The 71,784-nt window shown below is 44.8% G+C and overlaps 2 protein-coding genes across 3 annotated transcripts in view; one reads left to right on the forward strand and one right to left on the reverse strand.

Moving 5' to 3' along the window:
- Positions 1-7,124, reverse strand: part of LOC123036401 (aldo-keto reductase family 1 member B1-like) — a 17,602-nt gene extending 10,478 nt beyond the window's left edge. The window contains exons 1-3 of the mRNA XM_044455624.1: positions 6,983-7,124; positions 2,434-2,601; positions 1,497-1,613 (exon numbers count right to left, since the gene is read on the reverse strand). Of these exons, the coding sequence (XP_044311559.1) occupies positions 1,497-1,613; positions 2,434-2,601; positions 6,983-7,048 (351 nt within the window). The 5' untranslated portion in view covers positions 7,049-7,124. The remainder of the gene's footprint in view (positions 1-1,496; positions 1,614-2,433; positions 2,602-6,982) is intronic.
- A 15,684-nt stretch (positions 7,125-22,808) lies between these two features.
- Positions 22,809-44,970, forward strand: BPGM (bisphosphoglycerate mutase). 2 transcript variants are annotated; one of them, XM_044455579.1, is made up of 3 exons: positions 22,809-22,908; positions 32,728-33,386; positions 41,257-44,970. In XM_044455579.1, exons 2-3 carry the CDS (start codon positions 32,786-32,788, stop codon positions 41,436-41,438), a joined length of 783 nt encoding a protein of 260 aa, XP_044311514.1. In that variant the 5' UTR covers positions 22,809-22,908; positions 32,728-32,785; the 3' UTR covers positions 41,439-44,970. The 2 variants fall into 2 exon arrangements, with proteins under 2 accessions (XP_044311514.1, XP_044311513.1); XM_044455578.1 differs by lacking the exon at positions 22,809-22,908 and adding an exon at positions 23,672-24,045.
- Positions 44,971-71,784: the final 26,814 nt, after the last annotated feature.

The following is a 71,784-nucleotide window of genomic DNA, read 5'->3' on the forward strand; positions in this document are numbered from 1 at the left end:
AGACTCACCACTCAAAATATGTATCTGTATATGTACTCCTGTGCAAACAATGCAGGTGAAGTCCATTCACTTCTATGGCCCAGCATGACACCAGCTTAAAATACCAATAATCCTCATCTTTATTTTATACTAAAATCTTTATAATAAACCTGAGGAATGCTCTGAAGCACACTTCGTCTGGAATGGCGGTTCATACTTTTTAATTGCAGACACACCTATACGTGCTATTTCAAGCTATATCAGCATAATTTATATCTGTTATACATTAACATAAAAAAGCCCTTATGGATCAGATCAAAGGCCAAAGGCCAGCTTTTGTTCCTGCAGTGTCCAACCACACGGCATGGGAGTCCACAAGCAGGAAACTAGTGCTACAGCACCTTCCTTCTCATGTACCCCAGCGCCTGGCACTGAAAGGTGTTGTTACATGTTGTCAAGTCGTCTCTGACTTATGGAGACCCTGTGACTGAATGCACGTCCTCCCAAAGGCCCTGCTCAACTTTTTGTCAACTCAGGGTTGTGGCTTCCTGCACAGAACTGAATCGTCTCGTATTTGGTCTTCCTCTGACTTTCGAAAGAGTGACAGTCTCATTTGCCATTTTGGCTTCCAGAAAGTTCTGACTTGATTTGGTGTAGGACCCACTTGTTCTTTTTCCTGACAGTCCAGGGTTCTACACTGTCCAGCTTTCACATCCACACACAGTGATCAGGAATACAAGAGTGTTGATGACCTTGCCCTTGGTTTCCAGCAAGTTATCTTCACACTTGAAGATCTTACCTAGTCCCTCCACTGTTGCCCTTCCAAGTTCCAGACTTCTTCTAATTCCTGGTCTATCTCCATTTATGTTGATACCTGAGCCAAGGACTGCAAAATCTCTTTTCGTTATTGAGTGAATTTGTCTTACCACCTTTTAAAGTCATCCAAGTTTGCAGTTACTATTACATGTTGTGAAAGTAAACGTCACAGTGTAATGATATAAATAGTTCATCTAGGTTCATGGATTACTTGGTGCGAATACAATGTCCCTGTTCATATGGAACAGTAACCACTGGGTTCTTGCTTGCTGAATGCCTGTCTCTTCCCCTTGTATCCCACAACTGATTAGCAACGTCACAGGTGTAGTGTGAGATGTGCAATCCAGACTGCAGGGTTGTTCAGGAATAAACAACCCAGCAACAAACTGTGGGTTAAACAATGGTAGTTTAGCCCATCATACTCCCCTACAAAGAGCTGATGGCGAATTATGCAGTAAAAGTGGCCAACTTTTGGCATATGAGTTAGGACCATCAGCACAACTTCATTTAGGTCAACCTTCCACAACCTGGGATGTGACCATGATGGCTGGGGTTGATGGGAGTTGTAGTCCAACACATCCCAGGTTGGGAAAGGTTATTTCATGTAGTACCATGATAGTTCACCCATCAGATCCCCTGTAAAAAAAAATGGATGGGAGTTTTGTAAAGTTCATCCAAAAATGGAAGGAGGTTTGGTGTACCTTGAATCCTAAAGGCCAATGAATGAGGTAAAGGTCCAGGTAGTCCAGCTTCAGGGCATCAAGGGTTGCCTTACATGCTCCCTTCACCAGCGGTTTTTCATGGAATGTGCACCAAAGCTGCAGGAAGAAACGGGAAACAAATACAGACAACCAGAGAGGTTAACTCATTAGGGAAGTCTTTCCACAAGGGTTCCCCACCCATGGAAAAGAAGTTTCACACATGAACTAGAAGAAATGGCCCCTTTATCCAACTACCTAATGACTGCAGAAGAAGGTCTGATATTTGATTCATAATATAAAGTATACAGCAGAGATGGGTAGAGCACCAGCTGTTTTAGATTTCAGCTCCCAGCATTCTGACCACACTGGCCTAAGTCTCTAGGACTTGGAGGCCAAAACATCTGGAGATCTGAATTCTGCCCTCTCCTGGGGTAGAGCCAAATTTTAAGAAAAAGCCCAGGGATTCAGCAACTGCAGCTGGACTCCTGAAATAGCTCAGTTACCCTATTCAGGGAATTTAAAACACAATTGGTCTGGATTTCAGGTAGAAACAGCTGAATCCAGACACAGCTCCTTCCCACCTCAAATGGACCTTTGCCCAGGATTGGTAATGGAGAGGATGTAGGCCAATAAACTGAAGCTCAGTCCTAATTCGGATAGATGCTATCAGTGGGTTGCTTGCTTCCTCTGGCAGAGGGCATTCGGCCTGTTGCAGATGAGGTTGTGCTTCCTTAAAGCTCAGACTCCCAGTGTGACCACGCTATTACATATGGTCTCATCGTCAGAGACTCAAGACCTCTGAAGAGCCTTTCATCAGCTTTCATGCAGCTCTCTGAGAGAGAAACAGTTTGACCACATTTACTCATGAACTAAAATGTCTGGCAACCCATGGGAAAAAAATAAAACAGAAAATGGTAGGAATTGTCACTATAAATACCTTACTAACGATGAACATATCCTCACGCTTTACAACCCCAGCCTTAATCTTCTCTTGGATTCCATTACCAACTTCTTCTTCATTTTGGTACACAAAGGCACAGTCTATGTGGCGATATCCCACGTCAATGGCCTTCTTGACTGCATTTGCTACTTGTCCTGCTGGTGCCTGAATGACAAAAATCCTGTTCAAAGACCACAACTTGCCACACGCTCATTCTTTCCTTCACAAGCATTTTCCATTTTTCTCTGTGACAAAGGTGAGAATACTGGCCGGATTTAGACATAATGGTTAGCCACAGTCCACAGCAACCAGGGTTTGCTGCCGTAGCCTGGGGTGAAACTCTAAATACAGTGAAACTACGAGTCTGGCTTGTGCAGACACACACGGCACCTTGCTTGTCACCTGGAAAACCAAAAGTCTGTCAAGATGAAGAAATGGCCTTCATCATGCTCTGTGTAGATGCTCATACTTAACCATAGTTAATGAACACCATGGTGTACAAGTCTATTTCAAACCATGGTTACGCATCCTGGTTTGCAGGCAATCTTTAACCATGGCTTATCTGGTGAGGCATAATGCTGAACCACAGGCCAGAAAAAATTGTGCTTACACATTATGCTTGGACAGGGCTACTACACAGGCTTTATGAATGGTGCCAGCACAAGGTTCTGCTTCTCTTTTTACCGCTGCTGTTGTTGGGCAGGGTGAGAGGCAGATGTTCCAGCAGGTTGCAATGAAGAAGAGGAGGAAGGCCTTCAGGGGCCTCCTGTTGGTGGGGCCAACCATGTCCACCCTCTGAGACACTGCTGATGAGTTCCTGACATGCCACACAAAAAGCAACTAAGTACAATCAACTCCCTCACTCTAAACAATGTGCACTACAGACAAGGTTGACTCCGATTCATCTTTAACCTGAAGGTAGAGAAGAAAATGGAGCGTGTGGGTAGTGGGACTACCAATGTCTTGCCTAAACTCACCATATGCTGGATGGGGGCAGGCCTGGCTTGCACCTGGAACAGGTTCTCCCTGGTGAGGATGCACAGCGATAATCTTGTTGCTAGTCCTACTTGCGATTTTGGCAGCCAAACATGTTTCTATTGCAATATTTGTCAGAGGCACTGATAAGAGTTGCATTATTCAGCAAGAGTGATGCTCGTATAACAACAGCAGGCCAGGACCTGTCTGTGAATACAGCCAGTGTCCTTGACAAAGATTTTAACTGATGTGTCAGCCTCAGAAATTGTAATTTACACACAGCACTGGTTTTCTTTTCAGTCAATCTGCAAAGGTTCCTCCCCTAAGATTTTCCTCCCTCAGATGAAAGAATGATGCTGCAAGATATGGAGAGCAGAACAAAAAGCTCAAGATGTTACTGGTTTTTCAGACTGCTTGTCTAGAACAGCCTTTCCATCCCTGAGGGCATCTGGCTAAATAGCAAGACTGCCAAGATTAAGGTTAAAGGCTGCAATGTTCATTAGACCTTAGAATTAGGAGAAGGAAACCTTGATTGGGAGAAGTAGCCTCAGCAGCCACAGAACCTGCTTAACTGATGCCTTGTCACTGTTCACTACGATCACCATAATATGCTTGAAGTGATTTAGACTGGAATGACACCAGCTGAATGAGCAGAACAATTCAGCACAGTGGAAAATAAGTCTGGTTGCTGGAAAACTACAGTTTCAGTTAAACGCAAGGCTGTATTTTCTGCTTTGTGCAAGTATCTTGTATGAAAGCCAAACCAGTGCTACTAGGAAGGAAGCGATAAGAGAGGGGACTGTTTATGACAGCAGTTTCTGAACTGGCTCTCTAAGCTTCTGGGGAACTTTCAGAAGTTTCTTAATGAGATCGGTAATGGCAGTTGAGTTTCCCTCACGCCTGCTAGCCCACCGTTACTGATCTCCTGGCTAAAACGTGCAGCCATAGGAGGGGGGGGGGGCGCTACATGGAGCCAACCATCCAATTCCAGAGGTGTCCCAGTATAATAATCTTTCCTTTGTTGTCACTGACTCCTTGTTCCAGCCCACACTGGAATACAAGTGAACCAGTCTTTAGGCAGCCAAATTGGTACCACCCACACCTAAGAGGCTTTGGGACAGCACAACATTTGCCAAAGGGCAAAACAAATCTTCAGAGAAATGGAAAACCAGGTGCAAAGGGGTGATGGAATGGAGTACTGCAGAGGGGAGCCTGGCTGGCTGACGTGGATGCAATGCAAGTTTATTCCACATCCACTTCTCATTTTAAATTAAGGCATGCTTTATCTCCTTCTACTGAATGCCTCCTTAAACCATGCACCACTGGCTTGTTTCCCTTCCTACAGAGCAATTAGCCAGATCACATGGGGTTCCTGCAGCAGGAAAGCAAGCTGGAGCCATGGCTGATCCTCAGGCAATGACCAGCGAACATCTGGCATTCCTGTTTCAGGATGCCCACAAACCTAGCATATGGCCAGAAGGTATAGTTTTACTTATGTGGCAAGGCTTGTCTCTGCTGGCTTCCAGGTTCTTGTTCCTTCCCTTCTGAACAGAGGGAACTGTAATGTCACCTTTTGAAATAGACAATACTGAAAACATTCCATATTCTTTGAAGAGGCCATTTTTCTTTAAAAGCCCTAAGAAGCTGATTGTCCTCAAACTGCTCAAGGAAGAGAGCCAAAAACATGACCTTCCAGGCTCTTTCCTCACTAACATAAATTGTTCAAACATAAGAAAGGTGCTGCCTCTTCTCATGAGAAAACAGGGTATTGCTTCTCCCACCCTTTGAGGCCCTAAAAACAATATGGTCAAGTGTGATATCAACCAGCACACAGAAATATTAAAAATTGGTATGTATACATGCTTTTTTAAAATTTGAACTCAGAGAAATGCGTTTTTTAGAAACTTTGGCTGCTGTTTCCCTATCTGCTTCTTGAGCCCACTTCTTAGCATTACTTCACCTGTTTCAAATTTAAGTATTTGCAAGTGCAACCTGCATCCAAAGGTAGAAATGTGCAGCACTCCTATTCTTTGTGCCAGTCAGAAGAGCCACAACTTCCTTAATACTCTGGCTTGCTCCAATTTCTCCTCAAGTCCTACCTTTCCATCCCCACACCCTCATAAACTCCACCAGCCAGGATTATGCAGCCTAAAATATTTTGGTATCCCTGCAAAGCTTAAGTTGGCTAATATTTTCCTTATGGGCACAGTTGTTGTTGTTTTGACTAGGCGAACAACACTCACCTCTGAATGCTGGAAATTAAACAAAAAATCACACAATTAAAAGATTCTCATCTCTCTTTCCAGTTCAAGAAATGCATCTCCCCTTTTTTAAGGAACAAGAAAGGTTGTTTTCGTGTTTCTGTTTTTAATAAAAAAAGTTCGTGCAGTTCTTTTATGTTGTGATTTGCTTGCTTCTATATATTTAGCAAGACGGGCTCAGAGACCAAAACTGGCCTTGTTTTATCAATGTTCTCCTTCTTTAAAGCATAAATAATAAAGTTAAATAGCCACAAGATTTGCAAATAATAGTATTTTAAGGGCAGAGGGAACTCACCATGACTAACTTCTATGTAAACAGGCATAAAATCAGGCTGCTAGAGTGCCACCTTTTTTCATGGCGAGGCTCCTTTTACCCTTTACCTGCTATGCAAGGAGAAAAAAATGCAAAGGGCAAAAGAGGCCCTTCTTCCAACGAAGAAGAAAAGCTCTCAGCGGTATAATTTATGCTTATCACAGCACATTAAGTAAATACCGGAAAGGGGAAAAAAGCAGGCAACCCTGCAGTTCAGTCTTGTTACCAAATTCAACGCGCTTACTATGGAAGAAGGAATAAAAGCTGCTCTCCTAAACTTGAAGGTATACCAAAATTGTGGCCCTTAAACTATTTGTGTGTATCTGCCAGCTTTTAATGAGAGAGAGAGAGAGAGAGAGAGGAAAAGTAGCTTAGAAATATTACGTAACCTAAAACTGAAAGCTCTACTAAAATTAGTGGATTTCCACAGGAATGTTAAAATCGGGTATCAATTGCACCCCAACCCATTTTGTATTCCCGTCTGTCTCTCCGCCTCGTTCTCCTCCCCTTTCCCTCCCGAAAAGCATCCATCCGGGAACAACAGAGGAAATCCTATTTCTGCGACGGTTCCGTATCAGAGTTGAATATAAAAATGGAAGAATCCCTACCTATCAAATCGCCACGTGCATTTATAGAGAAGATTTTTTCCCCCTTTCGATCGCCCACAAAACCACCAAACACAAAACGCAATTCAGCGTTAGCACACAACAAAGAGCAAACTGAAATGAAGTAAAATAATCTGCAAAATGGACTACAAATGAGACAAGGATTTGGGATTCCTTCGGGGCAGGAAGGAACATCACCGGAAAGCAAAGTCTGCACGCAGCTGTTCTGCTGCGCGCTGCTCCCGGCCTTCGGATGGAGAAACCCTGCGGCCAAAGAGAGGCGAAGCAGCAGAGCTGAAGCCCAGCTGAGCCCGCAGGGAAGAGCGACAAGCACAGACGATGCAAGGCAGCGGCACGGCCCGCAGATCTGCGCCCTCGCTGCGCGCGCCTACCTTCCAGGTACCCAGACCCAGAATGGGCATCTTCGCCTTCGTGTACAGCTCCACGTACTTGGCCATGCTGCCGAAGCGAGAAGCGCCGCTAGGCCGAGAGGGCGACGTGCAGCAGCGCTTCCGACCAGAGCCGCGGCCACCTCCGCGGCGAACCCATTAAATAAACGTGTGGCCCCGCCCTGGCAGGCGCGAAGCGGGAGGCCCGGGCGGGGAAGGGGAGGAGCCCTGGCGCGGCCGGCTGCGGGGCGCTTCGGGGGCGAGCCGGGGCGAGGCTGCGGAGGCCTTGGGCCGAGGCTCCATCGTGCATGCATTCTTTTTGGGACATTTCATGGGCCGCGCCGTCTAAAAAAGTGACCAGGTGTGTGTAATTACGATTGCAGAAGAATTGCCAACAGCAAAGGCACTGACATTCTGAAAGCTTTTGTACGCGTTGGCTCAGTCAGCCGTGTAAATGGAGATGGCAACCAAGAAATTCCAGGAAGGGCGAGGCTTGGAAGGGCACTAGAAAAGATGATCATGTGTAAGGATGCTTCACTGGAGACCAAGGCCAGCATCATCCAGACAATCATAACGCCATTTGCAATGTAGGGGTGTGAGAGTTGGACAGTGAGGAAAGCTGACTGGAGGGAAATGGATGCATCTGAAACACGGTGCTGGAGGAGAGCTTTGGGAATACCCTGGACTGACAGATGAATGAGTGGTCCTGGATCAAATCAAGCCAGGGCTTTTCCTAGAAGCAAAAATGCCAAAACTGAGGCTGTCATACTTGGGCACATCATGAGAAGACAAGACTCCGTGGTGGAGAAGACAGTCATGCTAGGCATAGTTGAAGGGAGAAGAAAAGGGAAGACCAAGAAAGAGATGCATAAATTTCGTAACGAATTCCATAAGGAAGCCACAGAGTTACTCATTTATTTCTACACTGCCCATCAACCCAAAGGCTCCTTGGGCCATTCAAAAAATAATAATAAAAATTGATACAAAACAATCACCACAAAATCGCAATAATACAACCAGTATAAATACAACAATACATCAAAATGATAATCCATCCCCCATGCCTGCAGCTAAATCACTCTAGAGGTGCAGTAGTAAAACAGTAAAAAGTAAATAAAACTCTATTAAAATATTCACAAAATTAAAAGGTTTTCACCTGGCAGTGGAAAGAGCAAAGAATGGGCACGGGGTGCATCTCTTTGGGGAGCTCTCTGAGGACAACCTTGAATTGACAAGAGCGGAGCAGGGCTGCGAAGCAGGACATTTGGGAGGGCAAGTCATTCATGTAACAGCAACATACTTATATATCACACTTTTTCCTGCAAGCAAGCTTATATAACTTCTCCATTGTATCCTCACAACAACCCTGTGAGGTAGGCTGAAAGGCAGTGACTGGGCCCACATGAGCTTCATGCCCATGTGAGGACTAGAACCCTGATGTCCCAAATTCCAATCCAACACTCTGACCACAATGCCAAACTGACGGTCTCTGTGCAGCCTGTCGGATGTGAAATGCTCTTGGCTTCCTGTAGTACCATTGCTCTGTGCAAGTGCCTATAGCAGGCAGTGAGCAACCTGGCATCCTCAGGTGCTTGGAATATAGTCCTTGTCAGCCCAGCCAACAGACTCAAGGCTTAGAGATTAAGGCCAAAACATCTGAAAGTGTTTGATTGCAGCCTGCCACTGATCTGTGAAACAGAGGAGTGCAATCTTATCTAGGTTTGTATGTTTAGACAGAATAAAGTCTTACCTCTCCCATCTTGGCTGTCAGAGAATGTTGGGAGTTGTCATTCTGTCTAAACATGCATAGGATTGCAGCTTAAACTATGCATTGGTCCTTCCGTATGAAAAACTTAGTTACCTGCATTTTTGAACAGGGGCAAACATTTTCAAAAATCACCATAAACCCTAATGTTAAAAAGATACAGAACAAAGAACACAGAAAGGAAGTTGTCTTATTCCAAATTGGATTATTGTTTGGAAGTTTGCACATTTTTGTGAAATTGTGGTTGGTACTACTAAAAATATTGCCTAGCTAGGTTATGGGTTTTTCCTTCTCATGGACCAGCATGACTTTTTTTCGTTTTAGGTTAATCTGTCTTATTCTGCACCAGCTTTCAACAACCTGATGACCTCCAGATATTTTGGACTACAGTTCCTGGCATTCTTGACCACTTAGCTATATTGGCTGGGCTGATGGAAATTGGCAACCAAAACATCTGGAAGGTACCAAGTTAAGGAAACTTGTATAGATGAATTAGAGGAACCTAAACAGCCAAGATATCCATGCAGGTTCATAAAAGAAAGCATCTAAGATCCCTAACTGAGAAGACCTTTATTAAGACTAACCACAATTCCACAAACATATGCAACCTTTCAACCTATGATCCAATTTGGAACAGAATATTTTCTTTTCTACACACTAATTGGCAGGGATTATCCAAGATATCAGACAGGAATATTTACCAGGACTATCTGGAGAACCTAGGGTTTGAACTGGGAAACTTGTACACATACGTGTAGTTCTGATCTAGCAGTGAGATGCAGCCTGTTCCCAGTGTAACATTTAAAAAGTTTGGAGGTGGCTTGATTTGCTAATCTGAAACAATTTCTTTGGAATGCAGCAAATATATTTAACCACTTCTACTGTGCTGTTTCCAGCATACTTTCAGTATAATCTTATTGGTGTACGCTTAGAAGTGAATCCTGCTCAATTGAATGGGACTTACTCCCAGGTAAATGTGTGTGCAATTGCAGCCTAAAGTGGCAACTGCTAATGGCAACCTAGGCATTTTCCCCTCCTTGCATACAGTTCTGTTGAAGCAAGGGGACGGCAGAGAATGAGGTGGCTGGATGGAGTCACTGAAGCAGTCCGCATGAGCTTAGGCAGACTCCAAGGGATGATGGAGGACAGGAAGGCCTGGAGGAATGTTGTCCATGGGGTCGTGAAGGGTGGGACACGACTTCGTGACTAACAACAACAACAAAGAAATAATGTTAGCCATCACTATTAAGAGGAGGACATTGTTCATTGTGCAGTTTACAGCTAAATGTTAGGATGCGACGAGTGCCATAAATCATGAGGAAACATAAAATCCTTTCTAAGAAAAGCACCCACAGATGAATTTTTATTTTGCTCCGAGAATGTGTTTGAGTACAGCGGAGAGCTCCTATTTATTAAATGGGATGTGACAGCAGTGTATTAAATGTAATTGATCCAGCTAGACAAAGATGTTAAATGTTGCATTATAATTACTGAAGCCTATATTGATGCTAATCTAATTTATTTGTCATGCTCCTTTTCAGGAGCAAATGGAGGAGTCTGACTCTGCTCCATGTTCAATAAAATATATTGTTTAAAGCATGGGACCTAAGCTATATTAATGTTGCAGTCTTGAAGCTCCAGTATAGCAGCCCTCATTTGCCAAATATTTGTGGTTTAAGTTCACAGTTGCCAGAAAACCCAGAGCTGGCAGGATGCCTGGGTCTGTTTAATGCTCAGGGCAGCGCTGCTATGTGGGTGCTAAAAAAAGAAGAAAACGCATTGGTTCCAGTAGATACGTATGCTTTTTTAAGCCTTCCCATTTGCCAAAGGGGAGTGGATGCAGGAAAATAAGGGTCTGAGTTGGCTCTGGTTCTGATCTGGATCGGGGGCCCACATGCTTGCTTGTAAGTAAAAGAGAGAGGGCAACTACATGTTACATCACAATGTCATTTGGCCCAGTAAAAGCAACTAGATGACTAAAACTTATCCATGAAAAAACAAGGACTGCCATTGACCTCTGATGCATTTGGGGCCAAGCCCTTTCTTGATGCACAGCAGCTTTCCAAAAACTGAATCGGTTCATCTCTAACCATGAAAGAGGGTGCCAGTCCTCGGTTTTCACCAAATCACCACAGGCACTTTTTGCAAGTTTTATTCTCAGGGTCAATATACACAAAAGGTTCCTGCTCCAAACATGCTTACAAAATACTGAAGGTGTAAATCTTCGTTGTGTTGTTCCCTGGAAAATTTACTGTTGCCCTGGCTCACCATGGCATGAGGATCCATCATGGCTAACCAGCCATGGGGGCCGCCATGCCATCCAAGCCCAGCAGAGGTTCTGCGCCAACAAGTTGCAATGAGAACTCGTGGCTTGGGGAAGGGCTTGTTTGGCTCATAATGGGTTGTTGTGTCATCTGAACACAGGAGGGTGATTTTATCATGGGTTGTTGGGACCAGCTACAGAGCGGATCTCCCAGAGCAGCCAAACTCACTTTCAGGATCTTGCTTTCCCCTGATGCTGAAACGGCACTTCGCTGGCTTTTTTATTTTCATTACTCGGAGCATGAGAAAAGGGCAACTGGGGTTGGTTTCATATTTTAATTTTCAGCCCCTGAAAACGGTGTTTCTCTCGTTTTGGTCCACAAGGGTACATCTGCAGCACTCTGCTACAAGACGAGACAGCACAGAGGCTATTGCGTGCACAGCCCTCAGGGACCAAGATCCCAGCTGCCACAGTTAAAGGGCAAAAGGCAGGGAAAGAAGGTGCCCCAAAAGGGGGTAGGAGCAATATCACCCCCTTTGTAGTTTCCTCGATTTTAACTGTTGAGCTGTGCCCTTTGCATTGTTGCCACTTCCCTGAGTCCAGCTCCTCCAGGCAGTGGTGATATTAGCCTCCCGTGCCAATAAGTAGATTACACAATCTTGACCAATTTGCAGCCGCTAAGATGAACAGAAAGGCCTCTGTGACACATTTTTGAGCATCTGGAAGACAGAGTGGGCAAAAACCCACCGGGGCTCATTTGCATGATGCACCAATAGGCCCGATGAACAGCATTTTTATCTGCAGGCACACCCTTTAGAAAAACCCAGGTGGATGCACCATCTTATTCAGAAATTATGAGATGCCTCGATCTCCCCAGGTCAGCAGCAGCCTCCAGGAAGGGCAGTCTGCTCAGCCTGAATCCAGTGCTTCTTTCAAAGTGCTCCATTTCAGCTTTAGTTTTGGAGGGCGCTTGGGCAAGTTGTCCTCAGCTGAGCCCTTCCGTACGTGGGTCCTGCTCTCCCAGTCCTTCACTTACCCTTTCCTGCCCAGAGGGAGAGGGAGAGGGAGAGAGCGAGGCAAGTAAGATAGACGCTTCAGCTCCTCCTCGCTTCTGTCGGAGGCAGTGTGGCAGAGCCTCTCAGGAGATCTGGAGCCCGCATCTTTCATGTGGAGCCCTGGATCTCTGAGAGGCCTCCTGCTGTCCACGGGCACTTGCTGGGTGGAGTACCGGGGCCCTGATGACTTCTGCTGCAGCCAGTCCGCTTGGATTAGCTGCCTTTTTGCTCACATGCGCTTCACTTCCTGCTGCTCCTCCCAAATCTTTCTGCCTGCAGTTGGTCGGTCGGTCCTCTTGAAATCAAATGCCCCCCACACCTGTCCACATATCCCTTTTCGCAAATGGGGGGTGTCTTTAGGAGACAGGCTTTTCAAGACACAGACATGCAGACTTCGGAGCATGTGCAAATGTGTACTACTACTACTACTACTTTGGTCTTGTGGTCCTGAGACCCAGGTCTTCTCAGCATCTTGCCCTGTACATGCACCAAAGCCTGAAGGTGATAGAAGAACATCAGCAACAGCAATGAGGGACAGGAGGAGCGGCCGGCCCCTGACCTTGCCCTGCGGTGCCAAGCCCTGCTGTCCACTCTCCTCCTCACTATGAAATAGCATCTCTCCCTGGCCCAGGTTTCTGGTGAAGGAAGTAACTCGGTGACGGAGAAACAGAGAGGCAAACACCTGAGCCATGACGCCTGTCTGAAGGAATGTGCCTGGCAGAAAAAGGCCATTGGCTTGAAAGAAAGCGTGCTTCTTCCTGTCTCATCCTGCCAGGAGTTTGATGAGATAGGGAGCCACAGGGCAAGGTGAAGTTAGAGAGGAGTGAACCTATACGTTATACGCATGCAGGTGTAATAGGTTGATGAATAATAACTCACATACCCTGAATAGACAATGGGCTAATTATAATTTTATTTATTTATTTATTTATTAAAACATTTTTATGCCGCCCCATTCGCCGAAGCCTCGGGGCGGCTTACTATAATGCACATGTGATGTTTGTAGATGTGTTTAATGGGATGAGATGGGAGATATGTAGTAGGCAGACGGAAAACCTGTAACCTCCTGGTACTTTACTCAGTGAGGGAAAAGGGGAAGGCTGTGGCAGATGGATTGAGGAATAAAAGTACTTTGGAGAGATTCTGATAGAGAAGGCTCTCCTCGTCTTGCAACAAATAAAGGAATCACTTCACTCTGTTGGTAGTCTTGTTTATTTAACTTGAGGGGAAATATTTTTGCAGCTTTTTGCATAACACTGGGATCTCCCACTATTTTAAGTATTTAAGAAGGGGGGGGTGGGAAGCATGGCGAGGGAGAGGATCCATTCTTCCATCTGCTGCATCTGATCAATGGGGCTCCCTCTCCCACCAAAGCTACATGTCTGGTAGAACATAACACACAACTACCCATTATATGAAATGTTTACGGAAAAGTCCCCAGGGACAGAATCATATGCATGCTCAGACTGAACCCCCCCACCCCCCGTAATGCCCAGGATACCCCAAGTGTCTAACCTGAGCCTCCAACTTCTTCTGCCTGAACATGCATAAGATGTTTGAGATGCCCTCAACCAGACAAAAGTCCATAGAAGTCCAAGGGTGTCTCTTTCTATTTATTTATTAGAGTCACATCACACTTTTTTCTTACAATGAACTCAAAGCGGCTTACAGCATTCTTCTCCTGCTCTCAATCTTATCCCCACACAACAACCCTGTGAGGTAGGTTGGGCTGAGAGTGTGTGACTGGCCCAAAGTCACCCAGTTGGCTCCATGGCCGAGCGGGGACTAGAACCCAGATCATGTTAGTCCCAGTCCCACGCTCTTAACCAGTACACCATACTGGCTCTTAAGAATCACTTGTGGAGTGGATATAAAGAAGCACCTTCCAGTTCTTATCCTATTTGTTCTGCCAAAAAACCTGCAAACTGGGATTTACCCCCTTGTACTTTTTCACTTGCTCCAGTTTTTCATCTGTAACTCTCCTATTCTAAGCTTGCTTATCTTTTAAAAATGCCTCTCTTCTGCAATGGTTGAAACTTTTGAAAATGGCCTTCCTTTCTTCCTGCGTGCCATGCAGAGAGAAATCCCACTTTTAGCAAGTGGGCTGATTGAGCTCATTGCACAGAATTAGGCTGGAAAGACCTCAGTCTCACAAATGAAATAAAGCTTCCTGAAATTCAGATTTTGTTCTGGGTTCCAGAAGTAAACAGAGTTGATGGTCTTCGTGCGCACACACACACACACACACACTTCTGCTTCCAATTCTTCTCTTCATTTCATTAGTACAAATTGGGGCAGGTTGGGGGTCATTTTGTTGCTGGTATTATTAAAGGACCAGGAGTTGGGAATCCTTGTGATCTACTTCTATGGACTTTTGTCTGCTTGAGGGCATCTCAAACATCTTATGCATGTTCAGGCATAAGAAGGTGGAGGCTCATGTTAGACACTTGGGGTATCCTGGGCATTATGGGGGAGGGGGGTGGGGGGGTTCAGTCTGAGCATGCTGGGGATTTAGCAATAGATCCAAAGTGAAGCTTCACTGTGGTTGTTTACACAGCAGCCCAAAAGCCACCTAAAGAAGTTGCACATTCGCATGTGCACACATGAGCACACACCCCTTGCGTCTTCCCCCTCCTCTCCATTTCATAACAACCCTCTGAGTTCACGTAAGCTAAGAGTCAGTGACTGGCCCAAAGTCTCAAGTGAGCTCCATAGCTTCATAAGGACTAGAACCCATATTTCTGGGTCCCAGTTCAACACTTTAACCACTACAGCACACTGGCTCCCTGCATGGAAATTTAGAGTGATTGACTCTGAACAGAAAGTGGGGTGGCTATTGCATGGTAAAGCCCTGGAATAAATCAATGGTCTGGCTTTGGTTGGGGTGACTGGGACCAGGCGCCCTCTGTGGTGTGCCTCTACCACCTGTTGCCCAGGAATCCTCCACAGGTACCACCTACGCTCCTGCCTTCTTCTCTTAAGCATCTCAGAGGGATGCTTTAACTGGGCGTCTTGGCCTGAGCAGGGGGTTGGACCAGATGGTCCTCTGGCCCCTTCCAACTCTACTGATTCTAAGAAAGCAACCAGGACTGCCCTTCATAGTAAAGGCTCTCAGTGGGGCAACTGTGCATCTGGGGGCAAGATCTGCACTACCCTCCCGTCCTTCGGACTCAGTTTGATCCTTTCCACAATTCCTGTCTCTTTTGCAGTTGAAAGGATGCGAACATACAGGGGAATGACTTTAGCAGATTCCCCTGTGCATTTAAAGGAGAGGAATGAAAACTGGCCTTGGAGGACATGCCATCTTCCCACAAGGTCTTTCCCTCACCTTCAGCCATGAAATATATTCCATGAACTTCTGCTTATTCATAAATCATCCCAAGGTGGTTCTGCCATTTAGCCAAGGCACAGAGGGAACAGTGATTTCAGTGCTGTTAATCACAATTGATTTTACCTCTTGGGGAAATTCCGCTCTGCCAAAAGGCCTCATGGGAGATTGGACAATTTGCTGTGTGTTGTGCATTGGAAATGCAAAGCCAAATCAAAGGCAGAAAAGTATTCCCAGCATGGACAGAGAATGAAGAAATATCTCATTAAATACCTTTCTTACAAGGTAGCCCCAGGTTCAAAACATTTAACTACAATCACCAAAAAAGCTAGAAATTCAAAGCAATTTTTGTTGCATCGGTGAGCCTCCACAACCGGAATTGTAGCTGTTACATGAGCAAACAAACCTTCTGTAATAGACTATACAAAATGAAACTTTTCCTTTTTATGTTACACTTTGGTCTCTGCGTATGCTCAGAGACCAAAGTGTGATTTGAGTGTAATTTTCCTATAGCACTCAGCCGGTTTTGTAGGTTCTTGGGGTTTATGGCATCCAAGGAGATTCCTGGCCCATATCTCCCTCCTGCTCTTTCTTTCTTTTGAAGAAATCAAGTAGTAGAGGAACAGAGATATAGGAATTGCTTTTCCTTGCATCCCAACCTTGCTGTCATAGAATTTTAGTCATTGCAGGTGGCACAGTGGTTTAAACCGCTGTGCTGCTGGGCTGGTAGATCGAAAGGTCGCCGGTTCAAATCTGCACAATGGGGTGAGTTCCCCTGCTCCGTCCCAGCTCCTGCCAACCTTGCAGTTCGAAAGCATGCAAATGCAAGTAGATAAAAAGGTACCACTTCGGTGGGCAGGTAACAGTGTTCCGTGCACTTCGGTGTTTAGTCATGCCGGCCACATGACCACGGAGACTGTCTGTGGACAAACGGTGGCTCCCTCGGCTAGGAAACGGAGATGAGCACTGTCCCCTAGAGTCAGGCATGACTGGACTTAATGTCAAGGGGAAACCTTTACCTTTATGCCCTTCTATTCTCTAATGCAAGGGGAAAGGACTTGCCCAGCCCAGAAGTTAAAATGATGAAACTGAGGCTGTTTACTTCAGGCACATCATGAAAATGTAAGACTCACTGAAGGAAAAATCATGCTAGGAAAAGTTGAAAGCTGTAGAAGAGGAGGAGGATGACCAAATATAAGATGATTCAGCTCTATAAGGGAAGCTGCACACTTGAGTTTATCAGAGCTGAGAAGTAAGTCAAGGGCAGGCCATTTTGGAAGGCAAATCATGAAAAGGTTGCATGAATTGGAGAGATCATGACAGAAGGTAACAATGCGCCCACTTGCGCAAGTGGAATTAAATTCTTGTACATCACTAAACAGAAAAAAAAACAATTCTACCAATGAACAGGGGATGGAATGAAGGATTCATGATAATCTGCTAAACATAGATGGGAAGGATTTAACCAATTCTATACCTTTGCCTATTAAATGCTGCATTCATTTAACCAGCAACACCCTATTACAGTATATAATAAACACAAAATTCAGATTAGCCACGGCGCATAGGGAATCTTTTACTTTTCTTTATTTTGTCCTCAAACTAATCCAAAACTGACCTCTAGTGGTCAGAGACGAAAAGTAGAAGCAGAACAGTCCTTTCTGGAAGCTCATTCAGCAAGTAAGCTGAAGGGCCAGAGCTAACCAGCATCTACAAAAAATAACACGTGATTTCTACTATTTTTTGTAAGAAGCATTTTTAAAATGACAAAAGCAAAGGACACCACCTTGAAAGGAGCTCCTCCCTTCGCATCAGTTCTCATTGAGTCATTAGCTAAGCTGTCCCAGGTTCCTGTCTACAGCTGTCTTTGGTCGCAAGGATTTCATGGCTGATAGCATGCCAAGCCAGTAGTGGAATCTCCTTCTGGTAGTGGGAGATTTGATCATTAGGAAGGCTGGGTTTGCAACAGACGTGTGGCCGACATGGTAAATTCCCTACCAGGTGCAAAGGTTGTGGATCTCACAGGCCATCTAGATAGAGCAGGGGTGGAGTCAGTGGCTTTGGCCCATGCTGATTGATTGATTGATTGATTGATTTATATCCTGCCTTTTTCCTCAAAGGGCTCAAGGCAGCTTACATCATTCTCCTCCTCCATCTTATCCCCACAACAACCCTGTGAGGTAGGTTGGGTTGAGAGTCTGTGACTGGCCCAAAGGCACCCAGTTGGCTCCATGGCCGAGCAGGGACTAGAATTCAGATCGTCTGAGTCCCAGTCCCATGCTCTTAACCACTACACCACACTGGCTCTCTTAGTTCTAATAACATGGGAATATGTACTTGGGAGGTCCTGGGAACCAAATTTAGGTTGCCAGGTAGAAGGTTGAATTCCAGGACCTCCAAGGTGGCCTTCTCCAAAATGCTGCCAGTTGTACTACAGGGCCAGCTAGGCAGGTGAAGCCGAGGAGTTTCAGTATGGAGAAAAAAAGGTGGTGTAGAGAGGAGGGCTTCATATTGGAAAGGCGCTGGAGAACGTTTTGGGGTAAGCTGGGCTGGTACAGGAGGGTTGGGCTCCACTTGAGCCACGATGGCACCAGATGGCTGGTGTGCAGCATAAACAAGGTGACAGAGCAACTTTTAAACTGAACCCTGGGAGAGAGCCGGCAGGAACTAGGAAGCATCCAGTTGGGGTCCTATCATCCATGGTGGAAGGAAGGGAAGAAGTTTCAGATTGCCCAAGTGTAGGAGGGGAGAGAGTAGGAAATGAGGTTATGGGAAGCCACGATAACCTGTTGGGAGAGGATGCAGTACCAGAACAATAATTGCACATGGATGGAGGAGGGCACTCTGCTTAGGTGTATGCAGTGCTTTTTTTGTAAGAAAAAAAGGTGCTGGAACTCATGAAATTATTTACCTTTCACACATAGTCAATCACTGTGCACACACCCACACACGTCAGTTGTGTAACGAAGCATAATGGTCGTGTGACCACACGACCAATCACAAGCTGAGCAGTGCCACAAGCCGAGCAGCACCATCACAATCAGCATGGACAAAGTACGCATGCATCGGATTCGACACACAAGCAGCCCGCATGCACCATTTTAATGATTTTGACGCCGACCTGCTACGCTCGACAGGGCGATTCAAATCCACGTGGACCAAACATCAAATTGTCAAAAGTTACTTTTAAAGCTTGGAACATCTGTTGAAAAAAGGTGCCGGAACTCCGTTCCAGTGTGTTCTATGACAAAAAAAAAGTACTGGGTGTATGTATACAAATGCTAGAAGCTGTAGGGCCAAAATGGGAGACCTCAAGTACCTGGTGATAAATGAGAAGGCAGATATAGTGGGCATCGCAGAAACCTGGAATACAATCATCTCTGAATATAAATGGTATAGGAAAGACACAGAAGGGTACACACAGCAGAGGAAGTGTTGCCCTCTATGTTAAAGAGGGCATAGAGTCCAGCACAGCTGATAATCTATGTATGAAGAGTCCTTCACAGAAACACAATGGGTGAAAATCCCTGGCTCCAGAACTTAGTTATAAGAGTGTGCTATCGTCCTGCAGACCAGAATGCTCTGGGTCATCTTGAGATGGGAAATGAAATCAGGGAGGCCTCCAAGAAAGGCAGTACTGCAATAATGGGAGACTTCAAATACCCACCCATTGACTGGAAAAATGCACGTTCCAGTTACGACAGAGAGGTTAAATGTCTCAGTGTCCTAAATGACTGTGCCCTAGAACAGGTGGCCAGGCAGCCAAGCCAAGGGGAAGCAATCTTGGATCTGGCCCTAGGCAGGGTTGCCCCGGACATAGTACAGGATGTAAATGTTGTTGATCCCCTGGGTAACAGTGACCATGCTGGTATCAGATTTAATATACAGTCAGCTGGAAGACTGCCAAAGAGGTTGAATGCAGTTGCATTTGACTTGAAAAGAGGAAACTTCTCCGAAATGAGGGAACTTGTAAAGAAGAAGCTAAAGGAGGAAATCAAGAAGTTTAAATTGCTTCAAAGCACTTGGAGATTATTCAGAAACACTGTAATAGAGGCACTGATAATATGCATACCACAAGTGACAAAGGAGAGCACAAAATCCAGGAAATCACCAGCATGGTTAACACAGAGAGTCAGGAAAACTATTAGGTAGAAGAACGCATCTGTCAAAAAATGGAAATGTTGCACAAATGAAAAAACAGACAGGACCACAAGCTTGAGGGAGACAAGCAGATAATCAGAGAAGCAAAGAGACAGTTTGGTGATCACATAGCTAACACTATTGAGGCTAACAATAAAGCATTATTTAAACATATGAAAAGAAAGAAAGTGGCTAAGGAAGCAGTGGAGCCATTGGATGACAATTGAATTAAAGGAACACTAATGAGGGTGAGGAATGAGGGATTGCAGAGAAGTTGACTTCTTTTTGTCAGTCTTCACAGCAGAGGACAATTGGCAGATACCTGTCCCTGAGTTTATGTACTATGGAAGGGGTCTGAGGAATTAGGGCAGATAGTAGTGTCAAAAGAGTAATTTCTCAACCTTATTGACAAACTGAAAGTAAGCAAGTCTTCTGTGCCAAATGGCATCCATCCTAGAGTTATCAAAGAGCTCCATGAAATCATTGACCTTCTTACCAAAATATTTAACATGTCCTTAAAATTAGCCCTTGTACCAGATAAATGGAGAATTGTCAATGTAACACCAATTTTTAAAAAGGGATCTGGGGGAACCCAGGAATTTTAACATCTGTTTCTGGGTTAGCTGCTTGAAAACACCTTTAAAGGTAGAATCAGTAAACAAAGGGACAAGCACTGCTTTAAAAAATCACCACGCCTTATGTAAGGGGAAGTCTTGTCTCACGAAACTATTGGCATTTTTTGAAAGTGTCAGTAAGGAGGTAGACAGGGGTTTACTTGGACTTCCAGAAGGCTTTTGACAAGGTCCCTCACCAAAAGCTCTTGAGCAAACTAAGCTGTCATGGATTAAAAGTGGGGGTCCCCTTATAGATCAGTAACTGGTTAAAGAACAGAAAAAAGTGGGTGGGAATAAATGACCATTTCTCCCTATGGAGAGATGTAACCAGTGGAGTCCCACAAGGTTCTTTATTAGGAACAATGCTTTGCAAAGTATTCATAAATGATCTGGAATTAGGAATAAGTAGTGAGATGGATGAGTTTGCTGATGACACTAAACTTTTTAGGTTGGTTAAAACCAAAAGGGACTGTAAGGAGCTTGCTTGAAGCTGGGAGAATGGGCATCAAAATGCCAAATGCAGCTCAGTATTAACAAGTGTAAAGCATCCTGGGCAGAAAATCCCAATCTCAAATATGCACTAATGTGGTGTAAACCAGCAGTGCCTGAGCAAGAAAGGGATCTTGGGGTAGTGGTGCACAGCTCGATGAAAATGTTGGCCCTGTGTTCAGCTGCTGTGAGGATGGCAAACTCCATGATAGGCACCATTAGAAAAAGAATAGAAAACTACCAAAATCTTACCTCTCTTATACAGAGGGGAAAAGGTTGCCCTCTACTAGGTTGAAGCCTGATTTTCCCTGTGCTCTAAATTCTTTCTTCTGCCGGCTCATCAAAAGTTCTGCCCCCTCCCACAATTTTTAAAAGAGAATAGCAATTTTCCATCAGTAGACAAATGAGCTTCAATAGGTGCTTAACCCAATGTTAAGCACACAATTCCTGGGGTATATGTTGTTTTTATGTGCTGCGAGATCATCACTGACTTATGGTGTCCTTATGAATGGATGCCTCCAAAATGTTCTGCCCTTCAGCTCTTGTAAACTCAAGGCTTCCTTTATCTCATATCTGGTCTGACCTTTCTTCTTCTGCCCTTGACTTTCCCTAACATGACTGTCATCTCCATCGAGTCCTTCCTTCTCATGATGGGCCAAAAGCACAGCAGCTTCAGTTTCATTGAGCTTGCTTCTAGAGCAAGTTCTGGCTTGATCTGATGTACAACTCACCTGTTTGCCTATCGGTGCAGGGTATTCTCCAAGCTCTCATCCAGCACCATCTTTGGGACGCATCCTTTTTCCTCCTGTTCACTTTCTTTATTATCTAGCTTTCCCTGTGCATAGGGATTGGGACACAATAGCTTGGATGAGGTTGACCTTGGTCTCCAATTACAACAATTCCACCACAAGAGGAGACAGGCTGCTAGCAATAGCTCTGACCCCAACAGACTAGGCAGCTGGCCTTGGTTTGGGCTGCACTGCTTCTCCTTCTCAAATCTTCCAGAACACAGTTGTTACCTGTCAGTCTGGATGAAGCATAAGGAAATCCACTTGCCAACCTTCACAGTATCCTTCAGGATCTATGGAGTCTTTTATAAGTTTGGACCAAATAGTAACAAGGGTTGCACATTAAAGCTTCCATAGTAAACATGATTCATACCAATCCAAATAACTCAACTAAATGTTTAAGCAGCAGCAGAAGTAAAAACAATGTAGATTATAGAGCTGATAAATTCTCTTATTTGCTTTATTTTGTCTGGACAAAAAGTAATTAAAGCTGTAGAAATTTAATTAAGGCTCAGCACTCCATGTTAAGACAAAAGAAGACACGGATATGCTTCAACTGAGCAGGGCAAAGGTAAGATTAAGGATGGAGTTGATGAAGGCACTGCATCCTTGCTAGAAATTAAATAATTGGACTTAACAACGGCCTTACTGTAAATTATCTTATTAAACATGCCCTTGCTGTTTTTGCTTCGTCCTTTTTTTATACAGCGCCCAACTGCATGCTTTAAAAAAAAGTGGAAAAAAGATGGACTATAAAATGTAATGTAAAAATGAGCTAACAGAGCCAAGTAGCATAACAAAGAAAAGAGCCACAGCCAAAATCGAGCCATTTTTACTTATTATTGCTGTTTTGTAAAATAATTATTTCCTCCGAAATATGTGGGTCTTACAACCCGATTCTATGGGTTACTCTCAAGTAAACACGCATAGCATCAAGAAATTCAAAGTTAAAATATGCGGCCGATTGCACCACGCTGTCGAAGCCTCTTTAGGTGAAGGAAAAGGGTTAGAGTGAGGTAGCCTGTCTGGGCCCAATTCTAAACGCGTTTACTCGGAATCAAAATCCGTTGAGCTCAATGGGATTTACTTCCGCATAAACACACTACGGAACCAATACGAATTAAAGAAATCTTCAGCCCCAAAGGGCACTCCCGACCAATAAGCGTACTATTTCATTGGCTCTGCATTGTGTCAGTCACTCCTCAACCAATCCAGCCGCGACTAGCTAGGGGAAGGTCAATGTATTGGCTCACCTAAACCCTCCTCTCTGGTTATTGCCGAGTTCTTGCTGATAGGAAGCGGAGCTGCGGCTTGTCAATGACTGACAACTCTAGTGTCCAGTCAAAGGTAGACACGGGGTGACGTCACTCGCTTTCACCCACCTTCCCATTAATAGCGGGTCTGGAGCTGTTAACAGCTAGTTGCGGCTGGGTTTGCAGCAGCGCTGTTTGCTGATTTGCTTTTGGTGACTGGACTCTTCTCTCAAGGTAAATCATGGTCTTGTGTGTTTTTCAATGGTCTTTGCAGGCAGATTTCAAGTAAACTGAAGTATGGGAGCGGGGACCTGGGAAATCTGGGTCCTAGTCCCTACTTGGCCTTGGACGACGTTGGGCCAGTCGTAGATGCTCCACTTAGCCTACCTCACAGGGTGGTTGTGAAGAGGAGGAGAACCTTGTAACCAGCTTGGTTCCTTTGCAAGAAATATGCAGATAAATGAAACGTAATAATAGTAATTCTTATAATTGGTTGATGGCCTGGGACACGTTAGCCTGGTGAAGTGCACCTCCTTTACAGATGTTGGTTGGTTGGTTGGTTGGTTATGCACCTTGCTGCATTCTTCTTTTCATAAACTCAGCTAAAGAGGTGGCTCAAAATGATGCTGGGAAGCAGACCGGAGACACGTGCTACCAGTTAAAGGTATTAGCGTTAAGGGGCATGTCCTGTTTGTATCTCCTTACAATCTGAGTCAGGACTGCATCTTGATACTCAGCCATGGATTCAATCCACATATCGTGCCGTTTTTGCTTCAGCCTTAAGAATCCGAAAGTATAGATAATGTATAGATGGAGATAAGAAATGTATATTCCATGTAAGGTAACATGAAGCACAGAAGAAATATGATAGCACAAATTATACCTCTTCCTGGAATTAATGCAAACAAAATAGTTTTTTTTTTTTTATCTTGGAGCAACTCAGCACTGCAACCTTCTAAAAATGATTTAAAATAGTAATACTGATCTAGCAGAGCTTCATCTGTAGACAATTAGCAGGTGATGGTCTGCAGACTTATGCAAATTTATAATACTGTTAGAAGGGTCTGGAACTGAATAAGCTATTTTCCCCTTGACTGGTTGGTAATCCTACCTGTAATGTGGGCCAATATCCTCGTACAGAAGGAAGAGATCACCTCATTTCTTTCTTATATGTATTATGTTTGCCACAAAATTATGAAAGACACTTTAATCAGTTCTAATTGGTTGGTTATATTTGTATATTGAGTAACTATTTCTGAAGCAAGAAGCATATTTTGTTTTCAGCTGTATGCATATGCTGTATCACTGTAGAAGAATAATGCCTGTTGTGTGTGAGCGAAGAGCATGCTTCATATTAACCATAGATAACAGGTACCATCTTTTCTTAAAGTGCAAAATCTAACCAATAATTGAGAGCGTGATTTAATTGATGAGACTTTGTAAAGTTCTATTAATTTAATCCAGGGTGGGATGACTTCAGTCTTGTGCAATTGCTTTCTTATGAGAACCTCCAAAACCACCAACTGGTGCATAATACCTAGCTTTAGAATTAAATAATTTTAAGCCCAGGAATCTGTTTGAGAAGAACTGAATGGAAGCCACAGCCTTCCCACACACAACTCTGCTTTTTATCACCTCTTCTCCGGTCTGCCAATTTCATTTCATCCCCTATAATTAATGGGAGTGGCAACTCATTTATTGTTGAACAATTGGGAGTAAAAGGAAAAAAAAGTTGCAGACATAAACAATAGACTGTATTTTGTAAAGCAAAATTTAACATCCGGGCAGAAAAAAAATCTGCAGTAATTGTGATGTTGAGCTTGGTTGTGTTACTGATTTGTAGCATTTTATGTTCTGTATGTGATAAGAGTGCGCACACATTGTGGGATGACAGAATTGTGTCTTAGAACATCAGTCTTTAGTCTCAGCAATCTTTAGCTTGGATCATGCTTGTCTGCTAGCTATATATTGTATAGGTTGAAAGACTTTCTTGTGATGGTTGGGCATGTCTTGAATTGGAGATTCTTTTTAGATGTAACCAATTGTTATCTAAGAAATTAATAGGGCAAATCTGAAAAATTTCAGCATGTTAACAGACAAACTTTTGAGACTAAAGGAAAAGGAAGAATCAAAGTATGCGGTAATCAAAGTATGAGTTTTAGAGAGTCCCAGAGCACAAAACCACTCTTCCCAATCCACAGTTTTCTGTTTCTGGCATCCATCTCACAGGCACAGACTGGTAAGTCTTGCAGATGAGTAACTTGGCCAAGGCCAAGATAGAAGTAGAATCTGAGCTCCGAATGACAGTCACCCCACAAAACATAACAAAAGGCTTATTTCACAGAAGGCAGCTGGTGCTCTGAGAAACGCACATCAGGCGAAATGCATTTACTAAAGGAAGCCAGGGAATGCACCACCTACGCAAACCCACAGGCAAAACACTCCCTTGTTCTCTGCCATCTCCTCTAAGTTCAGCAGATAGTTACATATGGTAGAATATCTGACATCCATGTTTGACTGGTTCTGTAGAGTGTCTGGTGATGCCACATTTGCCCCATCAGCAACACTTAGGGGGCCAGTAAATAGAAGGCTCTGCACTTAAGTTCTTGGGTGGCAGATGCCAAGGTGAGGCTTCTGTGTTTTTCCATAAGGCATTCAGCAAATGCAGTTTTTCTCTCTACTGCATAACGTGCAAATGGTAATTTCAGCCCAGCAGGATAAATGAGGAACAGCCAGGTATAGGACATCCTTCCCCAGCCTGGGATTTGGCTTATCACTCTCATTGTCCCTGCTCATTGGTCACACTGACTGGGGCCCATTTGATTAGTAGTCCCAGAAGCACCCAGATTGGGGAAGGTGTGTGCAATGGTTAGATTAGGCTCAGGAAGACGGTCAAATTCTTGCTGTGCCGTGAAACTCATGAGTGACCTTGGATCAGCCATGGCTCTTTGTGGGCCTAGTCTGCCTCATAGGATTGCTCTTTCTGTTTGTATTTTAGGATATGCTTCTTCAGGAGCAGCATAACAAAGCTAACATTAAATGATACAGGGAGCCATCCTTGATCATAACAAAAACAAAGCTAACTCTCCAGAGGAAGAAGATGCAGCGCTTTCAGTATACTTTGACTTTTTATTTTTTTGAACTGCATTGGCGAGTTTGAGAAGCTAAAAATGGCATGAGGGATGAATACTGTCATGTGGTATGAAGCTTAGTTTGTATACCAGCCATGTACTTCATTGTCCCTGGATTGCAGTTTGTGTGTCAGCTTATTGGGCAAGGATAGTTCGTAGATGTGCTTGTACCATCGTTTGACCTCTCATCCTCCTTAGCTTCTATCTTCATAGTCATCACCCAGAAAGCTAATCAGGTTTTTCTGGAGAAGGTCTTCACTGCAAGTCAGTAGTAAAGCTAATTTGGGGCTAAGTCAGATGGTTTGTTTGGCACCTTTGGAGCAGAACTGGGAACCTGTGGCCCTCCAGATCTTGTTGGGCTTCAGCTCCAGCCAACATATTTAATGGCCAGGGATAGGGAAGTTGTGGCCTTGGAAGACATTTCTCAGCTTTGTTCTAGAATCTAGACATTTAACAAAAAGTGCCTCTTGGGACCTCGTTGTCACTGAACAAATTGTGGCCCATGCAGACACTCCATGGGCCCTCCTTTTTCCATCAACATATATGAGATAGTGCTTTGAACATTTGCTGCTCTGTTGCCATTGGTTGCATTTAAGCATTATTGCTTTACAGAAGATTCCTTTATCTTGACCCAAGTAGAATAAAATGATTTGGCCCAAAGGGAGTCCATCCCTTTTCTACCTTCACAAGGTTGTTCAGGAAATAGAGTAACATAGATGTCCCCTTGGTCATCTTGGTGGTAGGATGGTTTAACATATAATACTACCTTAAAGGTGCTTCCTACTGGAATTAATGCTGAAATTCTCCTGAAACTTGAAATCTCATGCTTGTCCAGTGTGGAATAACAGCAGTAATCTTCATCTCTCTGTCTTCCCACTGTGCATTTTTGATACTGATGGTATTTCAGAGAGAATGGGGCTGGCATGGCTCCAGAATATCTCAGCAAGTTTCTTCCCCTTCTCCTGAAAGCCCCTTTACTGCTGTCTCAGGTTATGTTCCTGACCTTGGAGAGCAGCTGGTACAGTTCTTTTAGCACCAGGTACAAGAAGGAAGTGAGTCAGAGTGCCATTTTCAGCTCTGAGGTTCAAGTGCTGTCTCCCACTTGTGGGTGGGGGTTAATTATCCTGTGTCCCCTCAATGTCTAGGGTCATAAGATTGTTCCCCAGTTACGCTCACTAATAAAGGCACATGGTCCTGTCCTCCTTTTCATTTAGCCATCCTAGGGTGCTGGTGCCGGAATCAGTCCAGGCAGTCCTGGCCAAAATTGTGAATATGAAGCCAATCTTGTTTCCATTCCCTTGTTCAAAAATATATTACATGCCTTTACTTCCTGGACAAAAAATAAAGCAGCCCAGGTTCAAAGTGTCCGCACATTTAGCCTGCATGTACAGGCACGGAGCTGCCCCTCAAACCCCATCCCAAGCTGTCTGTCTGGGTATCCTGCGCAGTCACGAGCCCCTCTGTGTTTGCTCACTGATGTTCCTTGCACAAGCAATTTGTCCTGGTTTGCCTCTGCTTTGTTTTCTAGCAGTCTCATGGAAATACGAGGAATCACTCCTTTCTCCCCAGACTGATCAGGCGACAGTAAAAACAAAGGGAATGCTCTAGCCATCTCTGTGCATGCTCTGTTTGACTCAACTAATTGGCCCTTGTTTTCTGTCCGCAATTCTAAAGTATTCCAGACAGTTAGGTAACTAGTGCAATATGATTCAGTACTATTCAGAGTTTCCAGCTGGGGTTGCCACCTCCTTTGCCTTGAACAGCTGCATGACAAGCAGAATTTCAACATCAATTCCCCTCCCCACACCTGATGGGGGGGGCACAGTGATGTGGGAAATACTTGCCTGTTATGGAGGTGTTAAAGCCATGGGAGCCCTGTCAGAAAATGCTGTCAGTAGCATTTCTACAAATTAAAGGGGTGAGTGTAAGTTGCTATTGCTTCATCTGTACCCAACATTCAGAAGTTTATGCTTTCTCTACACAGAGGTAAATGTCACTGGAAAAGCTTCATCAGCTTAAATTCTGCATAACGGCAGCAAAGCAGGGCCAGCGATAATAATCAGAAGTTTTAACTGTAATGTAAACTCTCCAGGAGGACTACTAACAGTGCATGTAGACTAAATACAGCATTGAACGTTTAGTCTGACCATTCCTTCAAGACATCTGCCCATGTTTGTGGAAACCGCTAACCCAGGTGTGGGCAACTTGGAGCCTTCCAGATGTTTTGGCCTCTGTCAGCCCTCACCAGTGACTGTGCTTAGGTTGATGGAAGTTGTAAGCTAGAACAACTTTAGAGACACAAGAAGCCTGCCCTGTTGTGGGGAAAGGGAAAGCACAAGCTGTAAGCACATGGCATGTTAAACTGCAACCTTAAAAAGCAATTGGCAGGTATGGCATATGTGAGTTTCCCCTTGAGATACACTGTGTGTTCCTCTGGCCAGGAGAGGGAATTTTTGGATGCACACATCCCTTGGAGTTAGTGGCAAAGTGTTTGAATTCCAGCCCTGATCCGCTTCTTAGCATCACCATGGAAAAAGCAAGACTGTGTTGAGTTCTGTATTTGGCTGAACGTTAGAGAACCCTTGGCAAACTGCCTCCGTGCACGGTGGTGCGTAGGCACCATCACCATTTCCATTCTGCTGCTGTCAGTGCTAATTCTTCGGGATGATGTGACTGTGGAGAGGGCCCAGCAATGAGAAGCAGGAGTAGGATAGGTGCAGGTGACTGCACTATTGCTTGCTGTCCTGTATGTTTGCCCCTCACCTGCCCCTGATGGAAAGCGACTTGCCTGGATGTTACCAGGCAACTGAACTGTTCCACAGTGAGTAAGCTCACCTGCAGGTGGGCTGGTTCTCTCTAAAGTCTCACAGTCTGGTGTATAAGCAGTGATATTGTCTGGACCTTGGCTTGGCATTGCTGGGTGCAGCTGTGTGTTGTATTTGAAATCATGTCCGGGTGGGTGTATTTAAGGGCCAAACTAAATGTTCTCTCTCTCTGTGGAGAGATGCTTCAAGTAGTGCTGTTAGTGAACCATGCTCCAAATCTTCTAGTTAAATCCCTTCCCTGAAAAGCTGCTAAGCATGCACCAGCCTTCTCCAAACTGGTCCCTCCGTCTTTCTCAGCCGGCATGACCAAATGGAGGGCCTCAGATGGAGACAGCTGTCTTGCAGTAACCATGTTGGGGTGGCTGTGTTTCTCTTGAAGTGCAAATGGCAGCTTTGAAAAGTGATTTAATCTGAGTAAATGGGCTGGCGAGTGAGTGGAAGGATGTGAGAGCTGCTCCTCTACCTCTCCACCCCATACCAGTGGCTTTGGTCTTCTAAAGGGGCCGGGAGACCATCCATAGCTGCTTATGATCCACACAGTTGAGGGCTTTGCTATAGTCTAGAAAGCATAGACTGATTTTTCTCTGACTTTCTGTGTTGCTCTCCAGGGCCCAACATATATTTGAGATATGACTGCAAGTGTTCTTTTCAGAATTTAGCTTAACTGTCAGCCATTGCTCTCTCTAACCAGCATACAAAGCAACAGTTAGTGGAACATATGGGCAAAATTGCAACCATATATCAAGGTATATGTGTGGTTGAAAATGAGTGTTACAGGTGTTGCATACTATTATGAAAGCTGGATTCCAATTCTAGAATTACCTGCTCTACTTTTCCAAGGGCATGCATGGTATGTATTTGATTCATATGGAATATAATCTTGACTCCTGACCATATTGGAATATTTGGGATCTCTGAAGCAAAAAGAAATACTAGTTTTATTTCTCTTAGGCTGCAGTATTATGTGTTTTGCCTGAAGTTCATATGAAATTTTTTTTTCTTTTTTCATCTGATAAGGTGAGTTTGAATTCTTTTATGTGACATGCATTGCCTTTTAAAAGTGATAATACTGTAAGATTTTTGGAAAAAATCAAAGTGGTCTTTTCATAGCCCGAAACTTCTTTATGAGAACACTGCTGAATTGTGGGAGCATCCTGCTTGGAAGCAAATCTTCTGGAAATGTATAAATCAAGTTGACAACTATGTTTGGTTCAAGGGATTTGCTTTTGTGAGTGATACCGGCATGATGATTAGACCAAAAACCAACCAACCAAAGCAGCTCTACAATTGCCAGCCGTCCCTCGCCAGCCATACTGGGAGCTGTAGGGCTTTTTATGGTCTAAACATGCATAGCATTGTGCCCTATGTGAGTTATATTAAATAAGTTCTGTAGGGATAAAGGAATAGACTGCAACTCAGGTAATCAGAACACTGCAAGTAACTCCTTAATCGGTAGGCTATCAAGATAAAAATTCAACAGCAGTACAGGGCATCAGAGAGAACTGTTTAAGGAGAAAGTGGCATGATACTTAATCACACGGGGAGGGAATTTGCAAGCTGGATCACTTGCCTCTCATGTGCTATTTCCGTGTGCGGCCTTCTCCCATATATCTGCTTGAGGGCAGAGTTTCAATGGGTATGTGGTGCAGGCACTGGCCTTCAGGATGTATGGAAATTTCATTCCCCTTCACAAATAATATGAGCATGTTCTCCTTTGCAACCCAAACGCAAGCTTGGGGCTGGGACTTCAACTCCATAATGCCTTCCTTCTACCCTTGCAGTCAACACACTTCTTTTTGTACTGGCTGCAACTCTGAAATTGCAAGTCCAACTTTGGAGCCAGTGCTGAAGAAAACTGGGGGGTGGGGGCAGGGAATAATGAAACTCTACTAGGATAAAAGGAACCCCAGTGCTTTCTCAGACCCTCGAACTCACAAGCAGGGACAGAAGACATGAATGGACAAAGCACTGAGTCAGAGTTTGCCTCTGTGCTTCTTTTGTGTTCAGGAGGATGCGCATGATCTTCCAACTTTGGAGGCACCCTAATTTTAGCAATCCCCCCAAATATGCATGATATACTGACAGTGCTCAACTGTTCCACTGGCGTTCAACCTTCTTCCACTAAGGTGGTAGGTACATCTTCAGTTTTCCTCTCAGTATGTGGTAGTACCATTTCACCCTGAAACTCAGATATTTTTAAACGAGGCATCCATTCTCTCACTCACCTGCTAAGGACATTCAGCTGCAAATCTTAACTTTGAAAGTGCAAACTGTCTCATTCTGGATCTGCAGTTGGCATATCACTTAGAGATATTTTTAAAAGTTGGTGAGTGGGGCATATAGATCTGTTAAATCGATAAAATGCATTTATTTTTTACTAAGGAGCTTATAATAGATACCATTTTCTGTGGAAAAGAGAAGCATGCCACTGCTTGCCCTTCACATTTTCTCATGCTGATGGTTGTTAAAATTAGTTTGCAAAGTACAAAAACAACACACATTTTTATTTCTGCAGGCGTTTGTACCCCATCTGTGTATTGCTAAGACATGAGATTGCAAAATACAGGACAAGAACTGATTGGTCAGTCAGACATCAGTAAAGAGAAACTTCAGGCTGGATGAAACAGAGTGTAGGGAAATCCTTCTGTAGGGATCCTGGAAAAGAGCCTCTTCCAGTTCAGCTGGGCAGAAAATGCTGTTTGGAAAAACAACACTTTTGCATTGCATTGTGTCAAAGCTAACACTGGAGTGAATTTTCCCTAGGAAGAAATTCCAAAGTGTTAGGGCTGCTTTTGAAAAATGCTGTCCTAGATACCGCACCCCCCCCCCCGCACACACAGCAGCCTCATTTGTACGTAATGATAAATCATGGTGTATTGTTCCATGGATGCCCCAGTTCAATTGCAGCAGTGTAAGATTCTCCATGGAGCCATGTTTGAGTTGAAGGGAAGCAGGGTGCCCAGGACAAAATGTCAGTAAAGCTCTTGTGCTCATTCAGATGCTTTGGCCTCCATCTTGCTTTTCCCCCCTCATTGGCTACACTAGCTGTGGCTGATGGGAGTTGTAGGCCAAAGCATTTAGAGGGTCACAATTTGTTCTTGCTATAAATCATGGTTACTGTTGCATCCAAACCCAGCTATATGATGTATTATTTTTCAGAAACAAATCCTTAGGGGGAAGGCAATGAAAATCTGTTGTGTTCCCATGGGAGAAGGTAGTCTTTTAAGTACACTGCACCTGATATTTATTTGTTTATTAAAAGGGTTTCTTATCTGTCCACTGCTAGCGTCTCGGGATGGCTTACGAAAGTGATGCTAGACGCTTAAACAATCAGGACTCCAGTCCCATGGGAAACAAATCTGCCTACAATTTGCATATATTTTATGCCTGTATGTGCAGGCACAGAAAAAGTAGGATTTATTTGAACTTCACAGAAGTCAAAGCCAAACCATTCATTTTTCATCCAAACTACAAAATTTGCATCCTGCCCCCAAATTATCCACAACTGCTTGTAAATGTCCGCCTGTTAAGCTTCTGAGGGAGATTTGGTGGGGGTATGTGGAAAGGGGGGTGTTAACTTTCTCAGCTCCAGTCCCCCTTCAGAATCGCTTTCTGCATGGCAATTAGCACAATTACCCCCCACAAATCTTCCATTGGCATCAATGGACACTCAGAGTTCTGTGATCTCAGCTCTTCAAAAATAGGTTTGGGTCAAGGAATGCCTCTGGATGTGAATTCATGAATGTTTCAAATTTCATGTTGCTGAGGAACCCTATCAGCTAATTTGCTGAGAATTTCCTGCATGGTTGCTATGGACCCGAATAAGATGCAGAGCATTTGAGACATTGTCTACTGCATTCATTCAGTTCATGTGTGGTGCTAGTTACACCTCTTGAGGTTCCCTTTGCATTCTTGGTTGAAGGAGGGCAACTGCATTCCTGCTACTACATTCCTGCAGCTGTAGGTTACGGATGAGGCTCCATGGCAGTGGACAAACTGCTTCATCGGGAAACCCTTGTCTACCTTCTGAAGAACCCTGGGTAACTTGCTGCAGAGCAGTCCAAAGCCTCTGACCTATTTCTTTTGCTTCCATATAGATGCTTTATCATTAGGCCCTGCTACTTCGCCAACCCAAGGAAGGAACTTCCTCTCAAGATGGCCAAATATAGGTTAGTCCTGCTGAGGCATGGTGAAGGGGCCTGGAACAAAGAGAACCGCTTCTGCAGCTGGGTGGATCAGAAGCTGAGCAGCGACGGGGTGAAGGAAGCTCAGACCTGCGGCAAACACCTCAAAGCGCTCGGTTTTGAGTTTGACCTCGTGTTCACGTCCATCCTCAGCCGTTCTATTCAGACTGCCTGGCATGTGCTTACAGAGATGGGGCAGGAGTGGGTTCCCACCGAGGCTTCCTGGCGGCTGAATGAGAGGCACTATGGTGCGCTGATCGGCCTGAACAGAGCAGAGATGGCGCTGAACCATGGCGAAGAGCAGGTGAAAAGATGGCGGAGGAGCTACGATGTCACCCCCCCTCCCATCACAGAGTCCCATCCTTATTATCATGAAATTTATAATGACCGGCGATACAAGCATTGTGACGTACCCTTGGAGAAACTTCCGAAGGCCGAAAGCTTAAAAGAAGTGCTTGATAGACTCCTTCCCTATTGGAACGAGCGCATAGCACCGGAGGTGAAACGGGGTAGGACGGTTCTCATTTCTGCTCACGGGAACAGCACACGGGCTCTGCTGAAACACTTGGAAGGTAAACAGTTGGCACTAGTTTGGTTTGGTTTTAAGCTTGCAAATGTAGCATAGTCCTTGTCAAGTAGCATTTTATTCTGATACTAATCCAGAAACAAAATCTCCTTTCCCTTTCCTTCCTGTACTGTTGGTTTTACACTGGTTTAACTGGTGTAACATGTCCTGAAGACTCCTGGGAATTATAGTCTAGCCAGCATTCCAATAATTCTCATAAGACAGCCTTAGTCACCCTTGGGAAAACTGCAGGTCGCAGGTTTACTGGAGGAAGGAACTGACTATTCAGCTTGTCTATGCAGCCTCCCACAGCCTGGTCCCTTCCAGGCGCTTTGGACTACAAATCTCATTACTGGCCATGGTAGCTAAAGCTAATCAGGAATGCTAAGAGTCATAGTTTAAAACATCTGGAGGATACTAGGCTGGGAAATCTAGACTATCATACGCTTCCCTTAAGTGCCTCTTAACTCTGCATCTAACTAACAAGCTGGATTATTGTTACTGATCATTTTTTGTAGTGCTTCTTAGCTTGTAATGTTCGCTAGACAGTCCTTGTGTTGGTCATCCTTCCAACAGTGTGAGGCAGGTTAGGCTGTGAGATTGTGCAGCCTATAACCTTCATGGCCACTCTAAGGTCAAATTTAATCCTGTTTCTGCCCAACAGTGTAATGCCAGGAAGGCTCACTGTGCAGCTGTTCTATTAGGCCGACTTTTCCTGCTCATTCTTTCCAGATGTGTTGGACTGTAACTCCCATTGTCCTCAGCTAGCATGGTGAAGGCTGATGGGATTTGCAGGCCAAAGCATCTGGAGGGTGGCACCATACCCACCCCTGATGTTAGGGTGGAGGCAAGAAGGGGGGATCTATGGGGTGCACATATACCTTCATGCATTGGTAGGGGAGCTTGTTTTTGGGAAAAGAAATCAAACATGCATAAACAACCCCAAGGAAACAGCAAGCTGAAGTAGGGACTCTTGTTTCCTTGAGGGTAATCTCCTTCCCCTTCCAGTTTCCTCTTTGGGAGCAAGTAGGTAGTGTCAAGACGGTCAGGGAACAAGGTGGGCCAAGCATCTGTGTGGAAGTGTAGAGGGGGAACCAGGTTGGAGAAGATGACCCCACACGGGGGTGTGGTGGAGCATGAGCAGAGATGCTGATAGCTTGCCTGGCAGGACCGGAAGGGACTGGTTAGCACATCAGTTCGCGTGTGCCTTGCCGCCACTGTGCTTTTGCTTGCTTCCGCCCTCGCTGGACGTCCCATTTGGTGTGTGTGTATTGCATGCATGGGGCGTAACTTGGGGCGCTCCAGCAAACCAGGTAGCTCCCTGCTGCTGCGTCCAGTGCCGCTTTTCATCTGGGTAGGATCCCACTGTTGACTCTAACTTTTAGCACGACATTTTCAGTCAGACCTACATAGGTGATAGCCCCACAAAGGTCAGCTAGGGTCCTGAAAGGCTGAGAGAGTGGGTACTTGTTAATAACAGTTCCTAGGCATTTGTGAAATTTGGGGCAGGTGACTGAGTTGAGAGCCTCCATCTTTCCGCATGGTGTGTCTTAATGTCCTGCCAGCCCTATCTAAGCCCTACGGTTATAATGACACAAGAGGCAGTTAGAAAGAAGCATAGGAACATGAGGTGATCTAACCTGTAGTTCACATGACTTGCTTGCTCTGTGCCAGTCTTTGTTCTGCTTGCCAAGTGATACTTATGTTTATATAACATGTTTATGTATCTGCAAAATGAGGAAACCAGGCATTGTTTAGACTGCAGGAGGCTATATAGGCAATGCTGCAGGTAATGCTTGGGCTAGCAAGCTCTTGTTCCAGTTTTGAAAAACATACGGCGCAATCATTTGTTTTTTGTTTTCAATCTAAACAGACATAGGATTGTGGTAATTGTTTTCAAGCAACAGCTTTCAGCTGACTCCCCTCTTTGACTCACTCTTAATGCTTATTTTGGAAATGTAGCCTCTTCAAACAGAAGGTAACAAGTTCTGATGAATGTGCATGGAGTGTGTAGGAGGGATTTTGTGGTTTTGCTAATCACATAAAAGCGTGTCTGAAACGGCAAACGAAAAGGCCTGACAAGGTTTTCCTTGTTCTTGTGTTAAATGGTAGGGAAGGATCTGAACAGGATGTGCTCTAATGCTTTCGGTAATGCTTTCCAGGTTGTGGAAGAAGGTGATTTATTTAGTGTGGTGTGTGTGAATCTTAGCAGTTGGCCTGAAATACTTGTTTTTCTATATTCAGGCCCTCTCAGTTAAAAATGGATCCTCCTGTGAGTGCACATGGCTTAGGGAGTGAGTGCCAAGCAAATGACATAGCATAGAATTATTTTGTAGATGTCAGCCCTCCAGGAAGGCATTGAGAGGCAGTTGCATCTTGGGGACCAACCCCTTTGCAGTGGGCGAAGTGCCCCGACAGTGACTGACAGGGCCTTGCTTCCTCAAACTTCCACCTCTCAGTGCAAAGGAACAGAAGTGCAGCTTTATTACAGGTGCCCCATAAAAGATCCGAGAGATGAGCAATGGCCCACAAGGTGCCTACTGAAATCAGTGCTTCTCCCTTTGCTGCCTGTTGTTGTTGTTAGATTTTTATACCACCAAAAACCTGAAGCTCTCTGGATGGTTCACAAAGCACATTAAAATAAATATTAGATGCATTGTATTAAAACACATGAATGCATTCTACCAGACCCTAAACCACCTATAAAACAGCTTAACATAAAATAATAACTTGAACTAAAAGAACTGAATTGACAGCTTAGCAGGCTGCAGTAAGCTACTTGAATGCCCTGCAGTAGAGGATGGTCTTTACCTGGTACCAAAAAGAGAGTCATGTTGGTGCCGGGTGCCTTTCAGAGTGCCTGTATGAAGCCCCCACCTGCTTCCTTCAAAATCCAGCCTTTTCTGCCTTTGATCCCATTGCAGAGATGCTGAACTTCACACAGGTGGGCCAAATCTGCCCCCTCAGGCTCCCCAGGTGGCCAAGCCCCTTCCCCACTTGCCATTGCTTGCATGTTTTTCTCTATTCTCAAGTTTGAAAAGTTTTCCTTAAGGCTTGCCTACTGGCAGGAGGAACCTTAAGCTAAGGTGTGCTGCTGTTTTGGGCTAAATACTGAGATGTAGCCCTTAAGAGGAGCCACACTGGATCAGATCAAAGGTCCGATTCAGTCCAGCATTCCATTCACACGGTGGCAAACCAGCTGCCCACAGGATCGCTTCATCAGGATGGGTGCGAGACTTCTGCCTGCCCAGATCCTCAGGAACTTGAATATGCAGGCATGCCACCTCTGGTAAAGGAGGCAGCACTTACCAGCATTGCTTGTCGTCAGTGGTAGCCTCTTCCTCCATGAATCTGTCCAGTCCCCCTTTAAAGCTATCCAGATTGGAGGCCATCGCCCCTTCCCCAGGCAGCAAATTCCACAGTTTAAATACATGTTGTATGAAGAACTTCCCGTTTCTCTCAAATTTAATTCATCCTTCAGACTGAAATTGGCTTGGTGTCTTTGCCCTGTTGTAGCCAAGTCAAAAAGTCTGTAACAGAAGTACTTGTACTAGCGGACAAGACTGCAGCATCTGCCACCTTCCCCTTCCGTCTTTTTGTGTGTTGAGGTTTTAGATTGCAAGCTCCTTGGGACACGGCCCGGCCCTGCCCTGCAATACTTTGCAAATCAGTGCATGCCTTGATGGTGTTGCGTGGATCCAAAATGATCACGGCCACAATCCTTGACAAGCCACAGAATGGACAGGGTGAAATACGCCACCACCTGGAGGTGGAGTAAATGGTGGTGGTTGCAGGCAAGCTCATTTTATGAGCACAGGTTACTCCCAGGTAAGTGCTTACCTGGGTTACAGCCTTAAATAGAAAGGCCTTCATTTTCTACAAGTAACATTGCAAACGAAGCCAATAGGAGGAGGAGCACAACAACCTGCTGCAGGCCAGGTGTGCCAGGTTGGAAACAGGAACCATACATTTTGTAGAAAACGAGTGTGTTGCTGAGGATCGCCTCAAGCAGTCCTCAATACAGCATTTTTGGGTATCAGACTGAACTTTATGACATAAAGTATTGAACTCGATACTGAACACTGTGTGGGAATGATGATTTCTAATGATGCAAAGAAGCATTCCCCAAGTGGGTGCCCCTGGATTTGTTGGACTACAGTACCCAGTATCCCCAGTCAGCTATTCTGGATAGGCTGGGAATTGTGATCCAACACATCTGGAGGGCACCAGCTCTGGGAAAGCTGCTTTCATCTGTTTTCTAACCCCCCACCCCCAAATCATGCCACACATTGTGTGAGTGTATAAAATTCAATTTTTCCCTATTGATTATTTTGTTAATGTCAACAAAACAAACATGAAACAAACGAACACAAAAGGAACCCCCCCAACTGAATAAATACTGAGGTGTTATAAAACCGTTAATCTGAATGTATTGGTTATACCTAGCTTCAACAAAGGTAGATTGTAAAATCTTTTAAAAAGCATTTTGCTCAATCCTTCAAACTGCCCCCCTCCGCCCATTGCAGGGATTGTCCAGTGGGGGAATCCTCCCCTGGGGCTTCACATCTCTGTGTTGATGTGCCTTCAAAATGTCACGGCTGATTTCTTGTTGCACCTGACCCTTCAGCTTAGCTGAGCTGGATGAAATCGGCTGGGGATGCAAATGCTGAGGGTTGTGGATACAGAAATGTAATGAAAGGTCAGCTGGTTTGGGTTACAAGTCTCTAAAGTAATTGGACACTGGCCTTGGTTGACCTTCGTGTTGTGCATTAGCTGGTCGATAACTTGCAGAGATTGCCCAGCCGTGGTTTTCAGAATGCTTGAGATGAGACCAACCGAAGAAAGGCTCTAAAGTCATCTGGGGCCAATTTTCCACTTTCCAAACATCCCTCAAATCCTCAGACAGATTTCAGGCTGTCCTCCTAATAAGAGAAATGCTATGGAGTGCCTCACCTATGGATGCTGATTCTGTATGCATGCAATGGAGAGCTATTTTAGAAGGTGGTGAGTTGCACATATGAATTGAAAGGGTGCAACTGCTCCTCCCAGTCCTGAATGTGGGGGCTGATTGGACCCAGAAGCACCACCAAGCCTCTCAGTGCAACAGGCATCTTTTGTGGCGTTCCTGGCTGCCGGTGTTGGAGGGCCTTGGGGCAAGACACCCTACATGGGCCCCCTCCCTTGCTGAGTCTCTCTGCCATGGTCCCTGGCTGCTTTTGCTCCTCATCCTTTCCTTCATCAATGGCTTCCTCTTGGTTGCTGGTGAGTAAGGAGCTTGGGGCATCTTCTACTCTTCCTCACAACCATTGCTACCTTGGCCAGAACAAAAGGCAGGTGACAAAGCTGGTTGCAGAGGAGGAGCAAGTCCAGAGGGCTCTTGGCAGTGGTTACCTGCTAGGAGGTGAGCCTTTGGCAAGTACCTAAGTGTGCCTACGCTTGACACCAGCTCTGCCTTGTAGTGCCATCCCAGTTCATGCCGCATAATAGCAGCATCCTTACTCTTTGCATCTTCCTGTCTCTGCAGTTCCCATCAGCTTAACACACTTATCTTTATTTTAAAGCCACTCTCTTAAGCTACTACTTCCTGCCTGTAATGAGTAGCACTTGCAACTGGAAGGGGATGGCTATGCGGTAAAGCATCTGTTAGTGTGTCTTGAGGTCATTCAGTCAGTGGAGAGCCCTATGCAAGCATGTATGCGAAAGCATCTGTTGAGGTTGCCCTCTCTAGCCTTGAGCCAGCTAGCTTGATGCAAGCTTACTCGAAAAGTTCCTGGGATACCCACGGCCTTCCCAGCAACTGTGGATTGCATTGCAGTGTTAGCAGAGCTGTGAATTTCCCAGGGTCTCACCCTCCACCTCCTCTCCTAATGTGTGAAGCAGCTGACAAATGTGCTACTTCGAGAAGGTTCCCTATTTACTCAGCTGTCAGCAAACTTCCCAGTATTTGTTCCTTGTTCTGTGTTTTATACCAAGAGGGGATGGAAATTCTGAAGCCCTTCCGTGTGTCTCCTGCCCCCCCACCACTCCAAGCAACCAGTGATGATGATTGGGACAAGTTCTGTCTTTGCCAGCTGCAGATGGTGACGTGTCTGGTTTTTGTTGGCATAGCAAGATTAATTGCCAATCTCTCTCGCTCTGCTCTTACTGAGCCTTGGTTAATACAGTGACACCATTGTTCATAGTCATACTGACTCCTCGATTCTGCCCTCCGATGCTCGAGGCATTGGCTCATCGGAGAGAGGGATGAAGAAAGAGAAGATCCTGCAGGGCGGTCAACACATTGCATAAAATGCACCCAGGGCTGGAAAGTTGGGAAAGGGCTGCAGAAAGCACAGGACATCACAGAGCTGTGGGACTCTGCCTCAAGACGTGGCTGCGGGCTTCTGTGTCATGTTGCACACTGGGCAAAATTATGGAGAGCAGGGGGCTCTTGTGAGCCACTCAGGGTTTCTGAGAAAGGAAGGCGTGTCTCATGGTTCTAAAGCAATATTAGTCTTGAGGTCCATATGGGAAGTGCAGGTCCTCTCTTTGAACTTCAGGCCTCATGCCTCTGAATCCCTGCATCTGTTGGGAGGTGGGGTGTGTGTATGCATGTGTGAATGTGCACACTGGGACAAAACAATTACCTTCAAGCCTTGCTTGTGGGCTTCCTGGCTATTTCTGGCTGACCACTATTGGAAACTGGATACTGGCCTGATTCAGCCCCAATCTCATGTTTTAAGACGGAAGGAAATGTACTTGCTGGCTGCAAAGATACAGTATATCACAGAAGTGAGTACACCCCTCACATTTTGTAAATATTTTATTATATCTTTTCATGTGGCAACACTGAAGAAATGACGCTTTGCTACAATGTAAAGTAGTGAGTATACAGCTTGTATAACAGTGTAAATTTGCTCTCCCCTCAAAATAGCTCAACACACTGTGATTTTAGTGGGATGCAGGTGGTGCAGTGGTTTAAACTGCTGTGCTGCTGGGCTGGTTGATCAAAAGGTCGCCGGTTCGAGTCTGTACAACCCCTTGTGATTTTAGCAGAAGGTAGGAAATACACTCAGATGCCTTTTTCAGGGCTGGCCAAAAGCTGGTGGTCAGTGGAACATTGCCCCCTTGTGCTGGTGGTCAGCAAATTCAGGTTAGATTGCACTGTTGGCACTTTGTGATAAATAAGTGCATTTTGAGTTGCTGTTTGGGCACTCGGTCTCAAAGGTTCGCCCTCGCTGCCCTGGACCCTAAGGTCATCTTCTGAGGCCCTTTCTCAGGTGCCTCTGCAGAATGAGGTGGAGAGGGTGGCAACTTAAAGAGAGGGCCTCTTTTCTGTATTGTTCAACTTAATTTTCCTACAGAACGCAGTATAAATAAAATCCTTGGGTGTTCCAAGGCCTGATGTTGCAAGAACAGTGCATTCTTAAAGGCATGTTGGTTTTGTATGAGAGGGACTTAAGTATGTCTTGGAAAAATTGGGGCTTCGTGTTGGATATATCTACTGTTCTCTGCTGGTCCAAGCACAGAGACTGCAGGAGGCATTGGTTTCTGCCATCAGCCCTGTTGACATGTGGGCAGTGACGGATCCCAAGAAAGGGCTTAATGACACATGAGGATTCTCTGATGCAGCCCATGGGATGACTGATGAGCATGGTAGACTCTCGGGGGAAAAGGGGCTAGTAAGTAGTCTTGCCTTTGAGTCCAGGTGGTAAAAGAGATAAGAAGTTGCTGTAAGGATATAGCCTCTTTGAGTAGAAGACCAGAGTATTCAGGTATAATCAGGAGGACAGGACAAACCATCCTCTGCCTGTTGAAAAAGGCTTAAGGAAGGGAATTTCCTGGCCGCGCAAGAGGCTATTTAGAACTGAATGTAACATTTATTCCTTCTTTTGTAGGCATCTCTGATGAAGCCATAGTCAACGTGACTCTTCCCACTGGCATCCCAGTGCTCCTTGAGCTTGATGAAAATCTGTGCGCGCTCGGCCAGCACCAGTTTCTTGGTGACCAACAAGCAATCCAAGCGGCTATCAAAAAAGTGGAAGACCAAGGGAAAGCTCCACCTGTCCTTGAGAAATAAAGACCTTTGTATGAACGCTTTGCCCCTCCCTCTTACCATGCATAGTGAGGAACAACGCTTTGTGATTGCACTATGCCAATTTTTGTTTAAACTTCTCAGCAAGTGGTAGATAACGGCAGTTTAAATTATAGCATTTTATCAATGGAGACTAGAGAGCAACTCCTGATAGGAGTAGCAGCGGGGAGTGAATTGGGTAGAATTAGGCTAGAACAACAGAACACTTCTGTATAACCATCCCACATCCTTTGTATAAAAGAAGCCCAGTATATATGGAAGTATTACAAATCAGTGTCTAGTAGTGTCTTTATAACGTAGAGGGAAAATGCCTTCTGATTAACCTAGAACTCAGGGGTGGGTTACATGTTCTCAGGTTGACAAATATGATTCTTCATAGAATGCTTGTTCCAGAACGTTGGGTCTTCTGCCCTCTGAAAGTTCTTCAAATTGTTTATAATTGGGCAGTGTCTGTTTTCAGATTACTCTTTGTTAGACAGGTGTTGATTTTATAGCATAACTGATGCTATAATTTGGAATGGAGTCCTTTTTATAAGCCCAAAAATACTCTTCTCCTGAATCTTCCCAAGTTTTGTTTTCTACTTTGGGAGGAGACCAGTGAGAAGCAAAGCCAGTTGGATTTGATTTTCACGTAAGAATGAAGAAGGTTGAATGTTTATCACTTCAAATCACCCTTCCCCAGTCTGCCTTTTAAAAAGATTTGTCAACCTATAGGGTTGCATCAAACCCTTGTTGTCTGGCAGTGGAATTGAAATAACAGAACTGAATTAGCCATTCCTTGCGGCCTCTAGTATGCCACCCAAACTCTATTTCAGAGGGTTGGGACCCTCTAGAGCAGATGTGTAAAAACTGGGGGCTACGGCAGGGGAGGTCAGTAAGGAAGAGTCCTGTCAGATTCAACCTGTACATTTGTCTTAGAATTAAAGTTGAATTAAAGTTGTGTTTGACAGTTATTTACACAGAAGAGCGAGAGTTTTGCTTTTGTTCACAACAGCTCCTTTGCACTGCTAAGCTATGTAGGAGCTCTGTGTGCTTCTGCTGTATTTTTTTATGACATGGTACAAGGCACTGGGTCCAGGTGGTTGTTTTCCCTTCGACTTCCGTATGGTGCATGTTGATGGAAGACTAAAGTTATAGAAAGCAAAATATAAACTCCTGATTGCTATTTTGGTCCATTTTACACTTCCAGTGTGATCTGCGTACCACAGTGAGCATCAAAACAGCTGAGGCTGTGTGCGCGCAACTTCTTTCATTTTTAAAATGTATATTAAATGTTTCCAAGGCTTAACAGAGTGAAACATGATATAAAACAATTAGAGAATAAAATGGTATTTTTATAAGCAATGTAACAAGTTATCTAACAAATGCAGTCATGAATTAACAAAGATGACTGGGGATAAACAAAAAGCTAAAACTCCACTGATCTGTTGGTGAGGGATGGGGAGAAGAGAGAAGAAAAGGGATTCTTTCTCATATAAAGAGAGCCGGTGGTGGAATGGTCTCCCCTTAATGGTTAAAAAGTGTGTGTGGGTGTGCTGAAGTCTCCCCCCAACCTGTAACTTGGCTCCTGTTAGGGTACAATCCTGTGATTTTCTGGCATTGCTGGTTGTGTCCTCACAACTGGGCCTTAAGGCGAGGGAAAAGGGATGTGCTGGAGGGTGAGTCTGAGGAGATGAACCTGTTCCAGCCTCCTTCCCTTCCACTCCCCAGCACTAAATATAGATAGGCAAAAGATGAGAAAATACTCACTCCGTGAGGGTGTAAAAGCTGGGCAGTGAAGAAGCTGGCAGGAAGAAAATGGATGCCTTTGAAACAAGGTGCTGGAGGAGAGCTTTGCAAAGCCCCTGGACTGGCAGGAAGAAGAACAAGTGGGTCCTGCATCAAGTCAAGTCACAGCTTTCCCTCGAAGCAAAAATGCCAAGACTCGGGCTGTCATGCTCAGGATGCAACATGGGAAGACAAGACTCACTGGAGAAGGTAAAGTTGAAGGCAGAAGAGGAAGACCAAATCGGAGATGGGTGGGCTCCATCAAGGAAGCCACAGCCTTGAATTTAGAACAGCTAAGCAGAGATACCATGTATAAGACATGCTGGAGGGTTTTCATTCATTGGGTCTTCCTAAGTGGGATATGCCTTGATGGCACAAAACAGAAAATGCGGGGTGGAGCAGTGAAAATTCCTGCTACCTCTTGCTTTTGTCACTGGACGTGTTTGGCCTCCAAATTCAGAGGCCTACGTGCCTCCACTGTGCAGGTGATGGGATTGCACCTTGTTACGGTAAACATTTTCTCTGTTCCTTGCTCATTTCCAGTGTTTGAAGCACAAATGACCAAAAGTACCCAGAGGAAAAGGAGAGGTTTCAGCACCTCTCTCTCATGCACATATTTATGGTTAAATTAAGACTCAGCCCTTGGTTTTATAGGCGAGTGAAGGCCCTACCATGTTGACTTAGAACTGCTCTGGGAAGTGAAGAGGAGGTTGGCAGGAAGCAGGCGCATCTGTGCGTACTCTAGCAGGGTTCATGCTTGTTCTCCGATGTGACGCCACTGCTTGGGTTTTAAGTAACTTGGTTAGCATGGTGCTCCAGGCTGCAGTCGCCACATTTCAGCTGCTCTTTATGTAATTTACCCAAAAGAGGTGCATAACTTTTCCTGCACTTAACATGTGGGGAACTGTGTGTGTGTGAGATAACTTTCCTCTGAGGTTGTTTTTTTCATAATTTTTGCAAAGCCCAATTTAAATAATAATAAAGGATCTGGGTATCTTTTTCAATGTTTTTATGAAGTTCTCTTTTCAACCACAGAACAGCCACTTGGAGGGCGGCATGTCATCCTTATATCCTAGTTTTTTCCCCTTCCTGGTGACCAATATAATTTCATTCTTATAATACAGAGTATATAATATTCTGCCTGCCTTCTTGAAAATGTAGTTTGTTGTGGTAGTGATTCACTCATTTTATCTTTTTGCTGGATCTTTTGTGCCAATGAAGCATAACTTATGTTTTATCACAAACTTCTTTTTTAGAAGCATTTGAGATTATCTTTGAGATTAGATAGCAGGTTACTTCAAGAAAGAAAGAAAAATCCCCACAGGATTGTCAGATATCCACATTATAGCAAAGAAGTATGCGACTTCGCACCCTTTAAATCTCCACTGTGCATTTCCTGGGTCCTTTGGCTGCTTCAGATGCATCCCTTTTTAAACTCCCACCGTAGGCTTCTCAGAGCTGCAATGTGTTCAGTTTTGTGCTCAAGTAGCTCAAGTAGGGATGTGAGGGTGTGTTTGGTAGACAGTAGGTAGATATTTCTCAGCAGAATTCAATTTACTTTCTAAACTGGGAAATCCTCACAAGTGGCATCCCTGGGAAGGTTTCAAGTGTGTGTATCGGGGGGAGGGGGCGAGGTGGAATGGAAATCTGGTGGGAGAACTGAAGTATGTGCACTGCTTGTTTTCTTTCCCAAACTAAACTGCTTTTACACCTGTACAAATGACAAATACAATTTGGTTTGCACAAACAAGATGTTGTCTTTGCTTCATTCTGCTCCAGGCAAAAATTATTACTGCAAGTTTTCATTATGTCATGGCTGCCTTCTTTTGGGGGAATTTTGAAGTGGTTTTACATTGGGTTACTTGACGGTTTCCCATTCAGGAACTGATGTGGTCCTAATTCTTTTTTGTGGCAAGTGTCTTCAGACCATAACCTGGGAATGGTGCACATGGAAAGCCAGGGTGGGGTGTGGATTATAGAGTTGCTGGAAACGCACCATTACGGTATGTGGGTATGAATGCTACAGAACATAGGCAAGAGAAGCGGCCCACAGGAAAATCAGATGCTTTTAAAACTGCTTGATTTTTATTTCCAGTGCTCAAAGTTGATGGCCATTGCTTATGCAGCCCAAATGAATCCCCCAATTATGCAGTCCTACCTGAAAAAAGTGCATCCCACAGACATCCACCAAGTGCTGGTGGGGCAGGTAGAGAGGCAACTGTTCAGCAGCCATGGGGCAGTAGGGAAATGGAGTGTCCTGGGAGAGGGCATTGCTGCCTGGAACCCAGAACAGGAGCAATTCACAGTGCAGTATTTTCCTGCAGGTCCAACTGAATGTGGTTATTACCACAACCATCAGCACCAGCATGTACTGGTCACTTGTCAGCCGTTGCTCTTGGAGGGCCTTAAAAAAGTGCAAAGCATTGGAAGGGACCAGTTAGAGACACTTGGACGCAACACGGGAGGAAAGAGTTCAAGAAGCCGGTGCCAAAAGAACAAGCTGAGGTGCTCAGGGCCATTCTGAATTGAAATAGGTGGTGGGTATAGATCATAGTGAAATCTGCAAAAGATTAAATGCCTCAGACATGCAAAATGCAGTATACAAAGACACAAAGAGGGCAAATGAAAATGGCACCAGGGGAACCTGGAAGGATTTTCCAAAGATAAGGGATCATGATCGAAAAGGTCATTTCTCTGGACGTCTCTGGAAGATGATGGGCGGCGGGGGTCATTGATCAGGACCTCTGGGGTGGATCTTCATAAACTAGAAGGTTCATGTGGAAATAGGATATGCCCATATTTTAACCTGAGCTCTTGAGGACGTTTGCAGGATGCCTCTGTGCAATCGCATTTGCTTACTGAAGATTTTCTCTCATTGCAAACCCGCATGCAAAATACTACAGCTGAATCAGTGGCCTCAACAGTGTAGAAGCTGAGTAAAGCATAACTTTGCATTATGGTAGAGAATGCGGATTTTCTGGAGGAGGAAGGTGGAGGAAGAAGAGTGCGTAAGAAGCCAGACCTTCTATTCAGATCCTTGCCTGCAGATCAGAAGGGCCTGAATTGCAGATCTTGCAAATGTGCGGATGAACAGCAGGGGGAAGTGGTGCATCAGGAGCGTCACCCTTGCTGTGTGTCCTCTTCTGTGCAGCAATGGCTCTGGTATGGATATAGATATATGCCTAAAAGAAGTGAGGAATCTTGCCTTCTATTGTACGTCTCTTTAAGCAAGTTTAGATTAGCTCCTTACTAGTTGCTTCTACATCCAGGCTGCAAAGAGACGTGTTTAGCTTGAATAATGTAATTGCTCCAGTTGTGTGTGTGTGATTACAAGGGCTAGTCTGTAGAAACAAATTCATTTATTTAAGGCTTTTATAGGCCATCCATCTACTGGTGTCTTGGGATGGTTTACAATCATTTTTTTTTCCAGCAATGAAAAAAACCCCCAAATATTTCCCTACCCTCACCCCACTAAGGAAATTAATGCAATGATTTCAAGTGTGTTTTAGAGAAAATCTTCCATATTTATTCAATTTTTTAAAATATACTGCCATAGGCAGGGATACAGATGGAGGATGGCCTAGCGGAAACTTGAAACAGCCATTTCCAATCGTTTTGCAACTGTGCTGGAAGAAGCAAAGGGACTTTCCAACCCCCAAAGCACATTCACTAAATGCTAAATAGTTCAGCTGTCATGTTTGGTGGGATAATTTCAACTGCCTTGAGTGTCTGTCTGACCAAACACGGTGATATTACTGCCACTCTAAAGGACTCTGATGCACCCACAACTGGAGTATTGTGCAGTTTTGGGCCCCTCGTTACAGGAAGGATATGGACAGATTAGAGTCAGTGCAGCGCAGGGCCACAAGGTCGGTGGCCAGTTTGCAGGGGATGGGGTCTGAGGTGAGACTGAGGGAACTGGGTCTCTTCAGCCTGGAGAAGAGGAGACTCAGAGGGGATATGTTGGCAACATGCAGGTATGTGAGGGGATGTCACATGGAGATGGGTAGAGACCTGTTCTCCCCTGCAGAAGAAGGCAGAACACGCTCCAACGGAGCAAAGCTCAGGGAACCCTGGTTCCATTTAGATTCCAGGAAGCACTTCCTGACAGTCAGGACCCCGAGGGTGTGGAATGGGCTTCCATGAGAGGTCGTTGAGGCCCCATCGGTGTGGGTGTTCAAGGATAGGCTGGATGTCCACATGATGGGCATGTCGTGAACAGAACCGACTGGAGCCGGGGATCAGACTAGATGGCCCGGGAGACCCCTTCTGACTCGCTCTGTTTCTATATAATCTCATTAAATAAGTGCATACTGTATTGTAGAAAGAAAGGAGTGGAGTGTGTCGAAAAAGGAGTCCTTAGCATTCCATCCTTCTGTAGGGTAACCTAGAAAGTGAACTTTAAAGGAGGTAACTCCTTTGTCAGTTCCTAGCGGTTAGGTTCTCCAGCAACGGGGGAGGACGTCCCCAGCTAAAGCAATCCCCGATGTTCTTCATTTGACTGGAATGCTTCCACGCATTCTTGCATGGGGGGAGACGACCCTGCAGAGGGGGTCTGAGTCAAGTCTGAGCACAGAGCATGCAGGAGACTGTGTGGCACACAACACTCCACCACATGAACATGCTGACTGTCTTGCTAGTCCCTTATTCTTACGGACTCCTGAGTTAGAATGAAACTCCTGTTGATGAATTCTGCCTCCAGAGACATGAACCAGGAGGAAGGCTTTTCCAGCCACATTACCAATGTTAATTGGTTTTCTTCGTGCCTGGAGGTTTGTGTTATCAGCACCAACTGCACAGTGAATGGCCACTGTTAATAACAAGACGTCCACGTTTTGCATTTAATTTCTTTCTGACCTCACCGTTTACAATTCTTTTCGCACCCACTTCATGTGCTGTGCAAACAACCGAAGCTCTCCATGGCCTCCATGCACCTGATGAAATGGGTTCTGGCGCATAAGCGCTTATGCCAGAATATATGTGCTTCTCTTTTAAGGTGCTCCTTGTTGCCATTGCTGCAATAGATGGCACAGAACTGCCTCTGGAAACTTTTTATCATTTTATACAAATCGGCTTTTGCTTAGCTTATAATTACTTGGTCTGGGGGTGTAGGGGAGGCATAATTAAACAGCCCTCTTCTAGGGGCAGAACTGCCATTACTGATTTCTATTTATGGCTCTCTGATATTTAGCAGGCATACTGTTTGTACAGTTGGCTTCGTAGTAAATTTCCAGTTGGGCAAGGATACAGGAAAAGATCCAAGGGATATCCTGTGGGTACAGTATTGCTTAATGGAAATGTACAACAAGCACTGAGCTATGAGCTATGATTGTACTTTAATGCAGCCTTCCTCAACCCAGTGTCCTGCAAATGGATCGGCTGCACTTCCCATCATTTCCAGAGAGCAGGATGGGAGTTACGGTCCAAGACTTCTGGGAGGCAATATCTAAGGAAAGGCTGGCTTCATGTTATTGCTATTGAGTGTTTGCAGAATGCGTCTAAGCGTGTTTAAGCAAAGGGCAGCCTTGTTGTGTTCAGTGACTTACTTCCAGGTAAATGTGTGTGGAATTACTCTATGCAGTGCCCTGGATCATCTCCCATTCATTGCAATGGAGCTGGTGAGAGGGATCTTCCTGATGGACCATCGCCAAGTCCATTCAGTTTTCAGTTGAGCCTACTCCAGAGTAAGTGCAGCCTCGGAAGAGATTGCATCCTTCTTTCTGGTCTACAACACAGCACAGAGGAGCCACGAGTGCCATATAGTTGTATCTCTTCCATCTTTGTTTTAGCATCTCCCTGCCTCTTCAAAAAGTATTTGCTGCAAAAATTCATCAAAGCAGGAGATGAATTGGAATCACAGGTTGGAATCACAACCACAAGCGTCTTATAGGAACCTGTGTTTCTGTAGCTACATGGTACCAGTCTCCGTTGGGACCACAGTACCTGTCAGAGTGCCTCTCCCAACCTCAATCTCCCTGGACACTACGCTTCCCCTGTGTCCTTCCTCCGGGTGCCAACCTCCTGAGAGGCTTGGCGGGTGGCAACAAAGAAGGAGGGCTTCTTTGGTGGCGGCCCCCTGTCTCTGGAACAACCTTCCTGCTGTGGCCTGCCTGGTGCTAAATTTGCCATCTATTTGGTGCCAGATCAAGACAGCCTTCCTTGTGGATGCTTTTAATGACCTCCCTGGTCATTCAGGGGCCTGAGAGGATTAGCCAGGTGACTTCATTTTACTCTTGGCTGTGTCTCTTTAAGCTGTCTTTTTATTGTCTTTTAATGTTCTTTTATGTTTTTTAAATGTTAAACTCTTAATGTTTTTATCTATTATATTTTATTGCTTTTATATTTAGCTGTAAAATGCCCAAAGAGCTTTGGCTGTGGGTGGTATAGAAGTGAAATAAAGACATAATCCTGTACCAGTAGATCCAAAACCTGGCCACAGTTGTTCATCATAGTAATCCTTACTGCCATCCTACAAAAACAACCACATGTTCGGGATTACATGAGCGAAGCTGGCTGGAGCTGCAGGATCAGACTAGATGACCCGGGCGACCCTTCTGACTTGCTTTGCACTTCTATGTTTCTATGTAGCAAACAGAAAAACAAAACACAGACAGCTGCCTTGATCAACTTCAAGAAATTTGTTCTTGGTGTTTCCATTTGCATCAGGAGCAGGTCCCTTATAAAGTTCATGGGTCTTTGTTGCCCATTCAAGACCAAGCTGCTCACAAATACTTTGCTTCCAGCAGAGAACAAGATGTTCTGCTGGAAAATTTCGCTAAGACTGTGAGAGATGCACCTGGGCTCAGAGGCAGCAGGGAACTGAGATCCAGTGTGGTGTAGTGGTTAAGAGCGTAGAACTGGGACTCAGGCGATCTGGATTCGAGTCCCCACTCAGCCATGGAGCCAACTGGGTGACTTTGGGCCAGTCACAGACTCTCAGCCCAACCTACCTCACAGGGTTGTTGTTGTGGGGATAAGATGGAGGAGGAGAATGATGTAAGCTGTCTTGAGCCCTTTGTCGGAAAAAGGCAGGATACAAATTGAAAAAAAACCTGCGATGGTCCCCTGCAGCACCGGTCCAGCGCTTCCAGTTTATAATGGCCAACAGAACAGAGAATTTGTGGGGCCAACTGGGGATTCCCCCAGTAGGGAAATGCTCCTCCAACCATGTTTGCAAGAGGGCACGCATTTGCTCAAGTAAATGCACGCCTGCACATTTGGAATAATGATTATAATTTAAATAAAAGCGCAGTGTAGCTCATTGTGGCGTGGAAGAGAGTGACCCCCTGACTGGTAGGCTGTGCTCAGCCTGCCACTCCAGTGTGTGGAGGGGAAGCATCAAGGCCCAGCTCTTCCTTCAGACGGATTCTCGTTCTTAAGTTTGGCTCAAGAATGGCTTCGACAGCCTTTCCGAGAGAGACCGCCTTCGAACAGAGGACTGTCCCCTGACAGCCTTTTAGCAGAGGGCTCCTGGCCAGTGCTTCCTTCGGAGCATCTTGGTGTGTTTTCTCTGACATTTAGTGAGAAAGTGGAGGCGTGGGGAAGAATGGAGTCCACCCCTGTGCTGAGGGGAAAGCAGCTGACCTCAGGGCGAGGAATGGGGCCGGGGCAGAGTGAGTCAGCATTGGCTGGCGTAGCCGTAGCCGGGCAGCTGGGACTATGCGTCAGCAAGCCCCCAGCCAGACATGTGGGGAGGGGACCCCAGGATGCACCGCAGGGCAAAGGGGACTCAGTGCAGAGCAATGCAGCCAGAAACTGATACTCCTGAAGTTATTTACTTCCAGTTAGTACTAGGAAAATATAACTGCATAATGTTTAAAGGCAAGTTGTGTAATTGCAGTGCCTTTCTATGCATTATCTGGTACTCTGGAAGATGGGAGCAAATTTGCATCTTCATGAGCCTCTGCGTGCCTCCCATGTGCTTTTCCTTGTCTCCAGTAGGACAGAGGCTTGATCAGTTGCTAAGCCATGGAATCAGTGAAAGGGCCTGCAAGATGATCCTTGAGGACTAGCATCTTATGGCTGCTGTGATCAACACTGGGTGCTTGGGTGTGGGAGCCACTGCTTAAATTTTACACAGTGCCTCAGAGCAAAGCTACATGGTGGGAGCACAGGATGGCTGTTTCCAGATCTCTGGGCTGACTGGTGATCTACTGATGGAGCCTGCCACTGGACGAGCCAACCAGGGCTCCCACTGGGGGTGGGGAGGGGAGGGGAATCGGAGAGCTAATTGTGGCTCTCGGGGGAAGGTGACGGTGGGCAGGAGAGAGCGATGATTCCTAGCTACTGTAGCTGTTTGTCTTCTCCCCCTGGGAAAAAAGCCTTCTCTGCCCTCCCAGAGACTACGGGACGCCGAGATGGGCTGGACTGAATAGTACTTTCCCTCACATAGTCCATATCCATTTTTATTGAAACGTTATTGTAACTGTTGATTTTATTTATTGATTTTAAATCTGTTGCCAGGATGTCCCCAGTATGTTATGTATTTTGTATAGAACTGTATTTATTTATGTTTTAGAAGCCACCCCGAGGCTTATGCGAATAGGGCGGCATGCAAGAATTCGAAATAAATAAATAAGTAAGAGCAGGCGGACACCTGACCCTCTTCCGGTGTGCTGCCTGCACATGATGTTCCGCCCAAACCGTGTGGCAGCTTCCTGGATTCCCTCTGGGAAATCAGTGGTGCGATCACAGCTTGGGTGTGCTGGATTCCTATGTGCACAGGACACCTTTGACCATTGCATCACTAGCCAGATGTGGCGGGGCCAATGTGCTGATGTGTGCGAAGTGTGTGTTCATTTTCCTCACCAAATAAACATGCAGGCCACACTGGGGACTGTATTGCCCGATCCAGTCCTCTGTTCTTTCATTGGGAAGTCAGTGAATGAATTGCTGTAGCTCTTTACCTGTTTTAGTGTCCCCAGACCCGTGCTCCTGCTTCACATCCAACATCACCTTGGCCCAGATCCTGCCGATCTTTTTTCTCTGGCCTCAGTCCTGTAAATATATATTATTCAGTCCACACAGACCTCCCCGACAGCCTCCTATTTTCCCTCGGGTTTGACTGGAGCAATCCTACATATGTTTACCTGCACATAACTAAATATCTGATTGAAACTGGAGTTGCTCCTCAGTAAAGTGTGCATAAGGCTGCAGCCAACATTTGGTAGGCCTCTCAAGATTTTCTTGTGTGTCTTTCAAATTATCTGTTACATGTGTTTTAATCACAGATATGGATGCTTTAGGCAACTGGCAGGTACGTTGTCTTAGAAAACTTAATAATAATAATATGGTACTAATTTAAACTGTGGTTTGCCCCACAGGAACATTCAGGACAATCATACATTCAAATGTAGAAAAAGAATTTTGTTGTTGCTATTTTTTCGGAAATTAAAACAGAATGGTTAGATCTATGCCTGATATCCATGAAGAATCCTTTTGACTAGTGTCTAGATTTCAGCTGCGTCATGCAGAGCCAGCTAACCACCAAAAATGTCTATTCTTTTTCCTCTTCTATGCTTTTAAATTAATCAGTCAAGGCTGGAGGAAATGATTGCTCCATGTCTTTTATTGATGCATTTGTTGCTGTAAATATTTATTTATTTAAACACACCAACGCTTCACCATTTCGTTAAACAGCTCCAAGGCAGTGTAAGAGATAACCCCAGCCTGGGTCACATTTTCCCTTTGAAATCAAGTGCATCGTGGACCTCTGACTTGAAAAACCTCAAAGGACCACCTAGCTGTTTGCTAGAGCAATTAACTGCAAAAGATCCAGCTTGCTGAATACCTCCCCTGCTTTAGTTGAATCAGAATAAGGAGGTATTGATACACAAAACCAGGAAGGGGTGGTGGGTATATTTAGCCTAAAATAGGTGGGGAAGCTTTTGCTTACCAAACGGTTCCTGTCAGCCCAGCGATAGTCAGCAGTGCTTTTTTTGTAAGAAAAAAGGTGCCGGAACTCATGAAATTATTTACCTTTTGCACATAGTCAGTCACTGTACACACACCCACACGTCAGGGCAACGAAGCGTAATGGTTGCCGCCCGCAGTAAGCACTCAGCGCGCGACCACACGACCGATCACAAGTCGAGCAGTGCCACAAGCCGAACAGCAGTGTCACAACCAGCGTGGACAAAGTACGCATGCATCGGATTCAATACACAAGCAGCCCGCATGCACCATTTTAATGATTTTGACGCCAACCTGCTACGCTCGACAGGGCAATTCAAATTCACGTGGACCAAATATCAAATTTTCAAAAGTCGCTTTTAAAAATTGGAAAATCTGTTGAAAAAAGGTGCCGGAACTCTGTTCCGGTGCGTTCTATGACAAAAAAAGCACTGATAGGAATGAAAGGGACTGTATTCCAGTAACATATGGAGGGGCACAGGTTACCCACCCCTGACCTAAAACATTGTTCCTGACATAGGTCCTAGGCCTGAACAGGTGATGGTTTTGATCAGCAGTGTGCACCTTGTCAGTGCTGCATCATAGTTAGAATGCTGGACTGGAACTCTGGAGATCCACTTTGCCATGAAGCTCCCTGGGTAACTTTGGGCCAATCATGGACTCAGCCTAACCTACAATGACTTAGGGCCTGGTTACCTGAAGGAGCATCTCCTCCCATATGTGCCCACCCGCCCCTTAAGATCTGGGGCAGACGCCCTTCTCTGGGTGCCTTCCCTGAAGATTAGGAGCATGACTATCTGGAGAAGGGCCTTCTCTGTGGTGGCACCCCAATTGTGGAATTCGCTCCCTAGAGAGGTTTGCCTGGTGCTGTCACTTTATTCTTTTTATTTTCCCAATGTTTTAAGATATGACTGTTTTAATTGGAGTTTTATTATTGCTAAATTTTAGGATGCCGTGTTTTAATATTTTCCTTTTCTAACATTTTGTATTGTTAGACCATCCTGAGACTTCAGTAATGGGACAGTCTACAAAAGTTAGACCGACAACAGTGGATTAAATAAATACATAAATGACCTACCTCACAGGGTTGTTGTGAGGATAAGATTTTGAGGAGTAGAAGTATGAAAGCTACTTTGGGTTCCTTGAAAGAAGAAGAAAGGTTGGGTATACATGTAATGTGATAACAATAGTAATTCTGCCTTTTGCCCAATTGTTTAGGTTTTTAGGTTAATGGACCATTTGGAGTTCTGAGAAAGTGTCATGGGTGCTCTCACAAAATGGCTAACATGGTAACTCCTTGCTCATTTATGATTCAGCTGCCAGCAAACCAGCCGCCCACTGAAATGAGTAAAAGAAAGATATGCACATATGTAAGAAATAAAAATTATGCAAAATCACTCAACACTTGCTACTTATGGTTTAACACTCTTCAGATTTCTTGAGTATTCACTTTGGCTTTGTAAATGTGTTTTGTGAAAATCTATGGACCATGGGAATTCCAGTACACAAATAAGTAGACCATGAAAGACTGAAAATCTGAGAATCAGATTGGATGGCAGTTATGCAGCCACATGCCTGATTGTTCTTCCACAATATAAAATCTCACTATACATATTCCCAGTTTGCACATTGCAGCCAACTGGGGTTTGTTCAATCTCTGGATAGTCATGGATGAGAAGGACTAAGCGAGCTTTCTGGCTTCCAGCTACGTAACCATTCCCTCCGAGTAAACATCTCAGGGATGCTCCATGTCTAGGCTGTTTATTGCAGGGTCCAAATCTGGAACTGTCGATTGTTGAAGGAATGATCCAGACTTGAAAACCAAGACTCCAAACCAGGAGTATGAAATCTGGGTTGTCTCCCCGCAGGTCATAGGAATCGGCACTTCTTGCTATTTTTCTTTTCTGTGGGCAAAAAATGGGATGTACATATGATTATGCAATTCCCATGCCTGTAGTCTAAAATGGTATTGCTCCTGAAACTCCTGATGTGATTAGACAGCCAAAAATGTAAGTTTGATAGCATCACCATTTTTTAAAAAATGAGTCTAGCCCAGCAATGTTGCTTGGTAAATAAAGAAATGAGTGTACACAATTGTGCAACAGGGAGGAAGTGACTGTAAATCTACATTCAGTCAGGAATTCATAATGAGGCATCTTTTGAAGGTACTTCGAATGCCTTGTGCCGTAATCCTACACTGGAGGTGGATGATTTGTGGCCCCCTGGCCTGCAGTCTCACCATTGTCTGCTGGCCAACTCTGTGGCCAAAACATCTGGAGGGCCATGAATTGCCCACCCCCTTTTAAACGTACTCACCAGAATACCGTAAGGACATGGAACTTACTTCTGAGTAAACATGCACTCTTAGGCCCTAAAGTATTGCTTAGATCTGAGATGAGACAGCCTGGTTTTCTCTTTTACAATAATTACAAACGTTCTTAAAGCAATACCTCTATAGTGAGAGGCTGGAATTCTCTCAAGGCCAAACTGGACATGACATTATCATATCGTTTGGTATTGCAGAGCAGATTCTTTAAAGACAAATAGTTGAATGGAGGATGATCAGACTGTGCCCCTCATGGGGAAAGGTTGGGAATCAGCACTCCCAACCTGGTGTCTTCCAGATGACCTGGACTAAGGCTTCTATGCTGACTGGGGGCTAGTGGTGTTGCAACCCAACACATCTCCGTGGCCCCAACTTGGGCAAGGCAGCTTAATCTTTGTTCCTGTTATAGTCCTGAATGGAATTCCTGTTCGCCTGCTATGCACAAGCGGAGGAAAGTTCCCATGGGGTGGTGGATCCTGACCAGGAGACAAAAGATTAAAACCCACCACCACTGTATTTCCCATTCAGTCTCATCACTCCTTCATCAGCTACTGGTTTAAGAAAAATCATTAATGCACAGCCAAGATATGTGACAAATGTCATGTATACCCTGACTATCCATCTTTCCAGGAACACAATCCTCCATGAAGCTCCCTTGAGGGAAGGCCCCAGCAAAATGAATGGGTGCCGCCGAAGAGCTCAGGTCTGATTTTGCAAAGTTTCTATTCATTTTGCTGGGGTCTGCACAGTATGTTTGCAGAGTGAGTCTGTGCTCTTGGGGTTTTTTGGCTACTTTGTTAAATCTGGGTTCTGCGGAAGAGGGGAAAAGGTAGAATGTGAATACAGTGGCATAAGAATTACAACTCCGGAAACAAGAAGTCTTTAGCCAGCCTTTAAAAAAAGCCTACAAAATTGGAAACCTATTCTCATTTCTAAGAATTATTTCATTGCAAATGACACATAGAGGATCTTTTTCAAGATAACCTCCATTCTGTCCTCTCCTGTAAATTATTGGTCATCTTGCTTAAGTCTTGGCATTAAAGCCAATGCAGATTTATGATATTGTCTTCTGCAAACATGGGAACTGAAATTGCCCCACATGTTTAATGGACTGAAGTCCACAAAGGAGTTAAACGTTCCTAGCAAAGCTGTCTGGGGAAACTTCCAGGAAAGAAGATCCAAGGGATCACACATGGGACCTTTCTCACCCTGTACATGATTTTTATGGGTAGTTCATATTTGGTACACACTGAATAGCAAGTCGGAGACTTTAGAGGGTGTTCGCCCATATTTTCCATGAAGGCCAAATAGTTTGCCTTAACAAACCTCAATTAGCACTGCCTCCAGTTGTTGTTCTTAAATACATGTGTCTAGGGACACAAGGAGGAAGCCAAAAGCAACACCAAGCCTGTCTTAATTTGTTGTTGTTGTTGTTGCTGCTGCTGCAAGGAACAATGAAGCTGATTTGTGGAAATATTTATTTATTTATTTAAAACATTTTTATGCCGCCCCCATTGCAACAAAGCCTCGGGGCGGCTTACAACAGGAACAAAATTATACAATAAAAATATTAAAACCCAGTGCATCTCGGCTTAATATGACTTCGTATTGTTTAGCTTGTTTGCTTGTCAGCCTCATCATGTAAGCAAACATGGCTGAGGCGGAGGCCATAAAGGTAGTTGGACATAAAAACCAAGGGAGGATCTCCTCCTAGGTGACAGAGAGAGAGAGAGAGAGAGAGAGAGAGAGGGAGGCAGGGAGACTGACTGACTGACTGAAAAAAACCTGCTTTGAGCACATCTGGCCACCTGAAGCTAGACTGGCAACTATGGTGTGGAAGATTTTCTTGGTTGTGCTGCATCATTCCTGCGGTGCTTCCACATTTTGGGCCTAGCACAACCAATGAAAAGGCCCTGTGTAGCTATTTCATCTTAATGTCTTTTTTCTTTTCTTACTGTGCAGTAAGAAAAATGGTGGAAGAAGTGGGAAAACATAGAAGGGTAACTAATGGAAAGATGATGTCTGGGCACTCCCCATCCTGCTCCTCCATAAACTTCCATGATTGAGGAAGAGATATGATTGCACAATAAAAACCTGTCTTGAAACTCCTCTGTGTATCTTGTTACTAGCTTCTGTGCCTGCCTGTTCCTCCATCAGAGAAAAATGCCAGTATTTCCAAAGAACATGCTATGGATTATCAGGTTCCGAGCCATAACTCCAGCTGCTCTTCTAACAGGGTTCCCTTCTTTATTGTCTTTAGCAGGTCCTGCCCAGAATAAACTTCTCAGAATTCAGACTGGCGGCAGATACAGCACTTGTCCAGGGTTTGAGGAGAAGATGTTTCTTATTTCAGGAAAGCCTTGGTGACACATGAGGGGTAGAGAGGTGCATTCTGATGTACTGAATGTTATATTCTTAGGTCCCCTATGACAAAATGGGCAAATCTTTCTACTCAACATGATGGCTGACACTGCAGTGGAGAGCGGACATTTTGATTTCACTGCATGTGCAAGTGAAGCAGTGGGAACAGGCACAGAGAAACAAGCTGAGGCAGTTTGCATGTTTTTCTCTAAATCAGTGAACTTCCTGCCCGCACACACAATTATTTATTGAAGATGTCAGTTTGATGCTTCCAAGTGAAACATCCACTCAGGGTAGCTTGTAAAAATGGTTCAGCCCAAATCATGATAATAAAGCAATAAACTTGAATGCCAGGTGGCATAGTGGTTAGAAGTTGGACAGGGAAAACCTGGTTTCTTGTTCCACACAGTTAGGAAGCTCACTGAGTGACTTTGGGCCAGTCATGGTGCTGAGATTGAAGACCTGAGTGAAGTCTATTGGTTCTTACTCCTAGGGAGGTACAAAGTTCTCTCAGTGTGCTCCACAGTCCCTTCAGGGGGCAATTGCCTCAAAGGATGCTGGAGCCAACTCTTGGTTCTTAGGGAAAACCAGCTGACAGCAGCAGCAAATAGACCTGGATTCTTATTGCAGCAGGACAGTGCAATAGCTGTGATGTAGACATTCTTTGACCCTGGCAGTACACAGACATTATATATATTATATCCTGCCTGTTTTCCTTCTGTCCTTCCTTCCGTCCTTCCTTCCATTTCTGTAAAGCCCATTAGTCAAAGCCCTCTGGACCAGCCTTCTGTCTTCCACATGTGCTGAGCTACAATTTCTAGCAGCTGGCTAGAAATTGTAACAACTTAGGGAGTTACAGTCCAAAGCATTTAGTGGGCACCAAGTTGGGGAAAGCTGCTCTGGGCTCTTTAAAAATACAGTGCAGTGACATAATATGAAACCAGTGGCATGCAAACACTATAAAGATATTTAGGTTGCAACTGTATAGTGATGAGCGTAAGCCCCAACCTTGGAGGCAAGGCAGGAGTAGTGGAGGTCTCCATTGTCTCTCTGCCCTAATGGTCTGCACCCACCTTGCTAGGTATGTTTTTGTAGGAGAGGAGTGGGGAGGGGCTGGAGAGGCCTCAGGATGGCTCCTGGGCTGGCCACTCCAGGCTCCTGCAGTCCCTGCTCTGCTGTTCAAAATGCCCCCTTTCCCATCTCTCTCCTGACCTTGGGAAGGCGGCTCAGTTATTTCTGTGCATGCTTGGAAAGAGCAATAGTAGTTGTTAGCAGAACTCCGCTCTCCGGCTCCAAGGTGTGATGGTGTCTCTGACCTCAGAGCTGAGAATCCAAAATATTCTATGGCTCCTCCCACACTGTCAAGGGGTGACAGGAGTATTCCCTTACTGAGTGAAGAACAGAAATCCCAGGAACATACATTGCTGTCAGGACAAAAGGAGCAAAAGCCTTGCCATCATATGGCTGCTAAAAGCCTAACACTGTAAGAACAGCTTTAGGCTTAGGGTGGGATTCCCACTCTGTCCAGGAATCCATGTTCCAAGTTTTGTTCCCCATGTACACCTTAGAGATGCTAATGTTTGCCTGTCCTGCTCAGGTACACTCTTTGATATGCTAATTGTTTAGCTCTCCTGAAGGTTCTTTTTGTATTGTATTATGTTATCTTATTCCCATTCAGCTCTATTGTTTTATTCTCATGTTCCTCTAGCATACTGTGTATGCTACATGAACCCCCCCACCTGACCCCCCTCTCCCAAACGGTGTATGTAACTGATAGGTTATAAAAGCATCTTGTACAGTCTCCATCTTGGTAGCCCCTTTGGAAGCTACATACCTGCTCCATATCTTTCCTATATGTCTGAATAAACTGTAAATGTTCTTTGGATTGTACACCCCCAGCGGACTCTCGAAAGGGTTTTTTTCTTTCTTTCACTCTTGTCACTGTCAAATTCCTGGGAGTAAAGGGAAGTCTTCGCCTGGCCCCGGAAAGATGACCATGGGAGAACATTCCTTTATCCAGGGGACACCACGAAGATGGCCTTGTCTCCGGCTGCCATTATCCCAACTACATGAAGCTCGGGAGAGCACATGCGTGCTTCCTGGGCAGGGTCCCATCCAGGTCCTGATTTGGGTCTGTGGTCTTTGCTGGAGCCTTCTGCTGCCCACTGTGCTTAAGGGGCCTTCTTCCCTTAAAGCAGAAGGTGCGGCAGCGGCAACTGCAGGCAAACCATGGCGTGAGTCTGAGCAGGCCATCTGAGGAGGCCAGTGGCTGTCCTGATTGCCCTTGCTGTAATTACTTCGAGGTGCCCAGCTTGTTGGATGCCCCCACTTCAGCTTCATGAAGAACCTTCACAGGAAGCTGGCAGAATGGATTTTATCGCTTCAGATTTCAGGGGTGGATATTTTCTGACGTCCAAAAGTGCCTGCTAGAAGAAAGCTGGCAGAAGGGCTGGGATAGAACCTCTCCACACGACGTGAACTTTCTATTTACAAGGAGCTTTTCATTTTTTGTTTTGCTTTGTTTTCAGTTGTGGAGAAGATTTCAAACAGAGGAGCTGTGTATATCACCACTTCATCCTGATGTGCACACAGACAGAGAAGCTGTTGTGGTGGAAACAGAAACAGAGTGAGTCAGAAGGGGTCTCCTGGGCCATCTAATCTGACCCCCAGCTCCAGCTAGATCTACTCATGAGTAAGCTGTGGAAAGAGTTAGCTGCAGTAACTCTTAGCGGTGGGAAAACTCCCCTTGGATGGATTTGTAACTGGAGCGATATTTATGAGATTTCTGGAAAATTCCCAGCGAAAGTTTGTTTTCCAAAACCACCCCCGCCTTTATATTGCTGGCCCACATCCTTGCTTTGGGCTCATTTTGTCCCCTTATTGTCAACAGGGCTGAAATGGCCTCACTAAATGTACTCTCTTAACTGGTCCATGGACCATCTTTGAAAAAAAATCACATCTGATGCTTGTGGGATTCTCAAGATGGACGTTTGGTGGTTCATTCACTGCTATTTTCATTTATGTTTCTTTTTCAATTCCTCTTTCTTCCCCATAAATCCCACAGGAGTCTTTCTTTAATGAACATTCCTAAGGAAATCTATTTTTGTTTATATTTTGTGGGCAGATTTATTCATTATGTGAAGTGAAACCAGGAGATTAAAAAAAACCCCTTTGGGTTTGAATGCTTGAAGTATTTATGTTACCACCCATCTTTTTCTGTTACTGTTCAGAAGCCAAAAATACATTCTTTCTTTAGAAAAGCAGGAACACAAGGGCACTAGATCACAGTTCTTTAAATGCAATTAATCTTCACTGAGGCCTACATAAAGGGCTGGATCTATTAGTCTGCTGGCTCTCAGAAGACAACGCTGGGACCAAATCCATTCAGGAGAAAAGATACTTCTGCTAAGACTATTCGCCTCCAAATATGGCAGAATCTGAATTCCATAAATTTGCCTTTAAAATTTGTATGCACATATTTACTTACCGCAATGAGTACCTCATCTTTCTCCCAAGCATTCTGACATGGTTGATGGTAAAAATACTGACATCCAGCTTAGTATAGACATGATTCAGAAAGGACAAACAACAAGGAGGTGAGAAGAAATCTAGCACATTCAGGTACTGGGACCACTGCAGGAAATCATTCTGGGAAGAGGGGAGCTGGTTCCAGAGAGGGTGATGGGGGGGCCTTTCCTTTCTCACCTCTCCCTCTGATGTAACTTTTTCCAGTTTCAATGCCTCAGGGGACATGTTATCATGGTGACTGAACTGCTTGATAAAGAAACTGCTCTGAAAAATCTGGGCTAGATATAAAGAGGGGTAGTCATTCTACGAGTCAGCTCTCAGGTGGGCCTGCTTGGTCTGAATGGTCTCTGCCAGGCACGGATTCAGTGACTTAAGTGCCAGCCATAACATGTTTATCAGACCCTTCCTCTAGCGGGCACAGGGCCACGCACAGATCCTGCACATAATACCCCTGCGTGGCAGGTTGCGCAAGAGAGAGCAGGTATGGCCCGAGGTCACCCAGTGAGCTTCATGGCTGAGTGGGGATTTTCATCCACATCTCTGCCGTTCTAGCCCAGGACTCCAGCTGCTCTTACAACACTGGCACTGTCAATTCCTGGGATACGGTAGGAACCACTTCGGGGTCACATTTCCACTTGCCTTGCCATTTCAGCTGCTTGCCACAATCCATAGCTCGTCTCAGAATCAGTATTGGAAACCTAGTTCCAGTCATGGTTTCAGTTCTGGTTTGGAGGCAAGCTAGTCCCCCTCAAACCAGGAATACCGGGTAGAATCAGGAATGTATGGAGGAAGATGAGAGGAGAATCCTGAGCCTGAATTAAATTTCTGATGACTATGCCACAGTCTTTGAATTGGACTGAGCCTGTGTTTTTTCAGCTTGAATTAAAATAAAGACATAATTTCAGTGTCTCTGGTTCTGGGAAGAACTTTATTTCATGTAATTATGTTCTAGTCCAGCCTTTCCCAGCCAGGAACTTGTGGATATTTTCAATTTCACCCCCTATCAGCCACCCTAGGCAGCAGGCTAACAATCAGAAAGGCTTGGAATTGCAGTCTGAAATGTCTGGGGGTGTACCAGGTTGGGGAAGTCTGATGAAACCTTCTTTTTCTGCTGCCTCTTGGCCAACAGCTGTAGCCATACATGAAGAGTTTTGGTGCAGCCCCGCAGAGCTGTTCACGCCGTCTGGCTGTGCATGTGGTTTATGGCAAAGTGACAAGGTGGTGAACATATTTAAGCCAGATGCGACGGCTATGAAATGTGATAGCAAAAATGTCCCCCTGCCTGGCTGCATGGGAAGAAAGTCAGCGCCACATTCTGTTCTTTTGGGGGCAGAAGGCACGATTCCTAATTTCATCTGAAAGCTCCACTTATTCCTTTTGAGGCTAGACAGGCTAATTTTCCAATGCATTATTTGGACATTTGGGAAAATGTTATTTCAGCATAGCAAATGTTTGGATGACTAATGCCAATGTAAATGCTTTATTTTAAAACAGGGCTGTCAAACTCAAATGGGTTGGTGGGTCTGTGTTCTCACCTGGCAGATGGCCCAACAATTTTTCACCAAAGCAAAAAAAGCTGGCTATGGGAGACATGGTGAACTTCTAGAAGGAAGGTATACGAAAGTGCCTGAGCCACAGACCTTGCATGAGGAAAGGCCCTAGGTGGAAAGCTTGGCCTCTCCAGCTGTAAGGTACTAGTAGGATCACATGATGGCAAAGTGCTGCTCTTTGAGTAGTAGAATAACTCAAAAATTGACTTGAATTCCCTCCCAATTTAAACTCTGTCCCACCACTTCTTCTGCTTTCCATACATTCGCTCTCAGCTCAGCTGGGCTCCCTTTCTACAGTTTTCCTTTCTCGCATAATACTGTTTGTTTGCACATGCATTGGCAGGTGTGTGGGTGGGTGGGTGGGGAGGCAGGCCCTTAGTTTAGGTCATATATACTGGGTGAAAGTATTAAAAAGAATTTAGGGAGATACAGAGGGACAAGGCCTGCTGACATAGACTCAACATGGCTTTTGCAAAGGTAAGTCCTGCCTCGCTCACCTTTTAGAGTTCCTTGAGAGCGTCCATTCTTTGGGTGTGATTCAGGAGACATTGTTTACTTGGACTCCAAAAGGCTTTTGACAAAGTTCTTCATCAAATACTCCTGAGCAAACTTTGTAGTCAGAGAATAAGAGGAGATTTTTTTTATGGATTATTAATTGGTTAAAGAACAGAAAGCCAAAAGCTGGGATTCTTCTAGTACAGTGATGGTGAACCCTTTAGAGATGGAGTGCCCAAACTGCAACCCAAAACCCACCAATTTATTGCAAAGTGCCAACACTTTGCGATAAACTGAGGTTTAAAACCTGAAAACTGAGGTTTTAGTTTAGAAAAAACACCTCACAGCTGGTCCAAGAATATATATATATCCTTGACAGTGCACTGACTGGCCATGTAAAAGCTCAGACAAGTAGCTGCTAATGAGCCGTGGCTTGTGACATCATCACCTGGCACAGCTACACCTTTTGAAGCATGGCCATAGCCCCTCCGTGCGCTGTCATCAGATGCTCGTCTGCTGGGGCGACTTGGCTCACGTGCCGACAGAGAGCGCTCTGCATGTCTGCTGTGGCACGCATGCCATAGATTCGCCAGCATTTGCCCAACGCGACCCTGGTGCACTCCGCTAACCCTACTACAGCAGTAAAGTTCCATTGAAAGGTGCACAATTTTGAAAAAGCCTTCCTCGAGGAGCTGTCTCTGCACAGCTCAACATTTCTGCCCATCCCAAACACATTCCAACCATCAAAACAATGCCAGGACACCCCATTTTCCTAACCCTAACCCCACCCTGGTGCACACCCCTAACCTAATATAGGGGTAAAATACCATAGAAGAGGGAGATTTTGAAAAAGCATTCCTTGTGTAGCTTTTTCTGCACAGCTCAACATTTTTGTCCATTCCAAGCACATTCTAACCATTAAAATCAAGCCAGGGCGCCTCCTTTTCCTAACCCTAATCCTACCCTGGTGTACACCCCTAACCCTAAGATAGGGTAAATATCCATGGAAAAGTGGGAGATTTTGAAAAATCCTTCCTGGAGTAGCTTTTCCTGCACAGCTCAACATTTCTGCCCATTCCAAACACATTTCATCCATCAATATCACGCAGAGACATCTCATTTTTCTAACCCTAAGCCTACCCTGGTGCACACCCCGAACCCTAATATAGGGATAAAGTTGCATTGAAAAGAGGGTGATTTTGAAAAAGCCTACCTGGAATAGCTTTTTCTGCACAACTCCACATTTCTGTCCATTCCAAACACATTCCAACCATCAAAACCATGCCAGGACACCCCGTTTTTCTAACCCTAACCCTACCCTGGTGCACTCCCCTAACTCTAATATAGGGGTAAAATACCATTAAAAATAATGCAATTTTGAAAAAGCCTTCCTCGAGTAGCTTTTTCTGCACAGCTCATCATATCTGCTCATCCCAAACACATTCCAACCATCAAAACAATGCCAGGACACCCCATTTTCCTAACCCTAACCCTACTCTGGTGCACATCCCTAACCTGAATACAGGGTTAAGTCCCATGGAAAAGAGGGCGATTTTGAAAAAGCCTTCCTAGAGTAGCCTTTCTGCACAGCTCAACATTTCTGACCATTCCAAACACATTACAAACATCAAAATCATGCCAGAACACCTCGTTTTTCTAAGCCAAACCCAGTGATGGTGAGCCTTTTAGAGACCGAGTACCAACTGCAACCCAAAACACACTTATTTATTGCAAACTGCCAACACTGCAATAAAAACCTGAATACTAAGGGTTTAGTTTAGAAAAAACAACTCACAGCCAGTCTAAGCTAATATATAGCTATCCTTGGCAGCGCACTGACCAGCCATGTGAAACTTGGATGAGTCACGGCTGATCAGTCACGGCTTGTGACGTCATTGACTGGTGCTGCTGCTCCTTTCCGAGCATGTGCATGGCCCCTATGTGCACTGTTATCCGATGCTCGGCTGCTGGGGCGATGCTGGTGTGACTTGGCTCACGTGCCGACAGAGAAGGGCTCTGCGTGCCCACTGTGGCAAGTGTGCCATTGGTTTGCCACCACCGTTCTAGTTTATGACCATAAATTGTACAAGCCCACTGGGATTTATATCGCAATGGGACCAATGCTTGTCAATTTATTCACAAACGATCTAGAATTGGGAGTGCCCACAGAAATGGTCAAGTTTGATGATACCAAAGTATTTAGGGTGGGTAAGCAAAAAAGAATTGAGAGGAGGATCTGCCAGAACTGGAAGAACGGGCATCAAAATGGAGTTCAGTGTAGGCAAGTTTAAAGTCCTGAACACTGGAGCAAACAAATCCCATCTTCAAGTATAGGGTGATTGGAGCTGATTAACAATGGTGCCGTGAGGGACAGCTCAATAAAAATGAGCTCAACTCTGCTCAGCGGCACAAAGGTCTAATTTTGTGTTGGGTCTATTTAGGAAAGAATTGAAAATATAACTGCCAGGTTCATGCCCCTTCTGCAAATTTATGATGTGACCACAGCTACAGTGGTGCACAATTCTAGTCACTACATCCAAAACAGGATATTGTAGAGTTTGGAAAAGGGCAGAGTTGTTGTTGTTGTTAGTCGCGAAGTCGTGTCCGACCCATTGCGACCCCATGGACAACACTCCTCCAGGCCTTCCTGTCCTCCATCATCCCCCAGAGTCCACTTAAGCTCACGCCAACTGCTTCAGTGACTCCATCTAGCCACCTCATTCTCTGCCGTCCCCTTCTCTTGCCGTCAATTGTTCCCAGCATTAGGCTCTTCTCCAGTGAGTCCTTCCTTCTCATTAGGTGGCCAAAGTATTTGAGTTTCATCTTCAGTATTTGGCCTTCTAAAGAGCAGTCAGGGTTGATTTCCTTTAAGACTGGATGGTTTGATCTCCTTGCAGTCTAAGGGACTTGCAGAAATCTTCTCCAGCACCACAATTCAAAGGCCTCAATTCTTTGGCGCTCAGCCTTCCTTATGGTCCAACTTTCACATCCATACATACATTGCAACTGTGAAAACCATAGCCATGACTATATGCACTTTTGTTGGCAGGGTGATGTCTCTGCTTTTTAGTATGCTGTCTAGATTTGCCATAGCTTTCCTCCTCAGGAGCAAGCGTCTTTTAATTTCTTGGCTGTAGTCCCCATCTGCGGTGATCTTGGAGCCCAGGAGAATAAAATTGCGAGGAAGTGAGAGGACCGGATGCCATGATCTTAGTTTTCTTAATGTTGAGTTTCAAGCGAACTTTTGCACTCTCCCCCTTCACCCGCATCAAGAGGCTCTTTAGTTCCTCTTCACTTTTTGCCATTAGAAAAGGGCAGAGAAGAGCAACTAAAAGGATCAAAGGGCTTGAGCAAGTCCCATGCAAAGAAAGGTTACTTTTAGCTGAGAAAAAAGGCAAGTTAGGGGAAACATAGTAAAGGTGTACAAAATTATATTTGGTGTGAAAGGGAATAGTGGGACATTTCCTCTCTCATATCCCAGAACCTGGGCTTATCCTCAAGGGTGATTGGTGGGAGATTCTGAACATATATAAGGAAGTCCTTCAAAGAAAGCACATAATAAAACTATGGAATTCACTTCCACAAGTTATTGTGTTGACCACCAATCTGGATGGTTTTAAATCTGGACTGGACAAATTAATGGATGAGAATGCTCTCCATGGTAACTGGATGGCTATATGCTACTTCTAGTAACAGATGCTGTATGTACACTGGTTGTAAAGGAACATGGGTTCTGTTGTACTCCTGTCCTACTTTCCCATGGGCAGCTGGATGGTGAGTGTGTGAACAGGATGATGGGCTAGGGGGACCCTTGCTTCCATCCAACAGGCCTCTTCTTATGTTAGGCAAAACACCGTTACATGAGCCTGGTTTTAATCCAGAGGATTGGTGGGAACTCCATATGAACAATGGGTCCATTATTTACAGATGTTTTTGTGTGGCTGAAGATTTAATCCTGGCTTTGGGACACAGGCAGGGGTTATGGGTGTCATAATTTTATTAAAATAAACTTGGGGGAAGTAAAGGGGGAACAATAGTTCTGAAGGAGTAAGATACTTCTGAACATGTGAACCCTACACCAAAAATGTTTGGCATGAGGACTCCCTAGTTGCTTGACTGTGAAATAAACTCACAGAACTGAAGAAACTTAATGAACTTAGGGAGGAAGTAGTTATAAGATGAAAGTTTGAAAGAAGGGGTGGAAAAAAACAATTTAAAGTTTAAAAGTGGGGGTTGCAGAGTTAGAAGGAAAACAAAAGTAAAGTTCTTTTGCTTTAGACTTTTGAAGGCCATGAGACTTTGCAAAAGCCAAACAAAGACTTTCCCAGTCATTTTTAAATGTGCTATAATTTAGTGAGCTTAAAGTTGCGTGCTTAGTGCTTTTTTAATGGGATGACTGATTCCACTTAGGATCCATTTGTTTTAGTCACTCCACCTTTTGAGGCTTCCTGGTTAGACAGTATTCATTCCATTTGAAAACCCTAATAATTAGTACATTTAGGGCATGATTCTGTGAATGCTTAGACAGAAAAAAGGCTGCCAGTTGAGCGTCGAAAGATTTTCTTTGCCTGGAATCCACTAGATTGTCCAAGGCTCCCCCACTGTTGCCATTGTTTTATGTTAGCCGTCTCTAGCCTGGTACCCTGCCTGGTGGCTTGCATGGCTGGATGGAAACTTGAACCTGTGTTCACTCATATGAAGTATAAAACGATAAGAAGAGAATAGATGCAAAAGGATATATTAGTCTAGATCAGAGGACTTCTAAAAAAAATTCAGGCAACTATCTAGGTCCAGGAAAGAGCTATTCTGTCGTAGTGATCAGGATGTTGAACTAGGACTGGAGAGGTCACACATGTCTGTAATATTAGTGATTTTTTACATCTTGTACCCAAATCATGTTGGAAGGAAAAGAAGCAATATCTTCCTTGGGAGAAAAAATACCTGTAAGGAATTATTCAAAGCTATCTTGGCTTGGAAAACTCAGATCTCTTCTAAACAAGAGGCCTGAAGCAAGGAAAACACAGTAGTACTTATATTAGCAATACTGCAGATAAATTATTAATAATGTCAAATGAAATACAAGTATGTTGAGCTCTAGCCACCACCAAGTTTCAAGGCATTAGCTTTGACATGCTGTATAACATGCAATTTAGCATCTATTAATATACGGCTTATATATTTGCCTTTTCCACCTTTGTGAGGGACCCCAGGCACCTTGCATGGCTCCATTTTATCCTCAACGCAACAACCTGTGCAGGTAGGTTGGGCTGAGAGTCTGCGACTGGCCCGAAGTCACCCAGTGGGCTCCATGGCTGAGCGGGGCCTAGAACCCAGATCGCCTGAGGCCCAGTCCCACGCTCTTAACCACTACACCCCACTGGCTCCAGCTTCAGGAGTCATGTGGCGCCAAGGGGCTAAGCCAGTCGCAGCACCTAATACAAAGCTCCTGGATCTGTTGCCTTCCCTTCATTGCAGGTTCTCCCTCTGCATGAGCATCTGACACAACCCACCTGCTTCCTCCAAAAAGGACATTGGAAGAGGGTTGAAGCATCAGCAAGGAAAGGAGGGACTTACAAGTTCCTTGAATTGTGGCTCCTCCCAGTGGTGTCAGGTGTCTTGCCAGATGCCCTCCCAGATCCCTTCCCTCTGGGGTGAAGGGTCTTCACAAAGGACCCTTCTGTGGGTAGGAGTGCATACACTGCCAACAATTTTTCAGTACATGTAGTCTCGTGTCTAGTTAGAAATTAGAAACAAGTTCAGATTTTCTAGCTCTGTACCAACTCCTGTTTAGGCTGCAGGTTTATTTAACAAACATTAGAAACATGTTATCCCCCTGAAAGTGTTGTGTCTAGATATACACATTTCACAGTCGTCAGCACTGAAGAATCTATTTATTAGCCCATGAAAATATAAAGTACACTTTGGAAATGTTGCACGGGCGATTGTCCGGCAGCTAGCACAGTCTGTTTTTTGGTAAGTGCATCGGTGAGCAATGCTTAAATATTACCAAAAAGGAAACAAAAAAGTACTAGCAACAAAGGCACAGCTTATCATTTGCAACTCTAAAAAGACGCCTGCAGCTCTACAAATCTGGAAATAATAAAAATGCAACCCACAGGACTGTTGCTTTGGTTTTCAAGAAGCTTACTTTAAAGCTGTTCTGTAGGCTTGTTGAGAGTCAGAGCGGTTGGCAAACATGCAAGCGATTTATGGAATGTGTCTTTGGAGAGCATTAAAGGCAAAACATGCTCCTCTAAATAATACCCCCCAACAAACCCTTCTTAAGGTAGGGATATCACTTTAAGGGGTGATCATGAAGCCTTAAACTTTTAGTACACAGAAACACAGAAAAAGCCTCTCCACTCCATCTCCAGCCCTACTGCATGGGATTGAATTTTGCCCTGACTAGAAGAAATCTTCCCATGTGAAGTCCAGGGAAAGGTCAGAGTTTGGGTTCAGTCCTATACGTAGTTAAACATAAAAAGTGCTATGTTTTCCCCAGCATTTCCCAGCCATTATAGTAAGTTGGGGAATGCTGGGAATTGTAGGCCTTTTTGTTTGTCCCATCAGGCACAGAACTATACCTCCGTTAAAGACATACCCATTAGCTGTGACTCAGTTCAGAATCTGTGTCTATCCTATTTGCAGTTTGTCCACAATGGCACTATGAGTATTTGTATGTCTGATATGAAAAATCACCAGACAGGCTGCATGCTCCCTCGTGTGTCTCATTTCCTCCCATTCTGAGCATCTTCTCTCTGTTTCTGATGAGGAATTATCCAAGCGGAAGACCAAGGTCAGGGTGAGTGGGAAATTGAAACATCTGTCATATTTGTCCAGGGAATATAGAGCTTGCCCGCTTTGTTTGGTGCATGGGTCTGTGTACATTAATCCAGTCTTCTGCAGTGATCTCATATGCTAATCAGCGTGTTATCTCATTGCTGCATCTTCTTGCAGCCTTAATCAGAAGCAATGTTTACAATCTACCTTCTACCTTCCACACTTGCAAGAAAATTAGTTTAATTGATTGCAGAGTTTTGGGGAAGATATTTGCTTGTGAAAGAGTGGTTCTGTAGAGTGTGTGTGTGTGTGTTTAATACTGAGAATTGATTAAAGACTTTTCTACTGCCACTACCAGTTGATTAGTGTGTTTTAACAGATCATTATTTGTTAAATGGGACTTTGGCTGCAATTCTATGCAGGTTTTCATCTGAGTAAGCCCATTCAAATCAGTGGGGCTTATTTCTTAATAAACATGCATAGCATGGACCAGAAAAACAATTTTAGGAATTGAAATACTAACAAATCTCAGTTTACCAACTTGGGGACTCTCTTTTGAAGAGTTCTGTATGCAAGACTTAAAAAAAAAAGCAAACAGTTTTCTTCCCTGTGTGCTGGTTAAATGTATGGTTAGAGGCAACATGTTCAACATGGAGGCAGGGTCAGGCTCAGTCCCCATGCGTCCCACGGCTTCTGGCTCGTCTCAAATTGCTGCTCACTGGGAAAGTCACATGTCTTCCTTTATAGGCTTTCCTATTCTATTTTGGTTTAAATATAAAGGACCACAGGAACTGTCCTCCATCGATTCATAGTCCCTGGACAGCCAATCAAACAGGCGAGCGTGTGGGTCTGGTCAGTCTTCCATGCTGTGCGATGCAAGCCTTGCCTGTACATAATAATAACAACAACCCTAAGCATGAATTGAGGGATGCAGGCGGCACAGTGGTTCAAACTGCTGTGCTGGTTGATTGAAAGGTCACCTGTTCGAATCTGCATAACGGGGTGAGTTCCCATTGCTCTGTTCCAGCTCCTGCCAACCTTGCAGTTCGAAAGCAAGCAAATGCAAGTCGATTCAGTGGGAAGGTAACAGCGTTCCGTGCACTTCGGTGTTTAGTCATGCCGGCCACATGACCACGGAGACTGTCTGCTGGCTCCCTCGGCTAGGAAACGGAGATAAGCACCGCCCCCAAGAGTCAGGCATGACTGGACTTTAATGTCAAGGGGAAACCTTTACCTTTTAACCTTTAAGCATGAATTGAGTATGGGTGAACATAAGAAGTGGGTGCTTCATCAGATAATGGTCCATTTAGTCCAGCGGTCTGTTCATACAATGGCTGATCATCTGCTTATAGGAAACCCACAAGCAGGACACGAACACAGTGGCACCCGTCCATCCATGTTCCTGCTGCCTCTGATATAGGAAACAGCATGTAGTCATCTGGGCTAGTAGCCACTGATGGCCTTCTTCTCCATGAATTTATCCAGACCCCTCTTAAAGCCATCCGAATTGGGGGCCGTCACTACATCTTGTGGATGTGAATTCCATAGTTTAACGAAGCACTGTGTAGATTATTAAATCATGGATTGTTGTTACATGCAAACCCTGGTTTTA

This window comes from Varanus komodoensis, unplaced genomic scaffold, assembly GCF_004798865.1.
Source record: "Varanus komodoensis strain SLA01 unplaced genomic scaffold, ASM479886v1 scaffold8, whole genome shotgun sequence".
In the NCBI taxonomy this organism is placed as follows: Eukaryota; Metazoa; Chordata; class Lepidosauria; order Squamata; family Varanidae; genus Varanus; species Varanus komodoensis.

Coding starts and splice junctions, on each gene's coding strand:
- BPGM (XM_044455578.1), top strand. CDS start 23,963: ATGCATATGCTGTATCACTGTAGAAGAATAATGCCTGTTGTGTGTGAG. Junction 24,046..32,727: donor ATATTAACCATAGATAACAG/GTACCATCTTTT, acceptor GCTTCCATATAG/ATGCTTTATCATTAGGCCCT. Junction 33,387..41,256: donor TCTGCTGAAACACTTGGAAG/GTAAACAGTTGG, acceptor CTTCTTTTGTAG/GCATCTCTGATGAAGCCATA.